Source organism: Magnolia sinica, chromosome 2 (genome assembly GCF_029962835.1).
Source record: "Magnolia sinica isolate HGM2019 chromosome 2, MsV1, whole genome shotgun sequence".
In the NCBI taxonomy this organism is placed as follows: Eukaryota; Viridiplantae; Streptophyta; class Magnoliopsida; order Magnoliales; family Magnoliaceae; genus Magnolia; species Magnolia sinica.
In genome coordinates, this window is record NC_080574.1 from 60,145,637 (window position 1) to 60,217,725 (window position 72,089).

The following is a 72,089-nucleotide window of genomic DNA, read 5'->3' on the forward strand; positions in this document are numbered from 1 at the left end:
TATGAGATATCTCAAAAATCATTGGTAAACGAAACTCAAGTGGGCCATACCATTTAAAACTATGTGAAGACATCCTAAAAAATATAAAAGCACTTGGTGGGGGCCACATGAGTTTTGGATGCGATTGAAACTTGGTCTAACCCCTCTTCCAAGGGGGACACATAATGAGTTGATTGGATATGTGAATCACATTTAGGCAGGCCCAATATATGATTATGAATGTTTTAAGGAAACCTTTCTCCACTATATTTAAGTGAGTTACTCGTTACCTTTACCAGAGTAAACTCTGTGGGATTCACCAATATTTATTTATTTTATCCACTCCATTCATCCATGTTAACAGATAATTTGAGGTCTAAAGAACAAAAAGGAAGCATATCCAAAGCTCAAGTGGACCACACGATAGGAAATAGTGTGATTGAACCTCTACCATTTAAAATTTCTTGGAGGCCATAGAAGTTTTGGATCAAGTTGATGTTTGTGTTTTCTATTCATTTATATATTTTTGATATTATGAACAATCTTTAACTATTTTTGGACAATCTGATCAGTCCGGACATGAAGAGTAAATAACTTCAGACGTGTAAATCAAAATTCACTTAAATTGTTGATCAATCATGTTTGCCCCATATCTTTCTCATATGTAGTATGATCGAGGCGAGTAACTAGTCAAATTGAGGGTAATGATCAGTAAAACAGAGTGAATGGACCAACATGTAAAATAGGCCCATCATGATGTGTGTCGAACATCAACATCGTGCATTTGATGTCTCCCCTTTAGCTTATGAGATATCTTAAAAAGCATCCGTATACGAAACTCAGGTGTTGATTACCATCTAAAACTATGTGTAGACATCTAAAAAAATATAAATAGTACAATATTGGATGTCATACCATTTTGGGGCCATAAAAGTTTTGGATCAAGCTGATTTTTGTTTTTTCCCTTCATCTGGCCCTGTATGACCTAATCAACATATTTGATGTCAAATAAACAGTACAGTAAGCCTTAAGAGGATTTTAATGATGGATATCTAATTACTATTGATTTCATGTGGTGTGGTGCACCTAAGATTTTTGTGGTGGGGTCCACTACAGATTTTTATCTACCACATTCTTTGGCTCATGACGTAAAATGATATCTCAAAATGGATGGACGGTGTGAATATAAAAAAATACATCATAGTGGGGCCCACAAAACTTGGTGGATGTTGGTCGGTGCTCTATGGGTCCCACCATGATGAATGTGTTTCATCCATGCCGTCCATCCATTTTTACAAATCATATTAGGGCTTGATGCCAAAAAATGAGAGGGATATAAATCTTAGGTGGACCACACCACATGAAAACAATAGTGATTGTATATCCACCATTAAAACCCTCCTAATGCCCATTGTACTTTTTATTTGACATCTAATCTATTGATTAGGTCATATAGGCCTAGATGAAGGGAAAAAAATCAGATTGATCCAAAACTTTATATGGCCCCCTGTTGAGGGTCGAATATTACATATTAGACCCCAATTATTACTTATTTTTACGAACATAATACTGTTTAATGCCCTATTTAATTGTGTTTGTGATGCAAGGTGTATTCACAAGCGTAGGACTGAAAAGGATGCTTAAAGCATGTATTTAACACTCTGATGACACCAAAGGCAAGGGACAGACCCCAGGGGACCAAGATCGAAGGATTTACATGTCAGATATCCTAGGAAATCAAGCCGTTCACGTTAAAGAGGCCTGAAAGTCATCCAGTACATTAGATCATAAGGTTCCCACCATCCGTTTGGCTCAAAACTATATATATGGCCTGAGGACCATAAATTAACCGTACATGTCAAAATTCATCCCTTGGATCAGTGTATAAGTGACCTGATAGGCAAGATCAGACAATAACCATTAAGAAAGCATCTTGGACATCCTTGGGCGATTGGGACCCAAACTGAACCGATGGAAAGAGCACAAAAAGCGGTGGATATTCACCAAATTTCACTTCTTTTGGATGGTGCAGAGGGAGGAATGAATGACAGACTAATTTAAAAGGGAGAGTGGTAAATTTGTAAATAAACAAAATTCCATATGCATGCACATAAAGGATAACAGAGGGCTGCTTCAACGGTGGGTAGTGCCTCATCACAAGTGGATAGTGTGGCCCACATAGAGTTTGGATCTACTTCATACTTTAACCCATGGGCTTACACGTTACTGAGAAAATGATGAATGGAGTAGATCCTTGAGAATACCATCAGAAGTGGGCCCCACCTATTTTTTGAAGAAAGCATCCAAACAGTTCCCTTCCGGCGAAAAACATCCAGTGCGGACGTGCTTACTACTGGGTTTTGACAGTGGGCCCCACCCATCATCACTTTTCATGATCTGGACTGTCTAATGTGTCCCATGGGGCGGCAACAACCCATGCTTAGGTGACTTAATTGCACAAGATCGCGAAGATTGGTTTCCAGCCCTTCAAAAGCAATTCGGACGGCAGTCTAAAAAACTTAATGGGCTGCATCCACACAAAACCAAAACCATCCATATTTGGTTGAAATTTCGACACGTGTTCAATGGACGGACTGGATTTCCAAGCCAGCATCGACCGGGGCCCCATAGCTGATGCAAATAAGATTTTTTCATAAATCGGTTGAAATTTCGACACTCATTCAATGGGTCACCCTTCCATCAGAAGCCCGCGTGCCCTTTTCTCTCACTCACAGCAAACCTCCTCGTGAAAACCCATCTCTCAATCTCTCTCTCCATCTCTCTCTCTCTCACTCAGCCTCTCCATCTCCCTCGCCCTCTCTCGATCTCCCTCACGCGCTCAGCCTCTCTGTCTCTGTCTCTCTCTCTCTCTCTCTCTGTTCCTCTCTCTCTCTCTCTCTCTCTCTCTCTCTCTCTCTCTCCTCAGAGCTCGGGAACCCTATTTTCAGCGTGGACTCGTGATCGGGGCTTCAACTCAAACAGGAAATCGTTCTCTTCCTCAAAGCTTGAAAGGTAACGACCCTAACCCATTTTGAAGGTGGTCCCTAATCCCACTTTGAGTTTGGGAATTTTGGTACCCTAATCCCAAATCAAATTTAGTGGTTTTAAAATTGAGGATTTGGGTACCCAAATCCCACTTCGAATTTGGGGATTATGGTACCCTAATCACATTTCAAATTTGGGGGTTTTAAAATTGGGGATTTTATACACCCGGCCTGGTGGATATCGAATCAGTATTGTTTTTCTATGGTATGGTCCACCTGAGATTTATATTCCTCTCATTTATATTTATGTGCTATAGCACATGTAGAGAAGGGCATTACTATGACCCAATTGTGATGTATTTGGAATTTCGAATTTGCCACCATATTTGGTAGTGATTAATATGTGGTATTTTTTTAAATTATTATTTTCAACAAGGTTTCTAGTCCAACTAGTTGAACCATTATTCATTTTCCACCTAGTGAGTTACTTCCAACTGAGCATGTTTGTGCAACATCCAACCTTCCAATAGGTTGAGTCCACCATGAGGATAGTCTTGCATAAAAATCAGTCCCATCTACTCATTAGGTGGGTCAGACTAGCAACAATGTTTATCCATTAATAAATAACAAAATATAATTATTTATTTATTTTCAGGGATATAAGCCACAATAACTTTGTTAATTGGCTCCCACCATAGGTGGAGAATTTGTCAAGTCTACAACAACTGTAAGTTCTATTTATTTTTATTTTTAAAAAATTTATTAAAGTATTCTTCTTCAGAAATACCATATGAGGTGTTTGGAATTATGAATTTGCCACCCAATTTGTTAGTGGTTATCATGGGATAGTTTTATTTATTTATCTATTTTAGAAGGTTTTAAGTTCAAAACTTGTTGGACCATAAGCTATTATCTATCCCTTGAATTATTGCCAACCTATCATGTTTGTGATGAGACCAACCCTTCTAATTAGTTGGCTTCGCCTTGAGGATACCCTTGTATAAGAATCATCCCCAACCTCTTATTAGGTGGGCTATACCATTGCAACAATGTTTGACTATTGATGAATAACAAAGTATAATTAGTTATTTCTTTTCAGGGATATAAGCTTCAATAATTTCATTGGTTCACTCCCACCTCAACTGGGGAATTTAGAAAGTTTGTAACAACTGTAAATTTTTTTTTCCAAATCTAATTAGTTATTCTTCTTCAAAAGTGCCATAGGCTTTATTATTTATTTATTTTAATAACTTAACTTTTTAAAAAAATGTCATAGGTTGTGTCTGGAATTTTAAATTTGCCACCGAATTTGGCAGTAATTAATATGTGCTGGTTTTATATTTTATATTTTTCTTTTTAAGAAGGTTTTAAGTTCAGCCACTTGTACCATACGTTACTATCCACCTAATGAAATACTTACAACCTATATATTTGCATAACATCCAACCTTCTAATAGGTTGGCTCCATCATGAGGATAGACTTGCACAAAAATCAGTCCATACACTTATTAGGTACGACAAACCATAATAACAATGGTGAGCTATTGATAAATAACTAAATATAATTAGTCATTTATTTTTAGGAATATAAGCTACAATAACTTCAATATTTCACTCCCACTTGAACTAGGGAAGTTGGCGAGTCTGCGACTGCTGTAAGTTCTGTTTTTCTTTCTTTATTCTATTTAATTATTCTTCTTAAGAATGCCATTTGAAGTGTTTGGAATTTCAAATTTTTCATGAAGTTTGGTGGTGATCTGTAACGCCCTGAAATTCGGGGATCGAGCATAACTCAGCTCCCGAGTTCCAAAACATCACTTATGCAACATAATTAATGAATGATGTATGTTGACTGTATTAGCACATAAACATGGGATAGATTAAGCCAAAACGCAGATATGATTCAGGGATAAGTGAATAAAGCAAACGGAAGACTTATAGTAAAATATGTGTACAAGTGTAAGTCCCTGAATTACATATACAACCGTGATCGTGTAAAAGTGTTATTTGTCAAAATTATAAGTACAAGTTACATCATTTCAGATTCCCAAAATAGTAATCCCATAGATCCGCGCAACGAGCGAGGCTCGCTAGAACCCGTCAGAACACTAGGAGAAGGCAGCCTCGTCGTCATCCAGCTCCTGCTCTGCCTCAGTCGTCGCATCCACATCTGCAACATCAGGGCCTAAGACAGAGTCTGGTGGGTGTGCAACACCGCCCCAGAAACGTGGGAGTGAGTGATCAACTCAGTGGAACAATAAGGCACTGGTTAACATGTTATCAGTTCAATCAAACAGTAATGATAAAGCAGGATAAGTAATTAAATCCTAAGTACTCTTGTTAATGCAAGTATGAATGCAATATGATGCGTGCCCTCACGCGTACACCCTCAGCGTCTTCATCTTACGTTACGCATGACATCGCCTCAAAGTGCGCCACATCTACAAAGCACATGCAAATGCGGTGCATGGATATGATTACCAAGTTGTTATTAGTCCGTTTCACACAACAGGATTGGGAAGCTAAGATACCTTCCTCATATCACCATCCAAATAGTAATCCATACTAGGGTCGTCAATCCTAGATATCTCATACGATCATATAGTTGAGGTCGTAGCAAAGGGCTCGTCACCAATCAATGTACGCCTTTCATGCCCTTACTACCACAGATCAGCTCGTCACCTCCTTGCGGTATCCAGGTATGCTCGAGGTCACTATAAAGGGCTCGTCACCAATCAATGTAGGCCGACAGCACGAATATGGTGTCCCATACCACCATAATCGGCTCACGAGATTAAGTTGCTCACTTTGGTCACTACGGGAGGCTCGTCACCCGGCGTAGGCCGGACGGCTCGACCACGGTGTCCCATACCACCATGTCCGGCTCATGAGTCTTAGCGGATCAGGTACCATGGTTATTAGGATTTCACTGGTAAGTTCGGTACCCTAGATTCAAGCAGTAGCGTCCATACATGGTTAACATACACTGGACAATCGGGTTAGTTGACGAACTCGACTAGCACGAGCGCACGTTGAATTGAACGACATGGAGTGCGCAAACACTCCGCGTGGTCGAACCACTGCCGACAACTCTAATACGACTCGGGTTCGTCTAATGCGTCTCACGTGGCGAAAGCAATCTCAACCACGACCATAGGGTCAATTACCGATTTCCTGGACTAAGGCATAGTCCCAAATATCCTACACTACTACAGATATTCATATGGAATGTAAAACAGTAATGGAACAATAACTCAAATCATGTTACATACACATCTGCAGAATATCAACTTAACATAAATGTAAGCATAGGAATGCTTGAATTTAAATAACTTGGAATGTAAATGCATAAAGGAAATCATGCGCATCCATAGAAGTATTGAGAATCACTTCTCAACGCCCACACTTAGTGTAATCAGTTACACTTAGGTCATTCATGCATTTCTACAAACACTTAGCATACAAGGAATAACATACATGACGTATGTTGGAATACATGCACTTAGACAATTCCCTTTACCAAGGAGTTGTCATACATGCATCTAGCATACATACATGACCAATAATCATGGCAAGCACAAGTGCGTATTTTATACGTATACGGTACTTTATAAATACACTTAAAATACACAAATCTCAATATAGCACATGCATATCAGGAAAGCAATGTAAACATAACATTTGACATGTGAAATCTCATCCATAACAAGAATAAATCACTAACTGGGATTGAAAGCCTTGAAAACCATAACCTATACACTTAAAGTCCTCACCTTAAGCGAAGAAAGAACCGCCGAACTGATTTAGACGAGTTGTCTTCGTCAACGGCGCAAGAATACCCTAAAATAAGGATAGAAATGAGATACAACAACACCAAGTCTAATCTAAGATCTAACACGGGTTAGGGTTAGGTTAACTTACCCCAAAAGAACTCAGAACCGTCAGAGGAACGATTCAAAGTAAAGGTTCAAAGGTGAAGAAGAACAAGGAAGAATCAAGATGATTCACCAACCAATCTCTCTCACTAACTCTCTCTTTTCCACTCTCTTTCCAAGCTAGGGTTAGAGAAAATTCGTATGGAAATGAGAGCTAGGGTTTAAGGACTATATATAGACCTTAAAATGATGGAAATAACCCCAGGGTCAAGGTATACTTAGGTTATAACCAAAGCACGCCTTTCTCGATCCAACGAAGCACTTCGGTGGGCCTATAACCACGAAAGGTCGGACTTAAGCTCATTGACCATGGATCTAGGTCAGTGTAACCCGGCTCTTCAGATCGCCGTGGCGGACCACACTCAATTCAACGGTCACGGAAACTCGATCAGTCCACAAGCACTAGGATATGCATGGGCCACCATCCTGATCGGAGGGTGAAATTGGGTCGAATCCAACGGTCGATAGCTTAAAATCGTCGCGCAAAGGACTCAATTTCATAAAAGCTTATTAAATTCCAACCGTTCTCACACTCTTCACTCCGAACTCAACCAAATCGACCCAGAACATCAGATCGACTTGATTTTTGAGGTGAAGACCAAGCCCAACTCAGTGACCGCAACAGCCTAAGATCATCGCCATCGGACTTTCGACGCGCGGTCTAGGTCCGATCCAGATCTTCCAAAAAATCCCCAGAACAACTGGATTTAGCGATGGATCCCAGATTTTAGAGTAACGTAGCGCTCACTAATCTACACGTTTAGAGCCATGCAGATACAATTTAAAGTGATTGATGCGAATTTCACAAGCAATCGAGTAAAGCACTAATTACCCCAAAACAACTACTTAAGGAAAGATAAGCACAAAAATTCCAAGGTCGTTACAATCTACCCCCCTTAAAGAAAATTTCGTCCTCGAAATTCATACCTTCATATAATCCTCGAGGATCAGAGGGTAGGTCTTCCTGACCTCAGCTTCAAATTCCCAAGTAGCCTCTTCTATGCCATGATGCGTCCATAGCACCTTCACGAGAGGGATAACCTTGCTACGCAGCACCTACTCCTTTCTATCCAGAATACTCGTCGGTCGCAGTACATAAGTGGCATCCTCACTTAACTGCACTTGCTCCGAACTGATAATATGCGAAGGATCAGGAACGTACTTCTTCAGCATAGAAACATGAAATACGTTATGCACGCCCGCAAGAGGTGTGGGCAAAGCAAGGCGGTAAGCTACCGCTCCCACTCGATCCAGAACTTGAAATGGACCAATAAATCTCGGCGTCAGCTTCCCCTTCTTACCGAACCGCAGAACTCCCTTCATAGGAGAGACCTTCAGAAAAACATGATCTCCCACTACGAACTCAAGCGGTCGATGCCTCGCATCAGCATAACTCTTCTGCCTGCTCTGCGCTGCTAGAAGTCGACATCGAATGATGTCAACCTTCTCTGAAGTCACCTGCACCAACTCTGGGCCAAGCAAACTACGCTCACCAATTTCTGCCCAACAGTGTGGTGCTCTGCACGGGCGACCATACAACGCCTCGTAGGGAGCCATGCCGATACTAGCCTAGAAACTATTATTATACGCGAACTCTGCATACTGAAGACAATCATCCCAACTGTCTTTGAAATCCAAAACACAAGCTCGCAACATATCCTCCAGGACTTGATTCACGCGCTCCGTCTGCCCATCTGATTGCGGATGAAACGCGGTGCTGAACTTCAATTTCACACCCATTGCTTCCTGGATACGAGTCCAGAAGATAGATGTAAAACGCGTGTCTCTATCAGACACACTCTCCAGGGGAACTCCATGCAGACGCACTATCTCCTTGATATACAACCTAGCCAACTCGTCTGCAGAGTAAGTGACTCGGATTGGTAAGAAATGCGCCGACTTCGTTAATCGATCGACGATCACCCAAATAGAGTCAAATCCCTTTCTCGTCCTCGGCAACCCAGAAATAAAATCCATAGAGATGAAATCCCACTTCCATTCAGCTATGGGCATGGGCTGCAACAACCCAGGAGGTCGGCGATGCTCTGCGTTGACCTGCTGGCACGTGAGACAACGAGAAACAAATTCAGCAATCTGGACCTTCATATTGTCCCACCAATAAGACCTCTTCATATCCTGATACATCTTCGTGCTACCTGGATGCATCGCAAGCTTAGAACTATGGGCTAACTCGAGAACCTCACGTCTCAAGTCAGGGATGTCAGGAACACATAACCGGCCACGAAAACGTAGGCCTCCATCAGAACTAACACTCCAGTCAGAGTTCCCATCTGTACCAACCCGCTGCCTCATCTTCATCAAAAGCTCATCATCTGCCTGAGCTGCAACGATCCTCTCGTCGATAACGGGTTGTACACGAATGTGTGCGATAACCTCATACGGCTCAACCACCGTAAGCGTCTGCTCAAAATCGCACACGAACTCCAACATCTCCCACTCTGCTATCATCAGCGGAGCCGCAAACTCCAAAGCCTTCTTGCGACTCAACGCATCTGCCACAAGGTTCGCCTTACCAGGATGGTAAGAAACATCGAACTTGAAGTCCTTCAATGTTTCCATCCATCTGCCGGCCTCATATTCAAATCACGCGCGTGAAAATATACTTAAGGCTCTTGTGGTCGCAAAAGAGCTCGAACTCCTCACCATAGAGGTAATGTCTCCAAAGCTTTAATGCGAAGATGACCATTCCAGTTCGTGCGTAGGGTAATTCTCTTCGTGTTTCCTTAATTGACGCAAGCATAAGCAATCACCTGTCCTTTTGCATAAGGACACAACCTAGCAAACCAACACGAGAGGCGTCGGTATATATAATATACTTAACCCCTTGCTCGGCAATAGCACAGGGCGGACGTCAACTTGTCCTTGAGCTCCTGAAAGCTAACTCCGCTGCTCACTCCAAGCAAACTTCAAATCCTTCCGTGTCAGCGGCGACGTTTGGCAATCTTCGAGAAGTCCTGAATAAAGCGTCGATAGTAGCTGCAAGGCCAAGAAAGCTCCTCACCTCGATAACCTTCCAGTCCTGCACTGCACCTACCTTGGCAAGGTCGACGGCTATCCCGTCCTTGGACACCACATGTCCCAGAACTTGACTTCCTCTTTCTAGAAATCACACTTCTTGAATTGCGCAAAACTGATGCTCCCTAAGAGTACCCAAAACCGCTCTTAAGTGCTCCTCGGCTCTGCCGGCTCGTCGAATAAATCAAAATGTCATCAATAAAGACAATGACAAATCGAAACAGGAATGGAAACACTCTGTTCATCGAATCCATGAACACGGCGGTGCGGAAACGACATCACAAGGAACTCATAATGACCGGAGCTAGCGGTCTTCTGCACGTCTCCATCCTTGACGCGCAACCGATGATCCTGACTGCAGATCAACCTTTGAGAAGTACCGTGCCCCCTTCAATCGATCAAACAGATCATAAATCCTGGGCAAATGTTACTTATTCTTCAGTTACCAAATTCAACTGCGATAATCAATACACAATCGCAAGGAACCATCCTTCTTCTTCACAAACAAAACAGTTGCTCCCCAAGGATACACACTGGGCTGAATAAAACCAAATTCTATCAAACCATCTATCTTCTTCCTCAACTCCTCCATTTCACTCGGAGGCATCAGATAGGTGGGTAAAGAAATGGGCGCCGCACCGGGCATAAGATCGATAGTAAAATCAATCTCACGCTGAGGAGGTAATCCAGGAATCGACTCAAACACATCTTCAAACTCCTGAACTACCGGCGTACTAACCAACGCCGATTCGACCGAACTCTCCAACAGAGAAGAATAAAAATCAATACGAAGAGGGTAACTGACCTGAACTGGGAAAGTAACAGTCTCGCCCTCAGGTCCATGGATCGTCACTGATCTCGCTTCACAATCAATCTCAGCTCGCATCCTCGAGAGCCAATCCATACCCATAATAACATCGTAGTGATAAAACGGTGCGACTAGCAAATCAACACGGATCAATCCACTTCCCAGATCGACCAAACAATCCATACAACGCTTGCCCAAAGCAGAGGACATCCCCGTAGCGGTAGTAAGCGTCACTCCTTGCATAGGAACAGATCTCAAACCCAAACACCTAACTGCCGCATAAGAAATAAGAGAAGTAGTGGACCCTGTATCCACTAACACAGAAACGGGAATACCTTCAATATGCGCTGTCACCTCAAAGGACCTCGGCACCAAGTCAGACATAGGCGCTTCAGCTGAAAGCGCATGAACACGAGCCTGCTGCTGACGATTCGGCGGAGGAACCATGGGCCGCTGAGGTGGCCTGAAACCAGGAACTGCAGGTCTGAAGGATGGATGAGTTGGCGCTGATCGAAGAGGAGGAGGAGAAATAATCGGAGGCATCGGACGGCTAACCCTCTGCGGTGGGGTAAAACCACCAGCTCGCATACAGGAAAAGCAGAAACGGTCCAAGTGCCCAACCTTCCCACAATAAGAACATCTCAGATCAGCTCTCATCTGCTGAGCGGGCGGCGCTGAACGCCTAGGAGGAGAATCAACACGCGGCCTCTTGCCAAGGAAAGGTGCACCCTGGAAATCCGGTCGCGGCCTAGGAGGCATCGGTGCTCGCATGCGGGACGCTCTATCTCCGTCCTGCTCTGCTCGCAAGGACATGCTCACTAGCTCCGCATATGAAGAAATGCTGGCACAGCAAATCTTCGATCGGATCTCAGGTCGCAGTCCCTCAGAAAAACGCCGCATCCTCATCGGCTGATCGCCCAGGATCAACCGCCCCAATTCAGGAAACCGGTTCTCATACTCCGTAATCGACAACCCTCGGCGGAGGCGAAGGAACTCACTCTCCTTCTCATGTCGGTATGTCACCGGGAAATACTTCTCGTGGAAGCGCGCCTCAAACGCCCGCCACGACCACACGAAGTCCTCCTCAACAGTGCGAAGCACACCGTCCCACCACAAACCGGCCTCCTTCTCAAACATGAAGGTGGCAAGCTCAACTTGCTCGACCTGGAGCGGCCTCGGCATCTTAGAGATGCGGTCAATCCAATACTCGGCCTCCTCGGGTCAATGAGAACCCGCAAAGTAGGAGGTCGCAAGCGCTGAATCGCTCAGAAGTGTCGCTGGCTAACACTGGCACTGGCACTCCCGGATGGAGGCATAGGTGAAACAGGTGGAGTCACCCCCACAGAAAGATGCCAACCATGGAGGAGAGGAACTCCCGCTGCTGCTGCTGCTTAGGGAGGAACCGCCATCAACAACATCATCTTGTTGCAGTGTATCAACAGTGAAGGTAAGAAGGTGCATGGCTCGGCTCAGAACCGAGGGTGTGATGGAGGAGCCATAGGTGTCGACCCAACACCGACGCAAGATGGACCTGTGTGGATCTGACTCGCTATCGCTCAAGGGAGGAACCCCAACAAGCGACTCAACGAAAGACGGGCCGAAGTCTTCGAACCCTTAGGAGGCATCCCTACATTAAATCAAAGGATGCAACCTGTCAGATTCTAAGTCACATAATCCATCCACACAACAACAACACAGCACAACTCCAAAAACAAACAACATGCATTCCATTAACCAAAATCGTCGCAATACAAGTAGTGCAGCAATACATGAATCACGACTAGGAAAGCATGAAAACAACAACATCTAACACTTCAAACAACCACAACAACTACAACCACTAACAGCTACCACACTACAATAACTCCAACTACAAGCCAACAACGGCTACACACAAAAGAAAAACACAACAAAGCAAAGACGGCCACGACGATGCTACTCATCGGAATCAGGAGATGGGGGCGGAGCACCCTTATCCTGCAAGCAACACAGGATAGATTTCAAAGTCCGGGACATCTTCTTGAACTTGTGCTTAACCAAGCCTCGAAGATCAACCATCTCCTGGCGTAAAGCAGCTTGCCCTTCTTCAAGCCGTGTAAGACAGGCATCTCTGGCAACCTGCTCTGTGCCCTGCTCTGGCACCACAGGAGGAGAGCTATCACTCGAATCCTGTGCCTCAATCTCTTCCTCGTCTTGCTCTGCTTCTTCCCCAGACTCCCCACCTTCATCATAACTCTCATCATCACCACTCTCAGACCCGGCCTCACCCTCAGAGGCAAGCCGACCAGAACCAACCTCCATCAGCTTAAGGGTCCTCAAGTTGATATAGCGAACAGGGACCGACTTCTCAGCTCCAAGCCTATAGCCGAACTCATGTGCGATCTTGCAAATAAGGCGGCCAAAGGGAAGAGACTCGGTCCGTCTACTCGAACGAGCGATGAGAATAATCGGGAGGACGTACGTCGGCACACACAACCTCGTCCTGCCCCACCTTATATAGAAAATCTACCATCAGGCGCGTACTCGCAGCGGTTGCTCCACCTTGGATATACATTGAACGTAAAGATGTGGTGAAGCAGGAAGTCGTCGTCATGAAAGAAGCCAAGACTCCTATTCTGCCATTCAACTCTACAACCACACAAGGATCGGGTGCGACGATCCCTCTCGCGCCCCTGTTCACTTCTCGCTGGCATGCACTTCCCCAAGTGGCACCTTCAAGAGTCGGGATATCAAAGCAACATTGACAGTTCCAACTCGACCGCTACCACAGGGAATCTTGAACTGCAGAGGATCCAGCGAAGGCTCCAGAATGTTGGCATAGAAGGCCCGAACAGTGCTAGCATTCGCGCGATACTCGCCTTTGAACAAGGGACCCCAACCGGCCCCTTCTAGGCGCTCCAACAAAAAGAACTCTCCAAAGAGCCGTGGATTAACATGAGCCTCAAAAAGGACTCTACGCCCCTCATAGACTCCATGCGACAATTCCGCCAACAAGGTCCTACTGACAGGAGCTCGAGGATCGAGGTCCCGCTTGGTCTGGAACTCGCGCGTGGCGGACGTGCTAGCGGCGGCACCTCTCGGCCTCCGTGCACGGGTTGGGCGGCTCGGCCCGGCTTCATCCACGGGCGCTCTCTTCTTCCCCATCAAGGAAAGAAGGAAAGAAATGGAAAATATGGCCGTCACAATCTCAAAGAGGGCCATGAGAAATGAGAGAAAGAGAGAAATAGGAAGATGGTGAAGCTTCCACACAACTATGAGCCAAAAAGGGAATGAAAGGGCTTAAATGAGAGGGAAAGATGGAGAAATCAGCAATGGAATGGAAGATTTGAGAATGGAGTGATGGGTTTGCACGAAAATGGGAGGAAGATAAAGATTTGGGAGAGATTTGAGAGAGTTTGGAGAGGTTTTGGGAGAAAAGGAAAGCTTGGAGGTGGGTGTTGTGAAGGAAGGAGGTAAATGGAAGGGTTTTTAAATGAAAACCGTGGAGGGGTGGGCCACATTGAGCCTAGGGACGATCGGCCCGCGTCGGCCCGGCCCGCCTGGCCCGCCGACCGGCGATGGCATCGCCGGTCTCTGGACATATCGGCGATGCCTCGCCGATTTGGCAAGGTCCTCCTGGTCCTCCTTGGTCCAAATGATGTGGTTCCCCCCCTGGGTCCCACAGAAAATGCCCCGATTGGCCCCTTGCGTAGTTTGAGGCCTATCGGGTCACTCTGACAGAAATCTGATTCAACCAGCGATTTCTGGAAGGTTTAAAAATGAAAAAGGGGAAGATACACCGTCTACACTCATTAATAGAGGGTCTAGGAAAGGTTTCGGGTTGCTGTGTGTGATCAGGTAAGGGTACAGACTCGATCTCGGCAAAGGTTTTCAAGAAACTTTCGCCGATAGAAACTACGGAGCACAAACACAAAGCGATGATAGACCCGCACCCAAATACACTCTAGTGGCGACAACGTGCGGTGTGTGACCATAACCCAGGTCCAGTTTAATCCAGATCATGCTCTGATACCAACTTGTAACGCCCTGAAATTCGGGGGTCGAGCATAACTCAGCTCCCGAGTTCCAAAACATCACTTATGCAACATAATTAATGAATGATGTATGTTGACTGTATTAGCACATAAACATGGGATAGATTAAGCCAAAACGCAGATATGATTCAGGGATAAGTGAATAAAGCAAGCGGAAGACTTATAGTAAAATATGTGTACAAGTGTAAGTCCCTGAATTACATATACAACCAGATCGTGTAAAAGTGTTATTTATCAAAATTATAAGTACAAGTTACATCATTTCAGTTCCCAAAATAGTAATCCCATAGATCCCGCGCAACAGACCGAGGCTCGCTAGAACCCGTCTGAAAACTGCATATCGTTTATCCATTAATAAATAACAAAATATAATTATTTATTTATTTTCAGGGATATAAGCCACAATAACTTTGTTAATTGGCTCCCACCATAGGTGGGGAATTTGTCAACAGCAACAAATGTAAGTTCTATTTATTTTTATTTTTAAAAAATTTATTGAAGTATTCTTCTTCAGAAATACCATATGATGTGTTTGGAATTATGAATTTGCCACCCAATTTGTTAGTGGTTATCATGGGATAGTTTTATTTATTTATCTATTTTAGAAGGTTTTAAGTTCAAAACTTGTTGGACCATAAGCTATTATCTATCCCTTGAATTATTGCCAACCTATCATGTTTGTGATGATACCAACCCTTCTAATTGGTTGGCTTCGCCTTGAGGATACCCTTGTATAAGAATCATCCCCAACCTCTTATTAGGTGGGCTATACCATTACAACAATGTTTGACTATTGATGAATATCAAAGTATAATTAGTTATTTCTTTTCAGGGATATAAGCTTCAATAATTTCATTGGTTCGCTCCCACCACAACTGGGGAATTTAGAAAGTTTGTAACAACTGTAAAAAAAATTTTCCAAATCTAATTAGTTATTCTTATTCAAAAATGCCATAGGCTTTATTATTTATTTATTTTAATAACTTAACTTTTTAAAAAAATGCCATAGGTTGTGTCTGGAATTTTAAATTTTCCACCGAATTTGGCAGTAATTAATATGTGCTGGTTTTATATTTTATATTTTTCTTTTTGGGAAGGTTTTAAGTTCAGCCACTTGTACCATACATTACTATCCACCCAATGAAATACTTGCAACCTATATATTTGCATGACATCCAACCGTCTAATAGGTTGGCTCCATCATGAAGATAGACTTGCACAAAAATCAGTCCATACACTTATTAGGTACGACAAACCATAATAACAATGGTGAGCTATTGATAAATAACTAAATATAATTAGTCATTTATTTTTAGGAATATAAGCTACAATAACTTCAATATTTCACTCCCACTTGAACTGGGGAAGTTGGCGAGTCTGCGACTACTGTAAGTTCTGTTTTTCTTTCTTTATTCTATTTAATTATTCTTCTTAAGAATGCCATTTGAAGTGTTTGGAATTTCAAATTTTTCATGAAGTTTGGTGGTGATCTGTAACGCCCTGAAATTCGGGGATCGAGCATAACTCAGCTCCCGAGTTCCAAAACATCACTTATGCAACATAATTAATGAATGATGTATGTTGACTGTATTAGCACATAAACATGGGATAGATTAAGCCAAAACGCAGATATGATTCAGGGATAAGTGAATAAAGCAAGCGGAAGACTTATAGTAAAATATGTGTACAAGTGTAAGTCCCTGAATTACATATACAACCAGATCGTGTAAAAGTGTTATTTGTCAAAATTATAAGTACAAGTTACATCATTTCAGTTCCCAAAATAGTAATCCCATAGATCCCGCGCAACAGACTGAGGCTCGCTAGAACCCGTCTGAAAACTGCATATAGGAGAAGGCAGCCTCGTCGTCATCCAGCTCCTGCTCTGCCTCAGTCGTCGCATCCACATCTGCAACATCAGGGCCTAAGACAGAGTCTGGTGGGTGTGCAACACCGCCCCAGAAACGTGGGAGTGAGTGATCAACTCAGTGGAACAATAAGGCACTGGTTAACATGTTATCAGTTCAATCAAACAGTAATGATAAAGCAGGATAAGTAATTAAATCCTAAGTACTCTTGTTAATGCAAGTATGAATGCAATATGATGCGTGCCCTCACGCGTACACCCTCAGCGTCTTCATCTTACGTTACGCATGACATCGCCTCAAAGTGCGCCACATCTACAAAGCACATGCAAATGCGGTGCATGGATATGATTACCAAGTTGTTATTAGTCCGTTTCACACAACAGGATTGGGAAGCTAAGATACCTTCCTCATATCACCATCCAAATAGTAATCCATACTAGGGTCGTCAATCCTAGATATCTCATACGATCATATAGTTGAGGTCGTAGCAAAGGGCTCGTCACCAATCAATGTACGCCTTTCATGCCCTTACTACCACAGATCAGCTCGTCACCTCCTTGCGGTATCCAGGTATGCTCGAGGTCACTATAAAGGGCTCGTCACCAATCAATGTAGGCCGACAGCACGAATATGGTGTCCCATACCACCATAATCGGCTCACGAGATTAAGTTGCTCACTGGTCACTACGGGGAGGCTCGTCACCCCACGAGGCCGACGGCTCGACCACGGTGTCCCATACCACCATGTCCGGCTCAAGAGTCTTAGCGGATCGGTACCATGGTTATTAGGATTTCACCTTGGTAAGTTCGGTACCCTAGATTCAAGCAAAGAGCGTCCATACATGGTTAACATACACTGGACAATCGGGTTAGTTGACGAACTCGACTAGCACGAGCGCACGTTGAATTGAACGACATGGAGTGCGCAAACACTCCGCGTGGTCGAACCACTGCCGACAACTCTAATACGACTCGGGTTCGTCTAATGCGTCTCACGTGGCGAAAGCAATCTCAACCACGACCATAGGGTCAATTACCGATTTCCTGGACTAAGGCATAGTCCCAAATATCCTACACTACTACAGATATTCATATGGAATGTAAAACAATAATGGAACAATAACTCAAATCATGTTACATACACATCGAATATCAACTTAACATAAATGTAAGCATAGGAATGCTTGAATTTAAATAACTTGGAATGTAAATGCATAAAGGAAATCATGCGCATCCATAGAAGTATTGAGAATCACTTCTCAACGCCCACACTTAGTGTAATCTTACACTTAGGTCATTCATGCATTTCTACAAACACTTAGCATACAAGGAATAACATACATGACGTATGTTGGAATACATGCACTTAGACAATTCCCTTTACCAAGGAGTTGTCATACATGCATCTAGCATACATACATGACCAATAATCATGGCAAGCACAAGTGCGTATTTTATACGTATACGGTACTTTATAAATACACTTAAAATACACAAATCTCAATATAGCACATGCATATCAGGAAAGCAATGTAAACATAACATTTGACATGTGAAATCTCATCCATAACAAGAATAAATCACTAACTGGGATTGAAAGCCTTGAAAACCATAACCTATACACTTAAAGTCCTCACCTTAAGCGAAGAAAGAACCGCCGAACTGATTTAGACGAGTTGTCTTCGTCAATGGCGCAAGAATACCCTAAAATAAGGATAGAAATGAGATACAACAACACCAAGTCTAATCTAAGCTCTAACACAGATTAGGGTTAGTTTAACTTACCCCAAAAGAACTCAGAATCGTCAGAGGAACGATTCAAAGTAAAGGTTCAAAGGTGAAGAAGAACAAGGAAGAATCAAGATGATTCACCAACCAATCTCTCTCACTAACTCTCTCTTTTCCACTCTCTTTCCAAGCTAGGGTTAGAGAAAATTCGTATGGAAATGAGAGCTAGGGTTTAAGGACTATATATAGACCTTAAAATGATGGAAATAACCCCAGGGTCAAGGTATACTTAGGTTGTAACCAAAGCACGCCTTTCTCGATCCAACGAAGCACTTCTGGTGGGCCTATAACCACGAAAGGTCGGACTTAAGCTCATTGACCATGGATCTAGGTCAGGCTGAGTTTTCGTACCGACCGGCTCTTCAGATCAGCCGTGGCGGACCACACTCAATTCAACGGTCACGGAAACTCGATCAGGTCCACAAGCACTAGGATATGCCTGGGCCAACCATCCTGATCAGAGGGTGAAATTGGGTCAGAATCCAACGGTCAGATAGCTTAAAATCGTCGCGCAAGCGACACGACTCAGATTTCATAAAAAGCTTATTAAATTCCAACCGTTCTCACACTCTTCACTCCGAACTCAACCAAATCGACCCAGAACATCAGATCGACTTGATTTTCGAGGTGAAGATCAAGCCCAACTCGGTGACCGCAACAGCCTAAGATCATCGCTATCGGACTTTCGACGCGCGGTCTAGGTCCGATCCAGATCTTCCAAAAAATCCCCAGAACAACTGGATTTAGCGATGGATCCCAGATTTTAGAGTAACGTAGCGCTCACTAATCTACACGTTTAGAGCCATGCAGATACAATTTAAAGTGATTGATGCGAATTTCACAAGCAATCGAGTAAAGCACTAATTACCCCAAAACAACTACTTAAGGAAAGATAAGCACAAAAATTCCAAGGTCGTTACATCAAGACAAGCCAAACAAGCCCAATATTCGATATATTTTTATAATCCTCAAGGATCAGAGGGTAGGTCTTCCTGACCTCAGCTTCAGATTCCCAAGTAGCCTCTTCTACGCCATGATGCGTCCATAGCACCTTCACGAGAGGGATAACCTTGCTACGCAGCACCTGCTCCTTTCTATCCAGAATACGCGTCGGTTGCAGTACATAAGTGGCATCCTCACTTACCTGCACTTGCTCCCAACTGATAATATGCGAAGGATCAGGAACGTACTTCTTCAGCATAGAAACATGAAATACGTTATTTATTTATTTATTCATTTATTTTCTCTAAGAAGGTTTTAAGTCCAATCAATTGGACCATAATTTATTGTCGACTAAGCTACTTTCAACCTATCATGTTCATGTAACATCCAATCCTTCCAATAGGTTGGCTCGACCCTGAAAATAGCTTTACACAAAAATCAGCCCATCCACTCATTAGGTGGGCCTATCATATGAAAGAAATTAGTTAACCTTATTAAGGTTCTCTAATAGTACCAAGGCATGCTTTGTGTAGAAAGACTTCACCTCTGATCTTCATCAGGAGGTCCTAAAGACGGACAAAATCCTTATCCAGCTGGTTTTCGTTGCCCAAGTGGGCCAGCCCATCTGCTACTCTATTAACTTCCTTCATGACATGTTAAAAAGAGATGTTTGGGATGAACAACTTTGATGTTTCCAGGTTGCAGTTCAAGGTTAGTCGTGAATTTCAAAGGCAATGCTCTTTTATTAATAGGCCACCTAGTACTCATAAATAGGCGTATTATGGACGTAGACATTGTTTTTATTAATAGGCCACCTAGTACTCATAAACATTCATTGCAAGCATTTTTTATCTATGTGCAGGATGACCATATTGTTAAGATCAATCCTCTTATTTTCATTTACAGAAACTAGTGGATGACAAATTCACAAAAAGACAAATAGCATCAATGGCCACAGATTGCAACCTAGATTTAAATAAGGTTCGAGGTGCCGTCAACAATACTAATAGAATCCTCTAGGTCAGATTGTTGATTGGACCTGATTCTTTTTAAATGATCTTGATAATCCATTTTATTTAAATAAGCAGACCCAGATGTGCGTCAGATCTATTCAGATGTTGAGCGGGGGTCCCTGGAAGGTGGGAATCGCTGTTATGACCATGATGAAGCTGTTCATTTCCTATGGACAACATTGGAAGGCCTGGCCAATTGGAGCAGGTCGTGTTTATATCTGTATTTGCAGGGACCACACCCTTAACCTATAACCTAAACCTATTCTCAAATCCCAAAACCTATAACTACAACCCAAACCTATAACCTAAACCTATAACATAAACTCAATTCCCTAAACTTTAACCTACAACCTAACCTAAACCTATACATATAACCTAAACCTATTCTCAAATCCCAAAACCTATAACCTAAACCTTAACCTAAACCTATAACCTATAACCTGAAACTATAACCAAAACTCAATTCCCTTAACCTTAATCTATAACCTAACCTAAACCTATACTTATAACTTAAACCTATTCTCAAATCCCAAAATCTATAACTATAACCTAAACCTTAACCAAAAACCTATAACCTACCCTAAACCTAAACCTATAACCTTAACCTAAACCTAAACCTATAACCTTAACCTTAACATATAACATGAACCTATAACCTAAACCTAAACCAATAACCTAAACCTATTCTCAAATCCCTAAACCTAAACCTAAACCTAAACCTATAACCTAAACATATTCTCAAATCCCTAAACCTATAACCTATGACCTATAACCTAAACCCAAACCTAAACCTATAACCATAACCTAAACCTAAACCTTAACCTTAAACTATAACCCAAATCTAAAACCTAAAACCTAAAACCTAAACCCAAAGCTAAACCCGATCCCGAACCAGAACCCGATTTCCTAAACCTAAACCTTAAACGATTCTCAATTCCCTAAAGCTATAACCTATAACTTAAACTTAAACCTATAACCTAAACCTATATCCTTAACCTAAACCTAAAATCTAAATGTATTCTCAAATCCCTAAACATAAACATAAACCTAAATGTATAACCTAAACCTATAACCTACAACATTAACATAAACTTGCAACCTAAACCTATAACCTACAACATTAACCTAAACCTAAACTTATAACCTTAACCTATAACCTAAACCTATACTTATAACCTAAACCTATACTTATAACCTAACCTAAACTTCTAACCTTAACCTAAACCTATTCACAAATCCCAAAACCTATACTTATAACCTAAACCTCAACCTTAACTTATAACCATAACCTAAACTTATAACCTTAACCTATAACCTATAACCTAAACCTATACTTATAACCTTAACCTAAATTTCTAACCTTAACCTAAACCTATTCTCAAATCCCAAAACCTATAACCTAAACCTAAACCATAACGTAAACCTATAACCTAAACCTAAAACCTAAACCTAAACCTACACTTATAACCGATAACCTAAACCTACAACCTAAAACCCAAACGTAAACCCGATCTCGAACCCGAAGCCGATTTCCTAAACCTAAATCTTAACCTATTCTCAATTCCCTAAACCTATAGCTTATAAGCTAAACCTAAACCTTAACCTAAACCTAAACCTAAACCCTAACCTAAACCTAAACCTAAACCTATAACCTTAACCTGAACCAAAAGCTATGACCTAAAAACTTAACCTATAACCTATAACCTAAATTTATAACCTATAACCTAACCTTAACCTAAACCTAAAACCTAAACCTTAACCTATAACCTATAACCTAAAACTAAACCTAAAACCGAAATGTATTCTCAAATCCCTAAACCTAAACCAACACCTAATCCTAATTTGAACTCCCTAACCTAAACCTAAACCTAAAGTTCAAAACCCAAACCTAAACTCGACCCCGAACCCGAACCCGATTTCCTAAACCTAAACCTTAACCTATTCCAAATTACCTAAACCTATAGCATATAACCTAAACCTATAACCTAAACCTAAACCTAAAGCTAAGACATAAATGTATTCTCAAATCCCTAAACCTTAACCTACACCTAATACTAATCTCAACTCCCTAACCTAAACCTAAACCTAAACTTGAAAACCCAAACCTAATCCCGATCCCGAACCCGAACTTGATTTCCTAAACCTAAACCTTAACCTATTCTCGATTCCCTAAACCTATAGCTTATAACCTAAAACTAACCTAAACCTAAACCTAAACCCTTAACCTAAACATAAACCTAAACCTAAACCTATAACCTTAACCTAAACCAAAACCTATGACCTAAAACCTTAACCTATAACCTATAACCTAAACTTATAACCTATAACCTAACCTTAACCTAAATCTAAAACCTAAACCTTAACCTTTAACCTAAAACCTAAACCTAAACCTAAAACCTAAAACCTAAATATATTCCCAAATCCCTAAACCTAAACCTACACCTAATCCTAATCTCAACACCCTAACCTAAACTTGAAAACTCAAACTGAAACCCAATCCCGAACCCGAACCCGATTTTCCAAACCTAAACCTTAACCTATTCTCAATTCCCTAAACCTATAGCTTATAACCTAAACCTAAACCTTAACCTAAACCTAAACCTAAACCTATAACCTTAATCTAAACCAAAACCTATGACCTACAACCTAAACATATAACCTATAACCTAACCTTAACCTAAACCTAAAACCTAAACCTTAACCTATAACCTAAAACCTAAACCTAAACCTAAAACCTATATGTATTCTCAAATCCCTAAACCTAAACCTACACCTAATCCTAATCTCAACTCCCTAACCTCAACTTGAAAAGTCAAACCTAAACCCGATCCCGAACCGAACCCAATTTCCTAAACCTAAACCTTAACCTATTCTCAATTCCCTAAACCTATAGCTTACAACCTAAACCAAAACTTTAACCTAAACCTAAAACTAAACCTTAACCTAAACCTAAACCAAAACCTATAACCTATAACCTAAACCTAAACCTAAAACCTAAATGTATTCTCAAATTCCTAAACTTAAACCTACACCTAATCCTAATCTCAACTCCCTAACCTAAACCTAAACCTAAACTTGAAAACCCAAACCTAAACCCGATGCCGAACCCGAACCCGATTTCCTAAACCTAAAGCTTAACCTATTCTCAATTCCCTAAACCTATAGCTTACAACCTAAACCTAAACGTAAACCTTAACCTAAACCTAAACCTAAACCTAAACCCTTAACCTAAAACTTAACCTAATCCCAAACTTAAACCTATAACCTTAACTTAAACCAAAACCTATGAACTAAAACCTTAACCCATAACCTATAACCTAAACTTATAACCTACAACATAACCTTAACCTAAACCAAAAACCTAAACCTTAACCTATAACCTAAATCCTAAACCTAAACATAAAACCTAAATGTATTCTCATAATCCTAAACCTAAACCTGAACCTAATTCTAATCTCAACTCCGTAACCTAAACCGAAAACTAAACTTGAAAACCCAACCTAAACCCGATCTCGAACACGAACCCGATTTCCTAAACCTAAACCTTAACCTATTCTCAATTCCCTTAACCTATAGCTTATAACCTATACCTAAACCTTAACCTAAACCTAAACCTAAGCCTATAACCTTAACCTAAACCAAAACCTATGACCTAAAACCTTAACCTCTAACCAATAACATAAACTTTTAACCTATAACCTAACCTTAACCAATACCTAAAACCTAAACCTTAACCTATAACTTAAAACCTAAACCTAAATATAAAACCTAAATGTGTTCTCAAATCCCTAAACCTAAACCTAAACCTAATCCTAATCCCAACTCCCTAACCTAAACCTAAACCTAAACTTGAAAACCTAAACTTAAACCTGATCTCGAACCCAAACCGGATTTCCTAAACCTAAACCTTAACATATTCTCAATTCCCTAAACCTATAGCTTATAACCTAAACCTAAACCTTAACCTAAACCTAAACCTAAACCTATAACTTATAACCTATAACCTAAACCTAAACCTAAAGCCTAAATGTATTCCCCAATCCCTAAAGCTAAACCTACACCTATTCCTAATCTCAACTCCCTAAACCAAATCCTAATCTCAACTTCCTAACCTAAACCTAAACTTGAAAACCCAAACCTAATCCCGATCCCGAACCCGAACCCGATTTCCTAAACCTAAACCTTAACCTATTCTTAATTCCCTAAACCTATAGCTCATAACCTAAACCTAAACCTAAACCTAAACCTAAACCTTAACCTAAACCTAAACCCAAACCTATAACCTCAACCTAAACCAAAACCTATGACCTAAAACCTTAACCTATAACCTATAACCTAAACTTATAACCTATAACCTACCCTTAACCTAAACCTAAAACCTAAACAATAACCTATAACTTAAAACCTAAACCAAAACCTAAACCTAAACGTATTTTCAAATCCCTAAACCTAAGCCAACACCTAATCCTAATCTCAACTCCCTAACCTAAACATAAATCTAAACTTGAAAACCCAAACCTAAACCCATTCCGAACCCGAACCCGATTTCCTAAACCTAAACCTTAACCTATTATCAATTCCCTAAACCTATAGCTTATAACCTAGACCTAAACCTTAACCTAAACCTAAGCCTAAACATTAACCTAAACCTAAACCTAAACTTATAACCTATAACCTAAGCCTAAACCTAAAACCTAAATGTATTTTAAAATCCGTAAACCTAAACCTACACCTAATCCTAACTCAACTCCCTAACCTAAACCTAAACCTACAATTGAAAACCCAAACCTAAACCTGATCCCGAACCCGAACTCGAATTCCAAAACCAAAACCGTAACCTATTCACAATTCCCTAAACCTATCGCTTATTACCTAAACCTTAACCTAAACCTAAACCTAAACCTTAACCTAAATCTATAACCTTAATCTAAACGAAAACCTATGACCTAAAACCTTAACATATAACCTATAACCTAAACTTATAACCTATAACCTAACCTTAACCTAAACCTAAACCCTAAACCGTAACCTATAACCTAAAACCTAAACCTAAACATAAAACCTAAATGTATTCTCAAATCCCTAAACCTAAACCTAAACCTAATCCTAATCCCAACTCCCTGACCTAAACCTAAACCTAAACTTAAAAACCCAAACCTAAACCTGATCCCGAACCCGAACCGGATTTCCTAAACCTAAACCTTAACCTATTCTCAATTCCCTAAACCTATAGCTTATAACCTAAACCTAAACCTTAACCTAAACCTAAACCTAAACCTATAACCTATAACCTAAACCTAAACCTAAAACTTAAATGTATTCCCCAATCCCTAAAGCTAAACCTACCCCTAATCCTAATCTCAACTCCCTAAACCTAATCCTAATCTCAACTTCCTAACCTAAACGTAAACTTGAAAACCCAAACCTAATCTCGATCCAGAACCCGAACCCGATTTCCTAAACCTAAACCTTAACCTATTCTCAATTCCCTAAACCTATAGCTCATAACCTAAACCTAAACCTAAACCTTAACCTAAACCTAAACCCAAACCTATAACCTCAACCTAAACCAAAACCTATGACCTAAAACCTTAACCTATAACCTATAACCTAAACTTATAACCTATAACCTACCCCTAACCTAAACCTATAACCTAAACCATAACTTATAACTTAAAACCTAAACCAAAACCTAAAACCTAAACGTATTCTTAAATCCCTAAACCTAAGCCAACACCTAATCCTAATCTCAACTCCCTAACCTAAACCTAAACCTAAACTTGAAAACCTAAACCTAAACCCATTCCGAACCCGAACCCGATTTCCTAAACCTAAACCTTAACCTATTATCAATTCCCTAAACCTATAGCTTATAACCTAGACCTAAACCTTAACCTAAACCTAAGCCTAAACATTAACCTAAACCTAAACCTAAACTTATAACCTATAACCTAAGCCTAAACCTAAAACTTAAATGTATTTTAAAATCCGTAAACCTAAACCTACACCTAATCCTAACTCAACTCCCTAACATAAACTTAAACCTACAATTGAAAACCCAAACCTAAACCCGATCCCGAACCCGAACTCGAATTCCTAAACCAAAACCTTAACCTATTCACAATTCCCTAAACCTATCGCTTATTACCTAAACCTTAACCTAAACCTAAACCTAAACCTAAACCTTAACCTAAATCTATAACCTTAATCTAAACGAAAACCTATGACCTAAAACCTTAACCTATAACCTATAACCTAAACTTATAACCTATAACCTAACCTTAACCTAAACCTAAAACCTAAACCGTAACCTATAACCTAAAACCTAAACCTAAACATAAAACCTAAATGTATTCTCAAATCCCTAAACCTAAACCTACACCTAATCCTAATCTCAACTCCCTAACCTAAACCTAAACCTAAACTTGAAAACCCAAACCTAAACCCGATCTCGAACCTGGACCCGATTTCCTAAACCCAAACCATAACCTATTCTCACTTCCCTAAACCTATAGCTTATAACCTAAACCTAAACCTTAACCTAAACCTAAAACCTAAATGTATTCTCAAATCCCTAAACCTAAACCTACTCTTAATCCTAATCTCAACTCCCTAAGCTAAATCGAAACCTAAGATTTAAAACCCAAACCTAAACCCGATCCCGAACCCGAACCCAATTTCCTAAACATAAACCTTAACCTATTCTCAATTCCCTAAGCCTGTAGCTTATAACCTAAACCTAAACCTAAACCTTAACCTTAACCTAAACCTAAACCTATAACCTTAACCTAAACCAAAACCTATGACCTAAAACCTTAAGCTATAACCTATAACCTAAACTTATAACCTATAACCTAAAACCTAAAACCTAAGCCTAAAGCAAAACCAAAATGTATTCTCAAATCCATGAACCTAAACCTACACCTAATCCTAATCTCAACTCCCTAACCTAAACTTAAACCTGAACATGAAAACCTAAACCTAAACCCAATCCTGAACCCGAACCCGATTTCCTAAACCTAAACCATAACCCATTCCCAATTCCCTAAACCTATAGCTTATAACCTAAACCTAAACCTTAACCTAAACCTAAACCTAAACCGGTAACCTATAACCTAAACCTAAACCTAAAACCTAAATGTCTTCTCAAATACCTAAACCTAAACCTTCACCTAATCCTAATCTTAACTCCCTAAACTAAACCTAAATGAAAAATTGAAAACCCAAACCTAAACCCAATCCCGAACCCGAACCCGATTTCCTAAACCTAAACCTTAACCTATTCTCAATTCCGTAAACCTATAGCTTATAACCTAAACCTAAACCTAAACCTTAACCTAAACCTTAACCTAAACCTAAACCTTAACCTAAACCTAAAGCTAAACCTCTAACCTTAACCTAAACCAAAACCTATGACCTAAAACTTTAACCAATAACCCATAACCTAAACTTATAACCTATAACCTAACCTTAACCTAAACCTAAAACCTAAACCTTAACCTATAACCTAAAACCTAAAACTTAAATGTATTCTCAAATCCCTAAAGCTAAACCTTCACCTAATCCTAATCTCAACTCCCTAACCTAACCCTAAACTTAAACTTGAAAACCCAAACCTAAACCCGATCCTGAACCCGTACCCAATTTCCCAAACCTAAACCTTAACCTATTATCAATTCCCTAAACTTATAACTTATAACCTAAACCTAAACCTTAACTTAAACCTAAACCTAAACCTTAACCTAAACCTAAACCTAAACCTAAAACCAAAATGTATTCTCAAATCCCTAAACCTAAACCTACACCTAATCCTAATCTCAACTCCCTAACCTAAACCTAAACCTAAAATTGAAAACCTAAACCTAAACCCGATCCTGAACCTGAACTCGATTTCTTAAACCTAAACCTTAACCTATTCTCATTTCCCTAAACCTATAGCTTATAACCCAAACCTAAACCTATACCTTAACCTAAACCTAAACCTAATCCTTAACCTAAACCTATAACTGTAAGTGTTATGGTCTCATGCTCTTTTGAATGCTAAATTTTGTTATTCTCAATAAGGACGTTCTAGAAATAAGGTTGTCTTGTCATAAACCCTTGGTTTTTATGGTGTAAGGTTGTCCTTAGAACTGAATTCGTATCAATCTCTCAATTCTTGTTTATTGAGATTGCTTTTATTTCAGCATTGTGAATTGATTTATTTTATTTGGTTATCATATTCGTTTATTCCACTGTTAAAGTTTTATTTTGGCATTGTCCTATTCAACCCCCCCTCCCCTCTAGGACGTATAGCTAGGCCATTTCAAGTGGAATCAGAGCCTAATAACTCGCTCTTATTGCTTTTTATTTGGATTTATTTCTTGAGCTAATGATCTAAGCTATTTAAAAGATGTCAAATTTTGATAGCCTATCAGTCACTAGTCGTCCACCTTTTGATGGCTCCAACTATGCCTATTGGAAAGCCAAGATGAGGATCTTCCTCAAATCAATGGGTGAGAGTGTGTGGCAAGCCACAGTGACTGAATGGAACCCACCTACCACTGAAGCAACTGGTATCGATGGTTCAAAATCAATGAGAGTAACACCGTATTTCTCATGGGCCACTCTTCAGAAAAGTGAGAGTAGTGCCAATGCAAAAGCACTAAACGCAATCACTTGCGCACTATCATCGGATGAATTCAAAAGAATTATATCCAGCGATACTGCAAAGCAAGCTTAGGATATATTAGAAATGACACACAAGGGTACATCAATTGTCAAAAAATCTAAAGTCCAACTCCTCACAACCAAATTTGAAGAAATTCATATGGAGGAAAATGAAATGTTTATGGACTTTTACATAAGATTAAATGACATTGTAAACTCAATGTGGGGTCTTAGTGATAAAATCCCAGAAAGTAAAGTGTGCACAAAGATACAACGCTCACTTCCTGAACGGTTCAACTCTAAGGTAACCAAGATCTAGGAACTTCGTGATACGGACAATATGAGGGTAAAAGAACTAGTTGGTTCTTTACAAACCTATGAGTTAAACTTTAAATCTCCTAAAGGTAAATCTATCGCTCTTAAATCGTCTAAAGAAAATTCTGATTTAGAAAATTCTGAAGATGATATGGTTCTTTTAATGAAAAAGTTTTACAAGATTTTTGAGAGTAAAAAGAGGGTTGATTTTTAAAAATCAAATGATAAGAAAAGATCAAAACGTAAATCTAAAACTTGGAAGTCTTTGAAAGATAGTCAATGTTACAATTGCCAAGAATATGGGCATTTAGCAGACAAATGTCCCAAAAAGGACAAACCCAAAAAGAAGGGTATGTTGGCTACTTGGGATGAATCATCTGATTCTGAAGCTTCTTCTGAATCAGAAGATTCTAAAACCGAGTCGGGCAGTGAAGTTAAAGCCCTTATGACTCTAGCTAAATTCACTTTTTTAGATCATGATGATTCAACTAGCAAAGAAAATCTGAATAGTGATTATGAAAATGAAGATGATCTTCAAGATGCTTACAATGCTTTATACAAGGAAAGTTGTAAAATTGTTGTCAAACTTAAACTTCAAAAAGAAAAGTTTTTTAAACTCAAAGAATATTTTGAATCTCTTATTTTAGAAAAATCCAAAATTTTAGATTTTTTTGAAAAATCAATTTGAAAAATCAAAATGCGATTTAGAATTCAAAACCTCCCTAATTGAAAATCTGAAATCTGAAAATTAGAAACTTAAAAATGAAGTATCTTCTCTTCTGAGTTTAAAGGATACATGGAGGTATGCCCAAGGATATCCAAAGTTAGAAAAACTTTTATGCGGATCTAGAAAATGTGGCGACAGATCCGGGTTGGGCTACAATAAAAATGTTCCTCCTAAACAAAAGTATACTCCTCCTAAGTTTGTGAAAGGAGAGTCCTCTAACTCAAAAGGGAAAAATACTAGTCAAGATTTTTTTAAAAATATAAAAGCTTTTCAAAAACCTAAAAGCAGCTATGTCAACTTCAAAAATCAGAACAGAAACCCACTAGCTGAAAAAATAGTTGATATGCTTAAGGAGCTCTTAAAATCTAACTCAGTGGGTCATTCTTACAATTACAAAAATAAAAAGACCAACTATACTCCTAAACCCAAAATAGTTATGAAATGGGTTCCTAAGGTTACCTGCTTGGTTGCCCACACTGCTTTCAAAGCAACAAGTCATTCGAAGTGGTACCTTGAAAGCGGGTGCTCCAGGCATATGATAGGCGACAAGGCTTTATTCACTGATCTTAAAGAAATGACTGATGGGTTAGTTACTTTTGGTGATGGATGCAATTGCAAGATAATTGGCCAAGGTATGGTTCAACTCTATAATCTTTCCTTATTTAAGAACGTTTTATATGTTGAGGGGCTAAAACACAATCTGTTAAGCATATCCCAAATATGCGATAACAACCATAATGTGAAATTTTCCAATCAAGGTTGTGAAATCATAAACAAAATGGGTTCTGTAATATTAACTGGTCGCAGAACTTCTGAAACTGCTATATTGTAAGCGATGGTAGCTCATCTAATCAACAGTGCTACATGGTCCATACCGATGAGACAAAATTATGGCATAAACACCTTCGACATGTACACTACCGGAATTTATACAGATTGAGCAAAGGAGAACTAATAAGAGGTCTACCTAAATTATAAAAAGCAGACAAAATATGCGGTGAATGCCAGTATGGCAAGCAAATAAGGAGCTCTCACAAAAAGGTGAACTTTAATGCTACATTAAGATCACTCCTGCTACTCCACATGGATCTTATAGGACCTAAAAGGACGGAGAGTCGAGGTAGCAAAAAATACATCTTGGTAATTGTGGATGATTTTACTAGATTCACTTGGGTAGCTTTCTTAAGAGATAAATCAGAAACCCTTGATGAAGTGAAAAGGATTATTAAACAGATCCAGGCTGAAAGTCTCAAGTCTATAAGATCCGTAGTGATCATGGATCTGAGTTCGAGAATAGCAGTTTTGAAAAGTTCTGTAGCAATCAGGGAATATCGCATGAATTCTCTGGTCCCAAAACACCACAACAAAATGGAATTGTGGAGTTGAAAAATAGAGTGCTTCAAGAAATAGGAAATGTAATGTTAAATAGTATGAAGCTCCCTGGAAATCTTTGGGCTAAAGCAGTGAATACCGCCTGCTATATTATTAACCGGGTTTATACTTGTAAATCTAATAATAAAACAGCTTACAAACTTTGGTTTGATAAGAAGCCTACTGTCAAATACTTTCGAGTTTTTGGTAGCAAGTGCTATATTTTACGTGATTATGAAAATTTAGGAAAGTTTGACACTAAGAGTGATGAAGGGATCTTTTTAGGATACTCTTTAAACAGTCATGCATATCGTGTATTGAACAACAGGACCAGTGTGATTCAAGAGTCCATTAATGTGGTTAGTGATGATCAATTGAATACACTTGCCCCAAGTTCAGATAGTGATGAAGTTCTTTTAATGGACAAACCAGATACTTCATCAAATCAAGAAAACTCTGAACTGAGGACTGTCAAAGATCATCCAACCACTCAAATTCTTGGAAACCCTCTCACTGGTGTGCGCACTCGTAGACAATTAGAAGACATGTAATTACATGTGCTTTACTTCCCAGATAGAACCAGTGAACGTAAAAGAAGTGCTTTCTGACGAAAACTGGATAGTAGCTATGCAGGAAGAACTTAATCAATTTGTTTAAAATGATGTCTGGTATCTTGTTCCTCGACCTAAAGATAAACATATTATCGGAACTAAATGGATTTTCAAAAATAAGTCTGATGAACTTGGTAACATTATTCGAAACAAGGCAAGACTGGTTGCACAAGGGTACACTCAAATAGAAGGCATTGATTACGATGAAACTTTTGCCCCAGTTGCTCGCCTTGAATCAATCAGACTTTTTATATCCATTGCATGTTTTAGAAAGTTTAAAATTTATCAAATGGATGTAAAGAGTACTTTTTTAAATGGCGATTTACATGAAGAAGCATATGTTAAACAACCTACAGGGTTTGAAGACTCTAAGTTTACTGATCATGTATACCATCTTAAAAAAGCTCTATATGGTTTAAAATAAGCTCCTAGAGCATGGTACGAAAAATTGACTAAGTTTTTACTAAGTCATAATTTTCAAATGGGCAGTGTCGATAAGACGCTTTTTGTTAAGAAAAACAATAATGATGTTTTAATGGTTCAGATCTATTTTGATGATATTATTTATGGTCAACTTGTACTAACATGACTATTAAGTTTGCAGATTTAATGAAATTTAAGTTCGAGATGAGCATGGTTGGGGAATTACATTATTTCCTAGGGTTGCAAGTAAAACAACAACCTGATAGAATTTTTATTTCTCAAACCAAGTATGTTTTGAACTTGATTAAAAGGTTCAGATTTGAGAATGGTAAGAATTTTGATACTCTCATGAATACATCTTTAAGAATCTCAAAAGACTCTATAGGTAAAGATGTAGATCCTAAATTGTATCGTAGCATGATTGGTAGTTTACTTTATTTAACTACTAGTAGACCTGATATAGATTTCAGTGTTGGTATTTGTGCAAGATATCAGTCTAATCCTAAAGAATCTCATTTAATTTCTGTTAAGAGGATTATTAAATATGTTGCAAGTTCTGTGCATTTGGGTCTTTAGTATCCATATGATACTAGTGTCCAGTTGGCTGGGTATTCAAATGTTGATTGGGCTGGTAATATTAATGATAGAAAATCAACCAGTGATGGTTGTTTTTATATTGGATATTGCTTGATTTCTTGGTTTAGCAAGAAGCAAAGTTCTATATCGCTCTCAACTACTGAGGCTGAATATATTGCAGCTGAAAATGCATGTAATCAGCTTATTTGGATGAAACGTATGTTAAGCGATTATGGAATTACACAGGACTCAATGGTTTTATATTGCGATAATTCCAGTGCAATAAATATTTCTAAAACCCAAATCCAACATTCACGTACTAAGCACATTGACATTAAGTATCATTACATTCGTGAATTAGTGGAAGAAAAAATAATATCTTTGGAATATATTCCTACCGAGACTCAACTTGCGGATATTTTCACTAAATCGCTTGACAAAATTAGGTTTAATAAATTAAAGTTTGTTCTTGGTATGTGTAATTTAAATTTAATATTCTTGTATTATTGTATCATATTATATATATGTTTATTTATCTTTTTGGTTGGGATTTTAAATTGGTTGTAAAATGCAATTTTTGGTCGGTACTCGACCAGTTGTGAGTATACACGACCAGTCTTGGTACGACCAGTCGTGGAACTCATGAAATCTCTTTCAATTGGGGAAAAGCTTCTTCTTCTTCATTTCCATTTCACTCTCCAACGAGCCTAAGCCTGACCAGTCAAACCCACCATCATTTTCCTTCAAGGTTAGTGGTTCTTTTGCATTTTTCTTATAGAATCTTGCTTATTATATCTCATTTTTCACTCTTATGCACTTTATTTAGTCTTTCAGTGCAAGATTAGGGTTCTTCTTTTTAAAAATCTGATTTATCAAAACCCATTCCATATTTTTTAAATCTAGTTATTTCCTTGTATTTGGTATTACTAATGGATCCCAGAGGGAAAAAGAAATCTTCTCGTGGTCCATCTTCTTCTAGATCAACTCCTTTCACACGACGCCATCTTTGGTCTCTCGAAAATGATCCATCCGATGTACGGGATTTGCGTACGCGTAATGTCATCGTTAAACGTCCAGTTGATCTTATCCACATTGCTCAATTTGGTATCCTACTTCTACTCGAATCTGTAGGTTGGGATAACATCTTACATTGGGGTGGGCCTACATAGCAGTCTATTGTTCAATCCATGTTAGCATGCATCTTTGATTTTTCATATGAGAATTTAACGTTTAAAATTAATACTAGAGAAGGTCTATTTGAAGTAGATCGATATTTAATAGCTGGTCTCATGGAAATCCATGTTAATGATGAGGGTATTCTGATTCATACATTATCTAAAAAACCGTCTGAATCAGAAAAACAGATGCTCACTAGAGATTTATGCAATATGGAAGTGCAATGGACCCATAAAGGAAATGCGCTTCCCTTAAGGTATTTGTTACCTAGATATAAGGTTCTTCATAGAATCTTTATCTCAAATCTGTATCCGCAGTTTGGCAACAAAACAGAACTAATTGCCTTTATGGTTCGTGTTTTGCATTGTGTCATTATTGGTGTAAAGATCTGTCTACCTTCTTTAATTTGTCATTCCATCATTCAGTTTCGAATCCATTCTGGTCATAGTGATCTTCCATTTACCTATCTTATAACTATTTTAGCTACTCACATCCTTGTGGCTATGCCTGTTGGAGAGGCCCCTATTCATCATCTTATTTTTAACAATACAAATATTAACAAGATGAAATTGGGATTGGCTCCTGGCCAAGTGGATGTTGGTGGTAGTGGTACTGAAGCTGGAAATGAAGCGAAAGATGCTGGCAATCTTCCTGATGATGTTGATATGAATGATATTTTCGATGAACTTGATTTAGATTCTAGAAACGATCCTGATTATGAGCCATCTGAGTTTGATGCTCATCTTCGTGCTCTAGAGGAGAAGGTAGAGAATATGAATGTTGCCCATGATCTTCAGTTTAAATATATGTGCAAGTATCTTAGGCGCTTGAACAAGGGGATGCATAAACTTGATCCTATCATTCCTGCTCCATCTTCAGGATCTGATTGAGTGATTTTATTTCTTAGTCTGTATTAACTTTCATACTTATGTTGGATTGTGCTCTTTAGTTGGTTTACTGACTTTTTAGTTAAACTGGTAAATGGATTGTGAACTTTTACTTGCTTATATATTGTCGATTAAATCCATCTTATACTCCATCTTTTAATCCTTTACATTGTTTCTTCCTTTGTCGTTTTGTGATAAAAAAGGGGGAGAAGGCTTTTGGAAGCTCTTTTGAAAGCTTTTCGTTTGATTGCTTATGGATATGAGTAGTACTATAATATGTGTAGCAATCATTATATTTTTCATATTTTTCATATGTGTGCTGCTACTCAGGGGGAGTAAGTGTAGATGAATGTTGTGTGCTTGCTAGTTTATGACAACTGGTGCATGATTTTTTATTATCCATGTGGTGCTTCTCTTATTTTTATATGAGTGTGTTTTATCACAAATTTGACAAAGGGGGAGATTGTAAGTGCTATGGTCCATGCTCCTTTGATTGTCAAATTTTGTTGTGCTAAAACCTTTATCTGTGTCTTGTGTTTGTATGTTGATATATATATGATCAAGACACTACATCACAATGGTTCAAGACATGTACGGTGCTCTGCTTCAAGAAATGTAAAGTCATGTACTTTAAACATCAATGTTCAGAGCTACATCGATAAGAAGAGTATATTTTAAGACATAAGCACATTTCAAGACGCAAGTACATTTCAAGACTCAAGTATAACTCAAGATGAAGTTTAAGTTCAAGCTTTCGAAGATCTCAAGATCAAGCTACATCAAGATAAAGATCTCAAGCTTCATAAGGTTCAAAGGTCAACCTACATCTGAAAGGATGAAGTTTAATGTTCATACTTCATGTCCCAGGTATGATAGACCTTAGATTAACCTTAGGGTAGGTCATTTTATATACATAATTCAAAATGAACCTATTTATATGAATTGGTCTGTTCTAAGACTAGTCCTGTACCTTGTTTGACTAGTCCTAGCACTGGTTTGACCAGTCCAGATATTCCTCGACCAGTCCTAAGTTGTTGAAGATTTTCAGAATTCTTTTTGGTTACTCTACGACCAGTCCTGGAGACTGTTCGATGGGTCGTAAGGAGGTCACAACTCGACCTTCAACCAGTCCTAGAACTACGACTCAAACTCCAACAACCAAGCCTGGTTGTCTACGACCAGTCCTGGGTCAGCTATGATCGGTCGTAGGTGGTCCACGACCAGTCGTAGACTCCCTAAGACCAGTCGTAGAGCGGTTTTCAAAGATCGCGCTAAATAATTTAAAATGTCGTTAAAGCTACGATCAGTCAAAGGGTTCTTAAGACCAATCATAGACGTGATTTTTTTATCTATAAATTGAACACAAATTTCAGAGTTTTTCATCGATTAATTTTAATAAAATTCAAGCCTCCACTCGGAGATAAGTTTGTTCATTTTAAGCAACACCGTACATATTTAATATTCTTTTTGTTAGCTTTTCCTATTTGATTTTATTCCTATATTCCAATCTTATTTAAAAAGAGGAATTATTGTATTCCTTCGTCTTGGAATCAAAATCAAATAGAGCTATGCCCATTTGATTTAATTTAAAATCAATTAGAACTTAGAACCATTGTAAAGTGAGTATTAGACATTGAACGTTGATTCGAACATCTACTCTGATTGGTTCTATCGGGCTACTACAAAAAGGAGAAATCCAGGTATTTTACGTTTATGTAAAATTACCATTCTTTTGGTTTTTGTTTGAGATTCGCTAGAAAAATCTCATTGTGTGGTTATCTGAGGAGAGCCAGAAAACTCAGACAGTGTGGGTTTTTGGATTGTGCAAGCCCAAGTTAAAAAGACAAATTTGTAAAGGTTTTAGGTGAACTTGTGAAACCTATTTTGTTAGTGAACGCTAATATCCCCTGTGTGAGGATATTAGGAGTGGAGTAGCATTCTGTGTGGCTGTTGTTGAATAGTTGCTTAACACACAGGTGAACTACTATAATTCTTTATCTTGTGGTTTGAATACTTACTTAAGTTTTATATCTTTTATCATTCAGATTTGTGGAATGTATGGGTGGATGTGAATGTTGTAAAATTTACATTTCAAGCACAATGGGAATGTTGTAATAATTTAGATTTAAATTCCTGAAATTTATTTCAATTCCCTACTATTTATTTATTACTCTCCTGTTTGAGTTTTTGATACAAAGGACGTTCTAGAAATAAGGTTGTCGTGCCATAAACCCTTGGCTTTTAGGGTGTAAGGTTGTCCTTAGAACTGAATTCGTATCAACCTCTCAATTCTTGTTTGTTGAGGTTGCTTTTATTTTAGCATTGTGAATTGATTTATTTTATTTGGTTATCATATTCGCATATTCTGCTATTAAAATTTTATTTTAGCATCGTCTTATTCACCCCCCCCCTTCAAGGACGTATAGCTAGGGCAATTTAATAACCTTAACCTAAACCAAAACCTATGACCTAAAACCTTAACCTATAACCTATAACCTAAACTTACAACCTATAACCTAACCTTAACCTAAACCTAAAACCTAAACCTTAACCTATAACCTAAAACCTAAACCTAAACCTAAAACCTAAATGTATTCTCAAATCCCTAAACCTAAACCTACACCTAATCTTAATCTCAACTCCCTAACCTAAACCTAAACCTAAACTTGAAAACCCAAACCTAAACCCGATCCCGAACTCGAACCCGATTTCCTAAACCTAAACCTTAACCTATTATCAATTCCCTAAACCTATAGCTTATAACCTAAACCTAAACCTTAGCTTAAGCCTAAACATAAACCTTAACTAAAACCTATAAACTATAACCTAAACCTAAACCTAAAACCTAAATGTATTCTCAAATCCCTAAACCTAAACCTACACCTAATCCTAATCTCAACTCCCTAACCTAAACCTAATCCTAAAATTGAAAACCTAAACCAAAACCTGATCCCAAACCCGAACCCGATTTCCTAAACCTAAACCTTAACCTATTCTCAATTCCCTAAACCCATAGCTTATAACCTAAACCTAAACCTAAACCATCACATAAACCTAAACCTAAACCTATAACCTTAACCTAAAACAAAACCTATGACCTAAAACCTTAACTAATAACCAAAACTAATAACCCATAACCTAACCTTAACCTAAACCTAAAACCGAAACCTTAACCTATAACCTAAATCCTAAACATAAACCTAAAACCTAAATGTATTCTCAAATCCCTAAATCTAAACCTACACCTAATCCTAATCTCAACTCCCTAACCTAAACCTAAACCTAAACATGAAAACTAAAACCTAAACCCGATCCCAAACTCGAACCCGATTTCCTAAACCTAAACCTTAACCTATTCTCAATTCCCTGAGCATATAGCTTATGACCTAAACCTAAAACTTAACTTAAACCTAAACCTAAACCTAAACCTAAACCTAAACCTATAACCTATAACCAAAACCTAAACCTAAAACCTAAATGTATTCTCAAATCCCTAAACCTAAACCTACACCTAATCCTAATCTCAACTCCCTAACCTAAACCTAAACCTAAACTTGAAAACCCAAACCTAAACCCGATCCCGAACCCGAACCCGAACCCGATTTCCTAAACATAAACCTTAACCTATTCTCAATTCCCTAAACCTATAGCATATAACCTAAACCTTAACCTCAACCAAAACCTAAACCTATAACCTTAACCTAAACCAAAACCTATGACCTAAAACCTTAACCTATATCCTATAACCTAAACATATAACCTATAACCTAACCTTAACCTAAACCTAAAACCTAAACCTTAACCTATAACCTAAAACTTAAACCTAAACCTAAAACTTAAATGTATTCTCAAATCCCTAAACCTAAACCTACACCTAATCCTAATCTCAACTCCCTAACCTAACCCTAAACTTGAAAACCCAAACATAAACCCGATCCTGAACCCGAACCCGATTTCCTAAACCTAAACTTTAACCTATTATCAATTCCCTAAACCTATAGCTCAAAACCTAAACCTAAACCTTAACCTAAACCTAAACTAAAACCTAAAACCTTAACCTAAACCAAAACCTATGACCTAAAACCTTAACCAATCACCAATAACCTAAACTTAAAACCTATAACCTAACCTTAACCTAAACATAAAACCTAAACCTTAACCTATAACCTAAACCTAAAACATAAATGTATTCTCAAATCCCTAAACCTTAACCTACACCTAATACTAATCTCAACTCCTTAACCTAAACCTAAACCTAAACTTGAAAACCTAAGCCTAATCCCGATCCTGAACCCGAACCCGATTTCCTAAACCTAAACCTTAACCTATTCTCGATTCCCTAAACCTATAGCTTATAACCTAAACCTAACCTAAACCTTAACCTAACCCTAAACTTAAACCTAAACCTAAACCTAAACCTATAACCTTAACTTAAACCAAAACCTAAGACCTAAAACCTTAACCTATAACCTATAACCTAAACTTATAATCTATAACCTAAACTTAACCTAAACATAAAACCTAAACCTTAACCTACAACCTAAAACCTAAACTTAAACCTAAAACCTAAATGTATTCTCAAATCCCTAAACCTAAATCTACACATAATTCTAATCTCAATTCCCTAACCTAAACCAAAACCTAAACTTGAAAACCCAAACCTAAACCCAATCCCGAACCCGAACCCGATTTCCTAAACCAAAACCTTAACCTATTCTCAATTCCTTAAACCTATAGCTTATAACCTAAACCTAAACCTTAACATAAACCTAAACCTAAACCTAAACCTATAACCTATAACCGAAATCTAAACCTAAAATCTAAATGTATTCTCAAATCCCTAAACCTAAACCTACACCTAATCCTAACCTCAACTCCCAAAACTAAACTTAAACCTAAACTTGAAAACCCAAACCTAAACTCGATCCCGAACCTGAACCCGATTTCCTAAACCTAAACCTTAACATATTCTCAACTCCCTAAACCTATAGCTTATAACCTAAACCTAAACCTAAACCTTAACCTAAACCTTAACCTAAACTTAAACCAAAACGTATAACCTTAACCTAAACCATAACCTATGACCTAAAACCTTAACCTATAACCAGTAACCCAAACTTACAACCCGTAACCTAACCTTAACCTAAACTTAAGACCTAAACCTTAACCTATAACCTATAACCTAAACCTAAACCTAAAACATAAATGTATTCTCAAATCCCTAAACCTAAACGTACACCTATTCCTAATCTTAACTCCCTAACCTTAACTTAAACCTAAACTTAAAAACCCAAACCTAAACCCAATCCCGTACCCGAACCCGATTTCCTAAACCTAAACCTTAACATATTCTCAATACCTTAAACCTATAGCTTATAGCCTAAAACTCAACCTAAACCTAAAGCTAAACCTATAACCTTAACGTAAACCAAAACCTATGACCTAAAACCAGAACCTATAACCTATAACCTAAATTTATAACGTATAACCTAACCTTAACCTAAGCCTAAAACCTAAACCTTAACCTATAACCTAAAACTTAAACCTAAACCTAAAACCTAAATTTATTCTCAAATCCCTAACCTAAACCTACACCCAATCCTAATCTCAACTCCCTAACCTAAACCTAAACTTGAAAATCCAAACCTAAACCCGATCCTGAACCCGTACCCAATTTCTTAAACCTCAACCTTAACCTATTCTCAATTCCCTAAACCTATAGCTTATAACCTAAACCTAAACCTAAACCTATAACCTTGACCTAAACCAAAATCGATAACCTAAAATCTTAACTTGTAACCTATAACCTAAACTTATAACCTATAGCCTAAGTGTCACGCCCCAGACTAGGTAACCGAACTCACAAGGAACCCGATGGCCGGTTCTGACCGCAACAGCCTCCGTAGTACCCCATTCTCAGCTCCTGAGGTAGGTTCCGATCCTGAGATCCTACAAGGAGGATTTTCATAAAAGTATAATCATTTTCCAATATGAGCATACCTAAGATCATAATAATTACTTCCGAGAATAACTAAGGCACACATAGCAAAATTCACTATGAATTTGAACTTTTACAATCATCCATAAGGTCCAAAAGGATATACATGAGAATAAATGGAAAAGAGAGAAAATTACCAACACTAGAGTCCTCACTGCTCAACTCTACTCCACGCTCTGCTGCTACAGCGCCTGCCTAGAATCTCCTGCACGCATCAATCGTGCATAAGCTTATAAAAGCTTAGAGGGTGGTGTAAGTCTGTGACAATGGTGCACGGGAGAATAGTAGGAGGTATAAGGAGAGAAGCATGATCAATGAGCACATCACTAGCCTTACCAAGGCTTACCATGAACGCGATGTAATGAGTAATGGGTGTCATACCATGGCAATGCATGAAGGAGGGCTTATACAGCCAATGTTAATGTGATGAAAGTAATGTCAGTACTCATATCTAAACCATAAGTCAAGTACATTTCCAATCATAAGGAAATCACTGGGGTCCATTACATTGCTGATTGACTGCCACTTTGCAGACCCCGCACAATTAAACGAGCGTAAGAGACCTCACTACCTGCCTGTGGACAGCCAATCACCAGCAAGGCATGACGGTAGGGACCCATTTACGAGCTGGTCAGACTCAGCCTATCAATGCCTCCTCACACCAGGTAGGTAAGGCCACACCCATATCCAACCGACTACATGACAGTGAGAGTCGCAACCTATTGGTATAAGGCCCTCGTGCACTGATATATTCCACCTGGTCACAGCGTTGGAGCAAATCCTTGGTACCATGGAAGTCTTGAGAATTTCACCCATGGGCATCCTATGCACCCGGTATGCTCAACTAATATTTCCGGTGTCCACACATACGACCATCCACGAATACCCCTGTGGAGGTAAGGCCCTGATGAAGTAAGGACAGATATCCACAAGCTATGTAATGCCAAATGCATGAATCACACAATCACCCATGTATCAATCCTAAGCATCAATCTCTCGAGGAGATACCAACATATCCTACACAGTGGCACAACCATGGCCAATCATACCTCAACCAAGTATACATATGATGCGTATGGGAGTGGGCCATGAAGATGAATAGGGGTACCAATGAGGTGAAGATGAACTCTCTACCTAATCATGAAGGGTCTAGGTACTTAACCAATTCCTCATAAGGAATACAACCTCTAGTGGGGGCCCATATACCTGGGGTAGCCAACGAGACTAAGGAGAAGAATGGTATGGGCCTAAATAGATGAAATGGGCCTAATAAGGGTCTATGTGGGCCTTTAACCACCGATAGAAGCCTTTGTGCCTACCTTAGGGCCACCAATGTGGGGATCTAACTACAATTGGTCCCCAAGAGGTAGCCCATCTCTAATTGATCATGGATCAAGGCCCAAGGCCCACACAACATCAGAAATAAGAAATGGGCAGTTATAATCATACCATAAACACTCATGTTGGGCTTCAGAAAGGCAGCCCAAGGCCTATCCAAAACATGGGTCCAAGGAAAACACACATAGCCCAACCCATATATACCACTATGGGCCCATAGAGGAAAGGTTAGGGCCCAACATAAAAGTCAATAATCCCATATATTGTGGTGGCCTAATGGACAGCCCATTGCTCAAACCACATGGGCAAATGTCATGCTCTTAGTCAAGTAAGTTGGGCCTACAACCCGGCCCAAGTATTAAAGTTGATTTGGTGGGCAACCAAGGGCCCATCTACTTGTGTAATCTGGCCCACTAACCCAACACACTAGTATGGTAAAAATGGCCCAAGAGTTCAATGGGCCTATCTGGAAAGTTCCAGCCCAATTGGGCCTAAAGAGTTCAACAACTAGCAACATTCATGGACCCGATTAAATTCAACTGTGGTGGGCTTCAAAAGTGCATTTATTAAGCCTAACATTTAAGGAACCAAAGGTATAAATTATTCCCTCTAATATCTTCACAATGTGGTGGGCCCCACTCCTCAAAATTTCAGCCCAAAGGCCAAGCATAATTATAACAAGTTGCTGAATTTTTAACCTAAAAAGTTTATGTGCCTTATGGAATCCAGTAATTGTTTCATTTGATTAGGACATCAGCCCAAGTGGTCCAACTATCAAGTCAAAGGGCCCCACCGCATAGGGTTACATCATACGATACAAGAGAGTAGGTGGGCCATATTGCTAGACCAAAGTCCAACAAGAAGCCCACATGGGGCATCCCATATGGGCCTGGGCGGTCCAAGGCCTGCACGGCCTGGCTATACATACATCAAGGCGGGCTTCACGTACACTAAATTGGGTCCCACAGGGGATGTACATGTAGGGTAGACCCTCCCTACTTGGGCCACCCATGTATGGGACAGCTGGGATATACAACACATCAAGGGGGACCCATGAAGCAGGCTGGACGCCCTAGCCTGGGCATCCCTGCCTAGCTGGCCACTCCCAACCGCACCATGGCCAGGTCAAATGTTCGTTGGGTCTAAAATTTTACAAAGTGACACTTCCATTGGTTGGTCATAACCCCACAAAATTTCAGAATTTTTAGACACTTAAAATTTTTTTAATTTATTTTAATGAAACAGACTGTCCAGAAAATCGGACTGATTTGGAGATTATATTTTAATGGGCCGGTCTAGCCACCACCATGGTGTGTACAGGCGTCCATTGGCCTTAAAATTTTGTAGGTGGGTCGTAACATAGGTGGACCAACTCTTTATAAATTTTCATGATTTTAGGATACCCAAAAGTATTTTAATTAATTTAAAGGATACAATCTGTACAGGGTGGAGTATTGCTGGAATATGACCGTGCTGAATTTGGGCCATTCCAATGGGTAGGTCATGGGCCTCCAAAATTCTAAAAATTGAGGGCCAAGGTCTCTCATCATGTATAAAATAAGAGAAAACTCAAAAATTTGGCCCACCATCATCAAAATAATTTATGAATTTCAGTTTACAACAGTCTACTTTGCTGGACTGCACAGCAGAAAATCAGGCTGACCACCCCTCTTGGCCCACCCTTTTGGATAACCAAATGGAGTCATTTGGGGCTAAAATTTAGTATACTTGTAGGTGGGGTCTACAACTTCTAGAAACATATATTATATGGGACCAAACACCCCTCTAAATGCCTAAAAATCTGGCCTCAATATGACCCAAAAATCTGTCCAGACAGATTTGGACAGCAACATGTTGCTGTCCAAACCACCCCAAAAGATAATTAAAAGGGAAATAAATCAACATTTCCTTAGGGTGGGGTCCACCTACATAGGTCACACAACTCTCAGACCCAAGCCCCTTCCAAGATCACCATAATATCAAGCCCAAAGGCTATCCAAAACATGACAAGAATATGGGGCAATAAGGTGGGCCTTGACATCTAACCACTTGGGCCTAGTTACATGGTACATCAAGTGGGCTACACATACATCAGATTTACCGTAAAAATAGGAAAGAAAAGATGGAGAAGAAACACAATCCGGCCATGGGGTAGGGCCCCACCAGTAATGGGCCCTCCCAAGAATGAATCATACCTATACAACTACATTGATTGTACATGCAACATAAAATCACTACATGGATGATCTATAATTGCTATGGATGGCTAGGATGCCATCCCAACATGATCCTTAAGGTCTAGATGACCTTAAGATGGAGTGAATTATTAAATACATCATGATGGGGTCCATGGAGAATGGCCCCATCATGGATCATGACATGCATGTAGGTTGGGCCAAAGGGCCACATCCATGAGATCAAATGGGATCCCCACCATGAATTGGTGGGTCCCATATGATCCATCCAGGAAGAAAAATAAGATCAAAGGGTAGAAAAGAAGATCAAAAATTATAATCACCCACCTTAATGGATCCCACTCCAAAGTTACATCAGTCTTCTCTTCATGCTCCAAGGGACATGTTTCAATGGGTGAGATGGATTGTTGAAGGTTAGATGGGAGGGGATTTGAGGGAGAAGGGGCTAGAGAAGAGAGGAAGATGGAAGGGAGGTTGCTGGAAATTCTAGCAATGGAGGGAAATGAGAGGGAGGGAGAGAATAAAGAGAGAGAAAAAAGCCATTATTATTTTGTAAGGGAAGTCATCATAGCATAGGGAGGAGATTACAATGTTTAGGCCTTTAGACTAGGCTTGGGTGGTGTTGTTGAGATGGGTGGTGTTTCCATAGCATTTGTGTGGTGTGTGTGTGTGTATTTTACATGGGGACTTAGGCCATGGGTGATGGTGGTCCACATGCATTCCACCTAAGTGGGCCACATGATCAATGGTCATATAATGAAATGTACACAACTTTTGATCTACATATCGGATTTATGCACAAGACGCGGCATTGGAATTACGGTGATGATGCGGTCGTAAGGACATATGTCTCGGGTCAATCCGAGTCGGGTCTATGTGATTGAACTCAATGATGACCACAAACATTATCTGAGGGTCGCGGGTCGCCGGAATTTAACCGGTAAGACCGCGGGACCAAAATGGATAGAGTGCATACTCACACATACACATGCACACACGTGAACTTGGGTCGGGTCTCACAATCCTCCCCACCAACAAAGAAATTTTGTCCTCGAAATTGTCAAAATCGGAACCTCAAATTGCATTAACATCTTCATCGTATATGTATCTCAATCATCAAACACAAGAGAAGGCAATGGAAGAAATTCAATTAATCATCGAATAAATAGGGATAACGCTCTCTAATCTCAGCCTTGCGTTCACAAGATGCCTCAACCTCCGAATGATGACCTCATTGCACTTTCACCAAGGGAATGACCTGGGTCCTGAGGACCTGCTCCTTCCGATCAAGAATACGAATCAGTTGCTCAATGTAAGAAGCATCCTCACGGACCTCAAGTGGCTGCCAATCAATCACGGGAATAATGTCTGACCCACATTTCTGCAACATTGAAACATGGAACACGTCGTGGATCGCAGACAACTCAGGAGGTAAGGTAAGCCTATAGGCCACATCGCCCATGAGCTCGATAATCTCAAATGGTCCAATAAATCTCGGGGCGAGCTTGCCCTTTACACCAAAACGAACCATGCCCTTCATAGGTGAGACCTTGAGATATACCATGTCCTTGACTGCGAACTCAAGGGGTCGACGCCAACGATCAGTAAAACTCTTCTGCCGGCTCTGAGCTGTGCGCATCCTCTGCCTGATAACATTAATAACCTCTAATGTCTGCAGCACAAGCTCGGGAACTAAGAGACGACACTCTCCAACCTCTGTCCAACAACTAGGAGATCTGCATGGTCTGTCATAAAGTGCCTCAAAAGGATCCATGCCAATAGTTGCCCGATAGCTATTATTGTACGCGAACTAGGCGAGGTGCATATGGTCATCCCAACTGCCCGCAAAGTCGATCACACAAGCCCCGAGCATATCCTAAAAAATCTAGTTAACCCTTTCGGTCTGCCCATCCGTCTGCAGATGATATGCGGTGCTGAGATACAAAGTGACCCCTAATGCCTGTTGAAAACTCCTCCAAAATTGAGATGTAAATCTGGAGTCTCGGTCTGAAATGATCGAAACTGGGATGCCGTGCAGTCTCACTATCTCCTTAATGAATATCCTCGCTAACCGGTCCATAGACCAGGAAGCACGTACTGGAATGAAATGAGCCAACTTCGTCAGACGATCGATGATAACCCAGATGGTATGGTGACCGCGCTGAGTCTTCGGCAAACCTGTGATTAAGTCCATTGATACATGCTCCCATTTTCACTATGGAATGCTCAACAACTGCACGGGACCAGAGGGTCTCTGATGATCGGCCTTGACACATTGGCATGTGTCACACTCGGCCACAAAACTCACAATCTGGTGCTTCATCCCCTGCCAGTAGTACTGCCTCCTCATATCACGATACATCTTTGTGGACCCCGGGTGGATAGTAAGTCTTGATCGGTGTGCCTCGGTCATCAAATCCCGATGCAACTCTGGAACATCCAGGACACACAATTGGCCTTTGAAGCGCAATCCACCATCGGAACCAATCTGCCAGCTTGACTGCTCCACGGATGCGGCCTCTGCTCGGTACTCCTGAAGTGACTTGTCCGTCTGCCGAGCCTCGATCACCCTGGCTAATAAGGAGGGTTGAATCGACAAGCTCGAAAGCTGAATAATGGAAGACTGCAGACCGAACTTAAAGTCAAACTCTGATACATCCTCAAGCATCTGCCACTCATGCACCATCATCTGTGCCACCAGGCCTCGTGGCTGGCGGCTGAGCGAGTCCGCCACCACGTTTGCCTTGCCCGGGTGGTACTGAAGGTCAAAATCATAGTCTTTCAACAACTCCATCCATCGCCTCTGTCACAGGTTCGACTCAGAGTGCGAAAATAGATACTTCAAGTTCTTATGATCCGAGAAGAGCTCGAACCTGACCCCATATAGATAATGCCTCCACACTTTCAGCGCGAAGACGACTACTGCAAGCTCCAAATCATGAGTGGGGTAGTTCAGCCCATGGACCTTGAGCTGGCACGAGGCATACGCCACTGGCTTCCCATGCTGCATTAGTACAGCACCCAAGCCAACTCTGGAGGCATCAGTAAAAACAACAAAACCCTTACTCCCATCAGGAAGATGAGAACAGGAGCGGACGTGGGGCGGTCCTTTAACTCTGTAAATCCCTTCTCGCAAATGTCACTCTAGACGAACTCGATGCCTTTCCACGACAGTCGGGTCAGCGGTGCTGCAATACGGGAGAAACCCTCGATAAACCATCGGTAATATCCCCCTAGACTAAGGAAACTGCGAATCTCGGACGTGTTCATGGGCTGGCCCCACTGACGCACTGCATCAACGTTCGAGGGGTCAACAGCGACACCCTCCCTCGTCACCACGTGATCGAGGAACTTCATCTCCTCCTGCCAAAACTCGTACTTCTCCAACTTCGCATACAGCTGGTGGGCACGGAGGGTCTCAAGCACAATCCATAGGTGCTCAGCATGGTCCTCTCGAGTCCTCGAATATACAAGAATATCATCAATGAATACCACCACGAACTGATGGAGGAACGGCCGAAAAACCTCATTTATCGGCTGCATGAATATAGCGGGCTCGTTAGTCAGTCCAAACGACATGACCAGGAACTTGAAGTGACCATAACGTGTCCGGAAAGCTATCTTCGGAATTCCTCCTCTCGGACCCGAATCTAATGGTAACCAGAACGCAAGTCTATCTTGAAAAAATACTATGCACTTTGCAACTGATCGAACAAGTCATCAATATGAGGAAGTGGGTATCAGTTCTTGATGGCGACTCTGTTGAGCTCGCGATAGTCCACACAAAGCCACAACGAACCATCCTTCTTCTTTACAAACAATACCGGGGCTCCCTAAGGTGAACTACTAGGACGAATGAAACCTAACTCCAGGAGCTCATCCAACTGCTCCTGCAGTTCTTTCAACTCCAACGGTGCCATTCGGTAGGGGGCCTTTGAGATAGGCACGGTACCAGGCACCAAATCAATCTAGAACTCCACCTGCCGACGCTGCGGTAAACTCGGTATCTCCTAAAACACATCTGGGTACTCACAAACAACTGGCAGCTACTCAATACTCTCTACCACAGAATCCTCAACGATTGATGCCAAGAAACTAGGTAATGGCTCTCCTCTGGGCTCGACGACGAACTGTAACACTGGCAATCCTGGAATGTGAAACGTAACCGTCCTCGTGGCACAGTCTAAGACGGCACCATACTTTGCAAGCCAGTCCATACCCAGAATTACATCAAAACCTAACATCGGCATCACGAACAGATCGGTAAGAAGGAACATCTTGCCCTTTAACACTGGGTAAGAAGGACAACAATGGGTCAACATTATAGACTTTCCTATGGGAGTCGAAATGATCAAAGCCTCAGACACGGACTTCGATGAAATACCAGTCGATCGGCAAAACTACTTAGCCACAAAAGAATGAGAGGCACCAGAATAAAATAAAACATGAGCAATGCAGAAAGAAACAAGAATAATACCCTCGACTACTCCACTGGTCGATAACTGCGGGTCCTGGCCTAGCGCCTGCTGTGCAGAATAAAAGCGGTCCTGAGCTGGTAGGGGAAGCAACCCGGAAGACTGAGGGTCCTGAGTATATGCCTGCTGGGCTGCGATACATACTAGACCCAGGGACCGGACATAAGGATATCCCCTCTTCTGGTGCTGCGGTTGCTGCTGTCTCTGCTGCTACTGAGGAGGATCCCTAGGAGCGGTGGGTGGAAGTTGAGCTCTCTGCTGCTGCTACTAAGGAGGACGAGGAGGAGGCAACTGCGGTGGCCTCTACTGCTGAATGGGGAGAGGGCACTCACGCCTCCAATGCCCGGCCTGTCCACAGCAGAAACATACACCAGAAAAGGGGTCGGAAGATGGTGCTGATGATGATGATGAAGCTATTGTCTGAACCGTAGGCTACTGAAATCCTGACCTGCCCCTCCATCTCTGCTGATGGTGCTGCCTGGAACTGCCAGCTGGTGCCCTCCTCTTCCAGTCTCCATCGAAACTCTACTCTCTCGACCTCTGGGTCATAGCCCAGTCCTCCTCATAAACCAGTGCCCTATGAACGAACTAGTCAAACATCTCCAAACAATGCCCTACCACATGACTGCGAAGGGCAGGACGCAAACCAGTCACAAAACGACAAGCCCTCATCTTCTCATCGCTGGTGAGATAAAGAGCAAATCTAGACAAGGCTAAGAAACGAGCCTTATACTGAGATACAGTCATATCACCCTGCACTAGGGTCTCAAACTCGATCGTCTGCTGGATCTGAACGTGCTCAGGGAAGAACTTCTGGTCAAAACGGACCACGAACTCCTCTCATGTTCAAACAAACTGAGGTCCGACCATCCTAGATACAGATGATCACCAATGACGGGCCTCACCTTGAAGAAGATAGGTCATAAGGGATACTCTCTGACTCACAGGACACTAAATAGTGTCAAAAATCCTCACAATCTTAGTGCGTCAAGCCTCGGTGGTAGAAGGGTCAGGGTCACCACTAAACCTCGGGGGATCATGCTGTCAGAACTCTCGAGCTATCGCATTAGCTCGTGGTAAATTAGACTGCCCAGAAACCTCAACAGTAGCTAGTTGATGGGTCTGCAATGCGGTGGCAACAAGCTGCATCAACTGCTGAAAATGCTCAGCTCTTATAGGTACTATCGGAAAGGCAGGGGCGACACTCGCCTCAGGCGGAGGCACGGGTGCGGCTGGGGGAGTAGGAGCCTCTGAAATTGGAACAGCATGCTGAGGAGGGGGAATAGGTGAGGGAACCGGAGCAACTGGAGGTACGGGCTCAACTGGAGAAATAGGCCGGATCGCGACCTCAGGAACTGGATCCTCAACAATGGGAGCAGGATGTGCTCGAGTAGGATGAGTAACTCGGGTGCCTCGTCCACGGGCACCACGACCACGGGTGCCACGACCACGGGAGCCATGACCATGGGCGCCACGTCCACGTGGCATCGTTTACAAAATAGTGACGTTGTAAGGAATCAGGACAATTATAAGCTCAATACGGAGCGAAAGGAAGAATTTCGGGACACTACTTATCCTATGTTCTTGACAGACATGCGATGTTATCCTGAGTTATCCCAGAATTACTTGCTATGCTCTAATACCAACTCCTGTCATGCCCCAGACTCGGTAACAAGACTCACAAGGAACCCGATGGCCGGTTCTGGCCGCAACAGCTTATGTAGTACTCCCATTCTCGGCTCCTGAGGTAGGTTCCGATCCTGGGATCCTACAAGGAGAATTTTCATAAAAGTATAATCATTTTTCAATATGAACATACCCAAGATCATAGCAATTACATCCGAGAATAACAAAGGCACACATCGCAAAATCCACTATGAATTTGAACTTTTACAATCATCCATAAGGTCCAAAAGGACATACATGAGAATAAATGGAAAAAGGAGAAATTAACAACACTGGAGTCCTCACTGCTCAACTCTACTCCACGCTCTACTGCTACGGCGCCTGCCTAGAATCTCCTGCACACATCATTCGTGCATAAGCTTATAGAAGCTTAGAGGGTAGTGTAAGTACGTGACAATGGTGCACAGAAGAATAGTAGGAGGTATAAGGAGAGAAGCAAGATCAATGAGCATATCACTAGCCTTACCAAGGCTTACCATGAACGCGATGCAATGAGTAATGGGTGCCATACCAAGGAAATACATGAAGGGAGGGCTTGTACAGCCAATGTTAATGCGATGCAAGTAATGTCAGTACTCATATCCAAACCATAAGTCAAGTACATTTACAATCATAAGAAAATCACCGGGGTCCATTACACTGCTGAATGACTGTCGCTTTGCAGACCCCGTACAGTCAAACGAGAGTAAGAGACCTCACTACCCGCCTGTGGACAACCAATCACCAGCAAGGCCTGACGGTAGCAGACCCATTTACGAGCTGGTCAGACTCAGCCTAGCAATGCCTCCTTACACCAGGCAGGTAAGGCCACACCCTTATCCAACCGATTACACGATAGTGGGAGTCGTAGCCTAACAGTATAAGGCCCTCATGCACTCATATATTTCACCCGGTCACAGCGTTTTGAGTAAATCCTTGGTACCATGGAAGTTTTAGGAATTTCACCCATGGGCATCTTATGCACGCGGTATGATCAACTAATATTTTCGGTGTCCACACATACGACCATCCACGAATACCCCTGTGGAGGTAAGGCCCTGATGAAGTAAGGGCGGATATCCACAAGCTATGCAATGTCAGATGCATGAATCACACAATCACCCATGCATCGATCCCAAGCATCCATCTCTCGGGGAGGTACCAACATGTCCTACACAATGGCACAACCATGGCCAATCATACCTCAACTAAGTATGCATATGATGCGTATGGGAGTGGGCCATGAAGATGAATAGGGGTGCCAATGAGGTGAAGATGAACTCTTTACCTAACCATAAAAGGTCTAGGTACTTAACCAATTCCTCATAAGGAATACAACCTCTAATGGGGGCCCATATACCTGGGGTAGCCCACAAGACTAAGTAGAACAATAGTATAGGCCTAAATAGATGAAATGGGCCTAGTAAGGGTCTATGGTGGGCCTTTAACCACCCATAGAAGCCTATGGGCCTACCTTAGTGCCACCAATGTGGGCATCTCACCATAATTGTTCCCCAAGAGGTAGCTCATCTCTAATTGATCATGGATCAAGGCTCAAGGCCCACACAACATCAGAAATAAGAAATGGGCAGCCATAATCATACCACAAACACTCATGTTGGGCTTCAAAAAGGTGGCCTAAGGTATATCCAAAACATGGGTCCAAGGGAAACACACATAGCCCAACCCATATATACCACTATGGGCCCATAGGGGAAAGGTTAGGGCCTAACATAAAGGCCACTAATCCCATATATTGTGGTGGCCTAGTGGGCAGCCCATTCCTCAAATCACATGGGCAAACGTTATGCTCTTAGTCAAGTAAGTTGGGCCTACAACCCGGCCCAAGTATTAAAGTTGATTTGGTGGGCAACCAAGGGCCCATCTACTTGTGTAATCTGGCCCACTAACCCAAAACAATAGTATGGTAAAAATGGCCCAAGATTTCAATGGGCCTATCTGGAAAGTTCCAGCCCAATTGGGCCTAAAGAGTTCAACAACTAGCTACATTCATGGACCCGATTAAATTCAACTGTGGTGGGCCTCAAAAGTGCATTTATTAAGCCCAACATTTAAGGAACCAAAGGTATAAATTATTCCCTCTAAGATCTTCACAATGAGGTGGGCCCCACTCCTCAAAATTTCAGCCCAAAGGCCAAGTATAATTATAACAAGTTGCTAGATTTTTAACCCAACAAGTTTATGTGCCTTTTGGAGTCCAGAAATTGTTTCATTTGATTAGGACATCAGCCCAAGTGGTCCAGCTATCAAGTCAGAGGGCCCCACCACATAGGGTTACATTATACGACACAAGGGAGTAGGTGTGCCACACTGATAGAATAAAGTCCAGCAGGTAGCCCACATGGGGCGTCCCATATGGGCCTGGGTGGTCCAAGGACTGCACGGCCTGGCTATACATACATCAAGGCGGGCTTCACGTACCCTAAAGTTGGTCCCACAGGGGATGTACACATAGGGTAGACCCTCCCTATATGGGCCACCCATGGTTGGGACAGCTAGGATATACAACACATCAAGGTGGGCCTATGAAGCAGGCTGGACGCCCCAGCCTGGCTGTCCCTGCCTAGCTGGCCACTCCCGGCCGCACCACGGCCAGGTCAAATGTCCATTGGGTCTAAAATTTTACAAAGTGATACTTCCATAGGTTTTTCATAGCCCTAAAAAATTTTAGAATTTTTGAACACTTGAAAATATTTTAATTTATTTAAATGATACAGACTATCCAGAAAATCGGACTGATCTGGACACCATATTGTAATGGGCCGGTCTATCCACCGCCATGGTGTGTATAGGTGTTAATTGGCCCTAAAATTTTGTAGGTGGATTGAAAAATGGGTCTACCACCTCTCTATATAATTTTATGATTTTAGGATACCCAAAATTATTTTAATTAATTTTAAGGATATAATCTGTATAGGGTGGAGTATTGCTGAAATATGACTGTGCTGAATTTGGGCCATTCCAATGGGTGGGTCATGGGCCTCCAAAATTCTAAAAATTGAGGGCCAAGGTCTCTCATCATATATAAAATAAGAGAAAATACAAAAATTTGGCTCACCATCATCAAAATAATTTATGAATTTTAGTTTACAACAGTCTACATTGTTGGACTGCACATCAGAAAATCAGGCTGACCACCCCTCTTGGCCCACCATTTTGGATAACCAAATGGAGTCATTTGGGGCTGAAATTTGGCATACTTGTAGGTGGGGTCCACATCTTGAAGAAAAATATATTACATGGGACCAAACACCCCTCTAAATGCCCAAAAATTGGGCCTCAATATGAACCAAAAATCTGTCTAGACAGATTTGAACAGCAACATGTTGTTGTCCAAACCACCCCAAAAGATAATTAAAAGAGAAATAAATCACCATTTCCTTAGGGTGGAGCCCACCAAGATGGGTCACACAACTCTCATACCCAAGCCCCTTCCAAGATCACCCATAATATCAAGTCCAAAGGCTGTCCAAAACATGACAAGAATATGGGGCAACAAGGTGGGCCTTGACATCTAACCACTTGGGCCTAGTTGCATGGCACATCAAGTGGGCCACACATACATCAGATTTACCATAAAAATAGGAAAGAAAAGATGGATAAGAAACACAATCCGGCCATGGGGTAGGGCCCCGCTAGTAATGGGCCCTCCCAAGAATGAATCATACCCATACAACTACATTGATTGTACATGCAACATAAAATCACTACATGCATGATCTATAATTGCTATGGATGGTTGGGATGCCATCCCAACATGATCCTTAGGGTCTAGATTACCTTAAGATGGAGTAGATCATTAAATACATCATGATGGGGTCCATGGAGAATGGCCCCATCATGGATCATGTCATGCATGTTGGATGGGCCAAAGGGTCACATCCATGGGATCAAAGGGGATCCTCACCATGAATTGGTGGGTCCCATATAATCCATCTAGGAAGAAAAATAAGATCAAAGGGTAGAAAAGAAGATCAGAAATTGTAATCACCCACCTTAATGGATCCCACTCCAAAGTTACATCAATCTTCTCTTCATGCTCCAAGGGATATGTTTCAATGGGTGAGATGGATTGTTGAAAGTTAGATAGGAGGGGATTTGAGGGAGAAGGGGCTAGAGAAGAGAGGAAGATGGAAGGGAGCTTGCTAGAAATTCTAGCAATGGAGGGAAATGAGAGGGAGGGAGAGAATAAAGAGAGAGAAAAAAGCCATTATTATTTTGTAAGAGAAGTCATCATAGCATAGGGAGGAGATTATAATGTTTAGGCCTTTAGACTAGGCTTAGGTGGTGTTGTTGAGATGGGTGGTGTTTCCATAGCATTTGTGTGGTGTGTGTGTGTAGTGTGCATGGGGACTTGTGCCATGGGTGATGGTGGTCCACATGTATTCCACCAAGTGGGCCACATGATCAATGGTCATATAATGAAGTGTACACAACTTTTGATCTACATGTCGGATTTATGCACAAGATACGGCGTTGGAATCGCAACGACGATGTGGTCGCAATGACATAGGTCTCGGGTTAATCCGAGTCGATTCTATGTGATCGAACTCAAGGATGACCGCAAACACTATCTGAGGGTCACGGGTCGCCAAAATTTGACCGGTAGGACCACGGGACCAAAATGGATAGAGTACATACTCACACATACACATGCACACATGCGAACTCAGTTCAGGTCTCACAATCCTCCCCACTAGCAAAGAAATTTCATCCTCGAAATTGTCAAAATTGGAACCTTAAATTGCATCAACATCATCATCGTATATGTATCTCAATCATCAAACACAAGAGAGGGCAATGGAAATTCAATCAATCATCAAATAAATGAGGATAACGCTCTCTAATCTCGGCCTCGCATTCCCAAGATGCCTCGACCTCCGAATGATGACCCCATTGCACTTTCACCAAGGAAATGACCTTGGTCCTGAGGACTTGCTTCTTCCGATCAAGAATATGAATCGGTTGCTCAATATAAGAAGCATACTCATGGACCTTAAGTGGCTGCCAATCAATCATGGGAATAGTGTCCGACCCATATTTCCACAACATAGAAACATGGAACATGTCGTGGATCGTAGACAACTCAAGAGGTAAGGTAAGCCTATAGGCCACAGGGCCCACTCGCTCAGTAATCTCAAACGGTCCAATGAATCTCGGGGCGAGCTTGCCCTTCACACCAAAATGAACCACGCCCCTCATAGGTGAGACCTTGAGATATACCATGTCCCCGACTGCGAACTCAAGAGGTCAACGCCGACGATCAGCAAAACTCTTCTGCCGGCTCTAAGTTGTGCACATCCTCTGGCTGATAACATCAATAACCTCTGACGTCTGCAGCACAAGCTCGGGACCTAAGAGACGATGGTCTCCAACGTCGGTCCAATAACTAGGAGATCTACTTGGTCTGCCATAAAGTGCCTCAAAAGGAGTCATGCCAATAGTTGTTTGATAGCTATTATTGTACGCGAACTCGGTGAGGTGCATATGGACATCTCAACTGCCCGTAAAGTCGATCACTCAAGCCCTAAGTATATGCTAAAGGATCTTGTTGACCCTTTCGGTCTACCCATCCGTCTACGGATGATATGCAATGCTGAGATGCAAAGTGACCCCTAATGCCTGTTGAAAACTCCTCCAAAACTGAGATGTAAATCTGGAGTCTCGGTCTGAAACGATAGAAACTTGGATGACGTGCAATCTCACTATCTCCTCAATGAATATCCTCGCCAACCAGTCCATAGACCAGGAAGCATGTACTAGAATGAAATGAGCTAACTTTGCCAAACGATCGAAGATAACCCAGATGGTAGCGTGACCACGCTGAGTCCTCGGCAAACCTGCGATGAAGTCCATCGATACATGATCCCACTTCCACTTTGGAATGCTCAACGGCTACAAGGGACCAGGGTGTCTCTGATGATCAGCCTTAACATGTTGGCATGTGTCACACTCAGCTACAAAACTCACAATCTCGTGCTTCATCCCTTGCCAGAAGTACTGCCTCTTCATATCAAGATACATCTTCGTGTAGCCCGGGTGGATAGTAATTCTCAATTGGTGTGCCTCGGTCATCAGATCCCGACGTAACTTTGGAACGTCTGGGACACACAATCGGCCTTTGAAGTGTAATCCACCATCGGAACCAATCTGCCAGTCTGACTGCTCCACGGAGGCGGCCTTTGCTCGGTACTCCTGAAGTGACTCGTCCGTCTGCTGAGCCCCGATCACCTTGGCCACTAAGGAGGGTTGAATCGACAAGCTCGAAAGCTGAACAATGGAAGACTGCAGACTGAACTCAAATTCAAACTCTAATACATCCTCGAGCATCTGCCACTCACGCACCATCATCTATGTAACCAGGCCTCATGGCTGGCGGCTGAGCGTGTCCACCACCACATTTAGCTTTCCCGGGTGGTACTGAAGGTCAAAATCATAGTCTTTCAATAACTCCATCCATCGCCTCTGTCACAGGTTCAACTCAGAGTGCGAAAATAGATACTTCAAGATCTTATGATCCAAGAAGAGCTCGAACCTGACCCCATATAGATAATGCCTCCACACCTTCATTGCGAAGACGACTGCTGCAAGCTTCAAATCATAAGTGAGGTAGTTCAGCTCATGAACCTTGAGCTGGCGTGAGGCATACGCCACTGGCTTCCCATACTGCATTAGTACAGCACCTAAGCCAACTTTGGAGGCATCAGTAAAAACAACAAAACCCTCACTCCTATCAGGAAGAGTGAGAACAGGAGCGGACGTGAGGCGGTCCTTCAACTCCATAAAGGCCTTCTCGCAAACGTCACTCGAGACGAACTTGACGCCTTTCCTCGTCAACCGGGTCAGCGTTGCTCCAATACAGGAGAAACCCTCGATAAACCATCAGTAATATCCCGCTAGACTAAGGAAGCTGCAAATCTCAGACGCGTTCATTGGCTGGCCCCACTAATGCACTGCATCAACCTTCAAAGGGTCCACAACGACACCCTCCCTCGTCACCACGTGACTGAGGAACTTCATCTCCTCCTACCAAAACTCGCACTTCTCCAGCTTCGCATATAGTTGGTGGGCGCGAAGGGTCCCAAGCACAATCCACAGGTGCTCAACATGGTCCTCTCGAGTCCTCGAATATAAAATAATATCATCAATGAATACCACCACGAACTGATCGAGGAACGACCGAAAAATCTCGTTCATCAGCTGCATGAATATAGCGAGCGCGTTGGTCAGTCCAAACGACATGACTGGGAACTCGAAGTGACCATTACTTGTCCAGAAAGCTATCTTCGGAATGTCCTCCTCTCGAACTCGAATCTGATGGTAACTAGAATGCAAGTCTATCTTGGAAAAATACCGTGCACCCTACAACTGATCGAACAAGTTATCAATTGGGGAAGTGGGTATCGGTTCTTGATGGTGACTCTGTTGAGCTTGCGATAGTCCATACAAAGCCACAACGAACCATCTTTCTTCTTTACAAATAATACCGGGGCTCCCTAAGGCGAACTACTGAGATGAATGAAACCTAACTCCCGGAGCTCATCCAACTACTCCTGCAATTCTCTCAACACCAACGATGTCATTCGGTAAGGGGCCTTTGGGATAGGCGTGGTACCGGGCACCAAATCAATTTGGAACTCCACCTGCCGACGCGGTGGTAAACTCGGTATCTCCTAAAACACATCCGGGTACTCACAAATAACTGGCAGGTGCTCAATACTCTCTGCCATAGAATCCTCAACGACTAACACAAAAAAACTAGATAATGGCTTTCCTCTGGGCTCGACGACGAATTGGAACACTGGCAAGCCTAGAATGTGAAATGTAACCGTCCTTGCGGCACAGTCTAAGATGGTACCATACTGTGCAAGCCAGTCCATACCCAGAATTACATCAAAACCTTATATCGACATCATAAATAGATCGGCAGGAAGGAACATCTCGCCCGCTAACACTAGGTAAGAAGGACAGCGATGGGTCAACATCATAGACTTCCCTATGAGAGTCGAAATGGTCAAAGCCTCAGACACGGACTTCGATAGAATACCGGTCGATCGATAAAACTACTCGGCCACAAAAGAATGAGAGGCAACAAAATTAAATAAAACATGAGCAATGCAGGAAGAAACAAGAAGAATACCCTCGACTACTCCAGCGGTAGATGACTGCGGGTCCTGGCTTAGCGCCTGCTACGCAGAATAAAAGCGACCCTAAGCTGATAGGGGAAGTAACCCGGAAGACTGAGGGTCCTGAGTCCGTGCCTGCTGGGCTACGATACATACTGGACCTAGGGACCGGACATACGGATATCCCCTCTTCTGTTGCTGCAGTTGCTGTTGTCTCTGTTGCTGCTGTCACTGCTGAGGAGGTCTGCCTGGTTGCCTCTACTGCTGAGGAGGAGCCCTAGGAGTGGCGGGTGGAAGCTGATCTCTCTGTTATTGCTACTGAGGAGGACTAGGAGGAGGCAACTGCAGTGGTCTCTGCTGCTGAATGGGGAGAGGGCACTCACGCCTCCGATGCCCAACCTGTCCACAACTGAAGCATACACTAGAAAAGGGGCCAGAAGATGGTGCTGCTGATGATGATAAAGCTACTGTCTGAACTGTAGGCTATTGAAATCCTAACCTGTCCCTCCGTCTCTGCTGATGGTGCTGCCTGGAACTGCCGGCTGGTGCCCTCCTCTTCTGGTCTCCACCGGAACTCTGCTCTCACGATCTCTGGGTCATAGCCTGGTCCTCCTCATAAACCAGTGCCCGATGAACGACCTAGTCAAACGTCTTCAAACAATGCTCTACCACATGACTGCGAAGGGCAGGACGCAAACCAGTCATAAAACGACGAGCCCTCATCTTCTCATCGCTGGTGAGATAAAGAGCAAATTTAGACAAGGCCAAGAAACAGGTCTCATACTGAGATACAGTCATATCACCCTGCACTAGGGTCTCAAACTCGATCGCCCACTGGATCTGAACATGCTCAGAGAAGAACTTTTGGTCAAAACAGACCACGAACTCCTCCCATGTCCAAACAAACTGAGGTCTAACCATCCTAAATACAAATGACCACTAATGACGGGCCTCACCCTGAAGAAGATAGGTCACAAGGGATACTCTCTGACCCGCAAGATACTAAATAGTGTAAAAAATCCTCACAACCTCAGTGCGTCAAGCCTCAGTGACAAAAGGGTCAAGGTCACCACTAAACCTCAGGGGATCATGATGTCAGAACTCTCGAGCTATTGTACTAGCTTGTGGTAAGTCAGACTGTCCAGAAACCTCAGTAGTAGCTGGCTGAAGGGTCTGCAATGGTCTGCAATGTGGTGGTAACAAGCTGCATCAACTGCTGAAAATGCTCGGCTCCTATAGGTACTGTCGAAAAGGCAGGGGTGGCACTCGCCTTAGCCGGAGATACGGGTCCGACCGATGGAGAAGGAGCCTATGAAACTGGAACAGCAGGCTAAGGAGGGGGAATAGGTGGGGGAACTGGAGCAACTGGAGGTACAGGTGCTACGAGCTCTACTGGAAGAACAGGCTGGATCGGGACCTCAGGAACCGGATCCTCAACAACGGGAGCAGGATATGCTCGACTAGGATGGGTAACTCGAGTGCCTCGTCCACGGGCACCACGACCACGGGTGCCACGATCACGGGAGCCATGACCATGGGCGCCATGTCCACGTGGCATCGTCTACAAAATAATGATGATGTAAGGAATCAGGACAATTATAGGCTCAATACGGAGTGAAAGGAAGAATTTCGTGACACTACTTATCCTATGTTCTTGGCAGACATGTGATGTTATCCTGAGTCATCCCAAAATTACTTGCTATGCTCTGATACCAACTCCTGTCACACCCCAGACTCGGTAACCGGACTCACAAGGAACCCGATGGACGATTCTGACCGCAACAGCCTCCGTAGTACCCCATTCTCGGCTCCTGAGGTAGGTTCCGATCCTGGGATCCTACAAGGAGGATTTTCATAAAAGTATAATCATTTTCCAATATGAGCATACCCAAGATCATAACAATTACATCCGAGAATAATAAAGTCACACATCGCAAAATCTACTATGAATTTGAACTTTTACAATCATCCATAAGGTCTAAAAGGACATACATGAGAATAAATGAAAAAGAGAGAAATTAGCAATACTGGAGTCCTCACTACTCAACTCTACTCCACGCTCTGCTACTACGGTACCTGCCTAGAATCTCCTGCACGCATCAATCGTGCATAAGCTTATAGAAGCTTAGAGAGTGGTGTAAGTGCGTGACAATGGTGCACAGAAGAATAGTAGGAGGTATAAGGAGAGAAGCATGATCAATGAGCATATCACTAGCCTTGCCAAGGCTTACCATGAATATGATGCAATGAGTAATGGATGTCATACTGTAACATCCCGAAAAATTTCATACAAAGACCCGAGCACCACCTCAACTAGAATTCTCTTAGGACTCAATCCTTTAGAAATTAAACGTAAATTAACTAGCGCTAAACTTGATTACTTGTGAAAATTAGCACCAACCACGTTAAATACGATCTGTAAGACCCAAAACCTGTAGAATCATTAGCGCTACGTTACCGTAAAATGTAGGATTCAACGCTAAACCCAGTTGCTCTCGGGAGTACTTGGAAACTTTGTATCAGACCTGGACCGCACGTCGAAAGTACGATAGTGATAAACTTAGACATTTATGACCACCTTGTTGGGCTTGACAATCACCTCAAAAATCAAGTCCAGATGATGTCTTGAGACGATTTACATGAGTCCGGAGTGAAGAGTGTGAGAAAGGTGAATTTATTTAGAAATTAAATATGAATTTAAGTAATCTGAGTCGTGTCGCTTGCGCATCGATTATAAGCATTATGGCTATTGGATTCTGACCCAAATTAACCCTTGGATCAAGGAAGATGGCCAACACATGTCAAAGTGCTTGTGACCCTGATTGCATTTCGGTGACCGTTGAATTGAAATTGGTTCGCCATGAGCGATCTCGAAACCCGATCGGACTGAAAACTTAACTTGCTTAAGATCCAATATTAGTGGAGCTTAAGTCCGACCGCATTCAGAAAAAGGACCTCTAGAAATGCTCAAATGAATCGAAATAGACCTGATTTGATTATAACCTAAGTATACCTTGGCCCTGGGGCTAATTCCATCAATTTTAGGCCTATATAAAGACCTTAAACCCTCACTCTCAAATTTCATACGAATTTTCCAAACCCTAGCTAAGAGAGAGAGGAAAAGAGAGAAAGTGAGAGAGAAGTTGGTGAATCATCTTGGAATTCTTTCCAGTTACCCTGCGTACCTAATCCATCGCATCTGAATCATTATTCCAGCGATTCTAATCTCATTTTTGGGTAAGTCAATTAAACCCTAACCTGTTTTGGAACTTAGAATAGTTTAAGTGTTGATGTAGCTAATCTAATTCATGCCTTAGGTTACCTATTCACAGTTGATGAAGACTTATCGTCTAAATCGAATTCGTTGCGCAATTTCTGGTTTAAGGTGCGGACTATATTCGTATAGGTTTTGGTTTTTAAATCTTTCAATGTCAGTTAATGATTTATTACTGACGTGGGTGCCATTTCACATGCTAAATGCGATATCTGTTTCATTTTACGTATATAGATAATCTATGTTGTAAGTAGTGTGATTCATGTGTTTGTTGAAATGTTTGTATGCATTTGAAATTTGGCGTTGTGATTGCCATGATTAATTGTTGTAGGAATATGATTGTTATTTATGTGACAACTCCTTGTCAAAAGGATTTGCCCTACTATGTAATATGGCTGACATATGTGATGTATGTTGCCAAGTGTAGTCTAAGTTCTTGTGAAAATGCCTGAATAAGTTCGTATTTAGTAAGGTGTGAATTATGAGGGAGTTGAGATATAAAATCCCAACTACTTCCTTATATGTACTATTTCCTCCATGAATTTCTTAGTATAACCATCCATGTTAACTATATGTTTGATTTGCTTCATGCAAGTTGTTAATTTCACCGCCTTACTTATTAATGGATTCTACTTATCTTGCATTTTATAATATGTTTGCTATTATGGTTGAATGTGTATGGGGCCACATTATGGTCCAGGCAATCGGTAACAAGCTTTGAGTTCGTGGCTGAAGTCGCTTTCGTTACGTAGGACGTGTTTGACGAACCCGAGTCGTATTAGGGTTGTCGGCAGTGGTTTGGCCACACAGAGTGTTTACGCACTTCATGTTGTTCAACTCAACGTGCGCTCATGTCAGTCGAGCTCGTCAAGTAACCCGATTGTCCCGGTGGATGTTCACCATGTATGGACGCTATTGTTTGAATCTAGGGTACCAAACTTACCAGTGCAATTCTGTTAACCATGGCACCTCGATCCGCTAAGACTCATGAGCCAGGCATGGTGGTATGGGACACCGTGGTCGAGCTATCAGCCTACACTAAGGTGACGAGCCTTCCCGTAGTGACCAGTGAGCAATCCAGACTCGTGAGCCAATTATGGTGGTATGGGACATTATATTTGTGTTGTCGGCTTACATTGATTGGTGACGAGCCCTTTGTAGTAACCTTGAGCATACCTTGATACTGCATTGAGGTGATGAGCCTTATTATAGCAACTAAGGTATGATTAGGCATGCATTGATTGGTGACGAGCCCTTTATAGCGACCTAGAACCATAATATCGTATGAGATTGTCCAGGACTGACGACCTTAGAATGGATCACTGTTTGGGAATTGATATAAGGAAGGTACCTTAGCTTCCCAATCCTGCTGTATGAAAAGGACTAATAATAACTTGGTAATTATGTTCATGCACCGCATTACATGTGCCTTGGCGTTGTGGAGCACTGCGGGAGGTTCTCATGCGTACCGTAAGATGAAGACGCTGAGGGAGTGCAGGCGAGGGCATGCATCAATTCTACATACATCCTTGCATTAACAAGAGTAATTAGGACATGTTTGGTTATATTGCTTTATCATTACTACTTGATTGAATTGATAACATGTTAACTTTTACTGTATGGTTCCACTGAGTTGATCTCGCTCCCACGTTCTAGGACGGTATTTAAACACCAACCAGACTCTATCTTAAATGCAGATGATGATATGACCCACGAGGTAGAGCAGGAGTATGAGGATGACAAAGAGGTAAACTCCTTTATGCAGTTCTCGTCCTGAGCTATGGGGATTCAGGGTTATTGTTGCAGTGGTTTATATACATGTATTTTGAAACAAACACTTATAATTATGACCTAGTAGAACATACATATCTCAGGGACTTATATATATATATATTTTTTTTTTTTCAGTCTTCCGCTTGCATATTTTACCTGTCCCTGGATTATGTTTGTAGTTTGGCTTAATCTACTTCATGTTTTATGCACTAATACAGACAACATACATTCATCATTACATATGTTACATAAGTGATGTTTTGAAACTCAAGAGCTGAGTTAAGATAGACTCTCCCTACGTGGGCCACCCATGGATGGGATGGCTGGAATATACAACACATCAAGGTGGGCCCATGAAGCAGGCTGGATGGCCCAGCCTAAGTGTCCCTGCCTAGCTGGCCACTCCCGGCTGTACCACGGCCAGGTCAAATGTTCATTGGGTCTAAAATTTTATAGAGTGACACTTCCATAGGTGGGTCACACCCTCATAAAATTTTAAAATTTTTAGACACTTAAAAATGTTTTAATTTATTAAAATGAAACAGTCTGTCCAGAAAATTGGACTGATCTGGACACCATATTGTAATGGGCCGGTCTAGCCACCACCATGGTGTGTACAGGTGTCCATTGGCCCTAAAATTTTGTAAGTGGGTTGGAAAATGGGTGGAACACCTCTCTATAAATTTTCATGATTTTAGGATACTTATAAGTATTTAATTAATTTGAAGGACACAATCTATACAGGGTGGTGTATTGTTGGAATATGACTGTGCTGAATTTGGGTCATTCCAATGGGTGGGTCATGGGCCTCCAAAATTCTTAAAATTGAGGACCAAGGTCTATCATCATGTATAAAATAAAAGTAAATCCAAAAATTTGGCCCACCATCATCAAAATAATTTATGAATTTCAGTTTACAATAGTCTACATTGCTGGACTGCACAGCAGAAAATTAGGCTGACCACACCTCTTGGTCCACCCTTTTAGATAACCAAATGGAGTCATTTGGGGCTAAAATTTGGCATACTTGTAGGTGGGGTCCGCACCTTCAAGAAACATATATTACATGGGACCAAACACCCCTCTAAATGCCCAAAAATCTGGCCTCAAGATGACCTAAAAATCTGTCTAGACAGATTTGGACAGCAACATGTTGTTGTCCAAACCACCCCAAAAGATAATTAAAAGGGAAATAAATCACCATTTTCTTAGTGTGGGGTCCACCTAGATGAGTCACAAAACTCTCAAACCCAAGCCCCTTCCATGATCATGCATAATATCAAGCCCAAAAGTTGTCCAAAACATGACAAGAATATGGGGCAACAAGGTGGGCCTTGACATCTAACCACTTGGGCCTAGTTGCATGGCACAACAAGTGGGCCACACATACATCAGATTTACCATAAAAATAAGAAAGAAAAGATGGAGAAGAAACACAATCCGGCCATGGGGTAGGGCCTCGCCACTAATGGGCCCTCCCAATAATGAATCATACCCATATAACTACATTGATTATACATGCAACATAAAATCACTACATGCATGATCTATAATTGCTATGGATGGTTGGGATGCCATCTCAACATAATCCTTAGGGTCTAGATGACTTAAGATGGAGTGGATCATTAAATACATCATGATGGGGTCCATGGAGAATGGCCCCATCATGGATCATGACATGCATGTAGGATGGGCCAAAGGGCCACATCCATGGGATCAAATGGGATCCCCACCATGAATTAGTGGGTCCCATATGATCCATCCAGGAAGAAAAATAAGATCAAAGGATAGAAAAGAAGATCAAAAATTATAATTACCCACCTTAATGGATCCCACTCCAAAGTTACATCAATCTTCTCTTCATGCTCCAAGGGACATATTTCAATGGGTGAGATGGATTGTTGAAGGTTAGATGAGAGGGGATTTGAGGGAGAAGGGGTTGGAGAAGAGAGGAAGATGGAAGGGAGGTTGCTAGAAATTCTAGCAATGGAGGGAAATGAGAGGGAGGGAGAGAATAAGGAGAGAGAAAAAAGCCATTATTATTTCGTAAGAGAAGTCATCAGAGCATAGGGATGAGATTACAATGTTTAGGCCTTTAGACTAGGCTTGGGTGGTGTTGTTGAGATGGGTGGTGTTTCCATAACATTTGTGTGGTGTGTGTGTAGTGTGCATGGGGACTTGTGTCATGGGTGATGGTGGTCCACATGCATTCCACCTAAGTGGGCCACATGATCAATGGTCATATAATGAAATGTACATAACTTTTGATCTACATATCGGATTTATGCACAAGATGCAGCGTTGGAATCGCGGCGATGATGCGATCGCAATGACATAGGTCTTGGGTCAATCTGAGTCAGGTCTACATGATCAAACTCAAAGATGACCGCAAACACTATCTAAGGGTGGCGGGTCTCCAGAATTTGACCGGTAAGACTACGGGACCAAAATGGATAGAGTGTACATGCACACATGCGAACTTAGGTCGGGTCTCACACTAACCTTAACTAAAACTAAAAACCTAAACCTTAACTTCTAACCTAAAACCTGAACCTAAACCTATAACTAATCTTAATCTCAACTCCCTAACCTAAACCTAAACCTAAACTTGAAAACTCAAACCTAAACCCGAACCCGAACCCGAACCCAATTTCCTAAACCAATACCTTAACCTATTCTCAATTCCCTAAACCTCTAGCTTATAACATAAACCTACAACCTAAACCAAAACCTAAACCTATAATCTATAACCTAAACCTAAACCTAAAATCTGAATGTATTCTCAAATCCCTGAACCTAAACCTACACCTTATCCTAGTCTCAACTCCCTAACCTAAACCTAAACCTAAACTTGAAAACCTAAACCTAAACCCGATACCGAACCCGAACCCGATTTCCTAAACCTAAAGCTTAACCTATTCTCAATTCCCTAAACCTATAGCATATAAACTATACTTAAACCTAAACCTAAACCTATAACCTTAACCTAAACCAAAACCTATGACCTCAAACCTCAACCTGTAACCTATAACCTACACTTATAACCTATAACCTAACCTTAACCTAAAGCTAAAAGCTAAACCTTAACCTATAACCTAAAACCTAAACCTAAACCTAAAACCAAAATGTATTCTCAAATCCCAAAACCTAAACTTACACCTAATCCTAATCTTAACTCCTTAACATAAACCTAAACCTAAACTTGAAAACCCAAACCTAAACATGATCCCAAACCCGAACCCGAATTCCTAAACCTAAACCCCCTAAACCTATAGCTTATAACCAAAACCTAAACCTGAACCTAACCTAAGCCTAAACCGTAACCTAAACCTAAACCTAAACCTATAACCTATAACCTAAACCTAAACCTAAAACCTAAATGTATTCTTAAATCCCTAAACCTAAACCTACACCTAATCCTAATCTCAACTCCCTAACCTAAACCTAAACTTGAAAACCCAAACCTAAACCTTAACCTAAACCTAAACCTAAACCAACAACCTTAACCTAAACCTTAACCTATAATTTCTAAGCTAAATTTATATCATATAACCTAACCATAAACTAAACCTAAAACATAAACCTTAACCTAAAACCTAAAACCTAAACCTAAACCTAAAACCTAAATGTATTCTCAAATCCCAAAACCTAAACCTACACCTAATCCTAATCTCAACTCCCTAACCTAAACCTAAACCTAAACTTGTAAACCCAAAACTAAACATGATCCCGAACCCAAACCCGATTTCCTAAACCTAAACTTTAACCTATTCTCAGTTCCCTAAACTTATAGCGTATAACCTAAACCTTAACCAAAACCTAAACCAAAACCAATAACCTATAACCTAAACCTAAACCTACAATCTAAATGTATTCTCAAATCCCTAAACCTAAACCTACACCTAATCCTAATCTCAACTCCCTAACCTAAACATAAACCTAAAGTTGAAACCCAAACCTAAACCCGATCCCAAACCCAAACCCGATTTTCTAACCCTGAACCTTAACCTATTCACAATAACCTAAACCTATAGCTTATAACCTAAACCTAAACCTAAACCTAAACCGAAACCTAAACCTATAACATTAACCTAAACCAAAACCTATGACCTAAAACCTTCACCTATAACCTATAACCTAAACTTAAAACATATGAGCTAACCTTAACCTAAACCTAAAACCTAAATCTTAACCTATAACCTAAAACCTAAACCTAAACCTAAAACCTAAATGTATTCTTAAATCATTAAACCTAAACCTACACCTAATCCTAATATCAACTCCCTAACCTAAACCTAAACCTAAACTTGAAAACCCAAACCTAAACCCGATCCCGAACTCGAACCTGATTTCCTAAACCTAAAGCTTAACCTATTCTCAATTCCCTAAACTTATAGCTTATAACCTAAACCTTAACCTAAACCTAAACCTAAACCTATAACCTATAACCTAAACCTAAACCTAAAATCTAAATGTATTCTCAAATCCCTAAACCTAAACCTATACCTAATCCTAATCTCAACTCCCTAACCTAAACCTAAACTTGAAAAACCAAACCTAAACCCAATCCTGAACCCAAACCCGATTTCCTAAACCTAAACCTTAACTTATTCCCAATTCCTTAAACCTATAGCTTATAACCTAAACCTATACCTAAACCTAAACCTTAACCTTAACCTAAACCTAAACGTTAACCTAAACCTAAACCTAAACCTAAACCTATAACCTTAACCTAAATGAAAACCTATGACCTAAAATCTTAACCTATAACCAATAACCTAAACTTATAACGTATAAGCTAACCTTAACCTAAACCTAAAACCTAAACCTTAACGTATAACCTAAAACCTAAACCTTAACCTATAACCTAAAACCTAAACCTAAAACTAAAACCTAAATGTATTCTCAAATCCCTAAACCTAAAGCTACACCTAATCCTAATCTCAACACCCTAACCTAAACTTGAAAACTCAAACCGAAACCCGATCCCGAACTCGAACCCGATTTCCTAAACCTAAACCTTAACCTATTCTCAATTCCCTAATCCTATAGCTTATAACCTAAACCTTAACCTTAACCTAAACCAAAACCTAAACCAATAACCTTAACCTAAACCAAAACCTATGACCTAAAACCTTAACCTATAACCAATAACCTAAACTTATAACGTATAAGCTAACCTTAACCTAAACCTTAACGTATAACCTAAAACCTAAACCTTAACCTATAACCTAAAACCTAAACCTAAAACTAAAACCTAAATGTATTCTCAAATCCCTAAACCTAAACCTACACCTAATCCTAATCTCAACACCCTAACCTAAACTTGAAAACTCAAACCGAAACCCGATCCCGAACCCGAACCCGATTTCCTAAACCTAAACCTTAACCTATTCTCAATTCCCTAAACCTATAGCTTATAACCTAAACCCAAACTTTAACCTAAACCAAAACTTAAACTAATAACCTTAACCTAAACCAAAACCTATGACCTAAAACGTTAACCTATAACCAATAACCTAAACTTATAACGTATAAGCTAACCTAAACCTAAACCTAAAACCTAAACCTTAACGTATAACCTAAAACCTAAACCTTAACCTATAACCTAAAACCTAAACCTAAAACTAAAACCTAAATGTATTCTCAAATGCCTAAACCTAAACCTACACCTAATCCTAATCTCAACTTCCTAACCTAAACCTAAACCTAAACCTGAAATCCAAAACTTAAACCCGATCCCGAACCCGTTCCTAATTTCCTAAACCTAAACCTTAACCTATTCTCAATTCCCTAAACCTATAGCTTATAACCTATACCTAAACGTTAACCTAAACCTAAACCTAAACCTTGACCTAAACATATAACCTATGACCTAAAACTAAACCTAAAACCTAATTGTATTCTCAAATCCGTAAACCTAAACCTACACATAATCCTAATCTCAACTCCTTAACCTAAACTTAAACCTAAACTTGAAAACCCAACCCTAAATCTTAACCTAAACCTAAACCTAAACCTATAACCTTAACCTAAACTAAAACCTATGACCTAAAACCTTCACCTATAACCTATAACCTAACCTTAACCTAAACCTAAAACCAAAATCTTAACTTATAACCTAAAACCTAAACCTAAACCTAAAACCTAAATGTATTCTCAAATCATTAAACCTAAACCTACACCTAATCCTAATCTCAACTCCCTAACCTAAACCTAAACCTAAACTTGAAAACCCAAACCTAAACCCGATCCCGAACCCGAAACTGATTTCCTAAACCTAAAGCTTAACCTATTCTCAATTCCCTAAACTTATAGCTTATAACCTAAACCTTAACCTAAACCTATAACCTATAACCTAAACCTAAACCTAAAATCTAAATGTATTCTCAAATCCCTAAACCTAAACCTACACCTAATCCTAATCTCAACTCCCTAACCTAAACCTAAACTTGAAAAACCAAACCTAAACCCAATCCTGAACCCAAACCCGATTTCCTAAACCTAAACCTTAACTTATTCTCAATTCCTTAAACCTATAGCTTATAACCTAAACCTAAACCTAAACCTTAACCTAAACCTAAACCTAAACCTAAACCTATAACCTTAACCGAAACCAAAACCTATGACCTAAAACCTTAACCTATAACCAATAACCTAAACTTAAAACGTATAAGCTAACCTTAACCTAAACCTAAAACCTAAACCTTAACGTATAACCTAAAGCCTAAACCTTGACCTATAACCTAAAATCTAAACCTAAAACTAAAACCTGAATGTATTCTCAAATCCCTAAACCTAAAGCTACACCTAATCCTAATCTCAACACCCTAACATAAACTTGAAAACTCAAACCGAAACCCGATCCCAAACCCGAACCCGATTTCCTAAACCTAAACCTTAACCTATTCTCAATTCCCTAAACCTATAGCTTATAACCTAAACCTAAACCTTAACCTAAACCTAAACCTAAACCAATAACCTTAACCTAAACCAAAACCTATGACCTAAAACCTTAACCTATAACCAATAACCTAAACTTATAACGTATAAGCTAACCTTAACCTAAACCTTAACGTATAACCTAAAACCTAAACGTTAACCTATAACCTAAAACCTAAACCTAAAACTAAAACCTAAATGTATTCTCAAATCCCTAAACCTAAACCTACACCTAATCTTAATCTCAACACCCTAACCTAAACTTGAAAACTCAAACCGAAACCCGAACCCGAACCCGAACCTGATTTCCTAAACCTAAACCTTAACCTATTCTCAATTCCCTAAACCTATAACTTATAACCTAGACCTAAACTTTAACCTAAACCTAAACCTAAACCAATAACCTTAACCTAAACCAAAACCAATGACCTAAAACCTTAACCTATAACCAGTAACCTAAACTTATAACGTATAAGCTAACCTTAACCTAAACCTAAAACCTAAACCTTAACGTATAACCTAAAACCTAAACCTTAACCTATAACCTAAAACCTAAAACTAAAACTAAAACCTAAATGTATTCTCAAATCCCTAAACCTAAACCTACACCTAATCCTAATCTCAACTTCCTAACCTAAACCTAAACCTAAACCTGAAATCCAAAACTTAAACCCGATCCCGAACCCGATCCCAATTTCCTAAACCTATACCTTAACCTATTCTCAATTCCCTAAACCTATAGCTTATAACCTTTACCTAAACGTTAACCTAAACCTAAACCTAAACCTTGACTTAAACATATAACCTATGACCTAAGCCTAAACCTAAAACCTAATTGTATTCTCAAATCTATAAACCTAAACCTACACGTAATCCTAATCTCAACTCCTTAACCTAAACTTAAACCTAAACTTGAAAACCCAACGCTAAACCTTAACCTAAACCTATAACCTTAACCTAAACCAAACCCTATGACCTAAAACCTTAACCTATAACCTATAACCTAAATTTATAACCTATAACCTAACCTTAACCTAAACCTAAACCTATAACCTAAAACCTAAACCTAAACCTAAAACCTAAATGTATTCACAAATCATTAAACCTAAACCTACACCTAATCCTAATCTCAACTCCCTAACCTAAACCTAAACCTAAAC

General features: G+C 40.8%; 1 protein-coding gene across 1 annotated transcript; it reads left to right on the top strand.

Annotated features, from left to right (window-relative positions):
• The first annotated feature begins 3,770 nt into the window (after positions 1-3,770).
• Positions 3,771-49,358, top strand: LOC131225614 (LRR receptor-like serine/threonine-protein kinase ERL1). The gene is made up of 7 exons (XM_058221174.1): positions 3,771-3,790; positions 4,063-4,125; positions 4,547-4,618; positions 15,609-15,671; positions 16,093-16,164; positions 20,073-20,085; positions 49,188-49,358. Exons 1-7 carry the CDS (start codon positions 3,771-3,773, stop codon positions 49,356-49,358), a joined length of 474 nt encoding a protein of 157 aa, XP_058077157.1.
• The last annotated feature ends 22,731 nt before the right edge of the window (positions 49,359-72,089 follow it).

Excerpts from the sequence above, each read along its gene's own strand:
- LOC131225614 (XM_058221174.1), top strand. The coding sequence starts at position 3,771 with ATGAATTTGCCACCCAATTT. Across the intron at positions 3,791-4,062 it reads ATGAATTTGCCACCCAATTT|GGATATAAGCTTCAATAATT; the intron begins GTTAGTGGTTAT and ends ATTTCTTTTCAG. Across the intron at positions 4,619-15,608 it reads TTGGCGAGTCTGCGACTGCT|GGATATAAGCTTCAATAATT; the intron begins GTAAGTTCTGTT and ends ATTTCTTTTCAG.